Genomic DNA, 67472 nt, shown 5'->3' on the forward strand with positions numbered 1-67472 from the left:
CTTACTTCTGCCTCACTGCCTGTACTTTTATCCAAGTATATTATTAATAATATAGTATAATATAAACAAATATAAACAAGTAGAAACTAGTCTAAGCAAATATAATTTTTAATATGATATAATATAGATATAATGTAACATAACATCATAACATAATGTAGCATAACATATAATATAATGTAATGTAATGTAATATAATACAATATAATACAATATAATATAATAATATAGTAGTGTCAGGGGCTACCCTCAGCCCCATTTTCTATGTCCTGTTTGGCTGCCAGGTGAAGCCTCCCCAGCACAGCCCTATAAGAATTTAACACACATTATTTGTTTATATATAAAATTGAGATTGGTCCCTCCCAGAGCCCCAAACTGCAGCATGACAAACCAAACCCTGCATTTCACAGCTTTTGCCAGAAGAGCAAAAACCCCTTAAAACCCTAAAATTTTCCTTCCCTGGGGTGAGGTTTTTGGGGGAAATGCCCAGATTCACCCCAGCGTGGGGCAGCCTGGCTCGAGGATGCTCTGAGCAGGATCCTGGGCACAAATAAATCAAATTAAACGCAGGATCAATCAGGGTTGGGCCTGCATTAGAGGAGCTCAGGAGCGCCAGGGGGCTTGGGTCCAGCTCAGCTCTCAGGACCTGCTGGGGGCCATAAATAACCTGGGGTGGGGGGGGGCTCTGGGACCATTAACAGGGCCCGGGGATTTTTATAGGACTTTTCCAGGGACAAGGAGGGGGAAGAAAGGAAAAGCGAAGATCTGAGCTCTCCTCTTCATCACCTTCCCAGCAGCACCATCTCCTGGCCAGCACTGCCCTCAGACTGTCCTGCAGCCCCAGAATATCTGAGGAGGGAAAGTAGTTTAAAATCACCGAGGCAAATCATTCCCCAGCACTGCCCCGTGTGACACAAAGAGCCCGATCCTACACACAGACCCCAATCCTACAAACACAGAGCCAAGTCCTACAAACACAGAGCCAAATCCTAAACATACAGAACCAAATCCCACACCCAGAGCCCAATCCTAAATCCAAAACCCAATCCCACACCCAGAGCCCAATCCTAAACATACAGAGCACAATTCCACACACAGAGCACAATCCTAAACCCAAAACCCAATCGTACACACAAAGAGCCCAGTCCCACACCCAGAGCCCAATCCTACACACAGAGCCAAATCCTACAAACACAGACCACAATCCCACACCTACAGAGCCCAGTCCTACAAACACAGAGCACAATCCCACACCCCCAAGAGTCCAATTCCACATGCCCAGAGCCCAATCCCAATCCCAGAGCCCAATCCCACACCCAGAACTCAATCCCAGAGCCCAGTCCCACACAGCCAGATCCCAATCCCACACCCAGAGCCCAATCCCACACACACCCAGAGCCCCTGGGAATTGTGGCCCTGTGTCTCTCCCCATGGGCAGGACATGAGAGCCCCAGACACCAGTGAAACGTCCTGGACAGTGATTCCATAATTAAATATCCTGAACACTCAATTCCACAGTGAAATGTCCCCGACACCAAATTCTATAGTTAAATATCCTGGACAGTGAATTGCACAATGAAATTTCCTGGACACTGAATTACACAGTGAAATGTCCTGGACAGTGAATTCCATAATTAAATGTCCTGGACACTGAATTTCATAATTAAATTTCCTGGACAGCGAATTCCATAATTAAATGTCCTGGACACTGAATTCCACTCGGGCCTTTCTCCTCAGCCCAGTTCAGTGACACATCAAAGCCCAGACAAGCCCTGCAGAGCATTGCCCTCTCACATGGGCTTTGGGGTGATTTATCTCCCTGCAGCTCTGGCCTGTGGAGTCACTCCTGTTCCTCTCACGGGTGCTCCCATGGGTGCCCTGGAGCTGCAGGAAGGTGCTCAGCATCCCCTGGCACCGTGGCCATGGTGTCTGTGCCCTTGTCCACACCTGGCACTCAAGGACCTGTTCCAGGTGGACAAACTGCAGTTCCTGTGGTGAATTCCCAGCCAGCAGCAGCTGGTGTTGTGCTGGTGGCTCAGCTCATGGTGACAGATCTGTCCCCTCCCAGAGGCAGGGCCAGCTCCCAGCTAGCCGCAGCAGCTCTGTTGGAGGTGTGGGTCATGGAATTATGGACTGGTTTGGGTTGGAAGGGACTTAAATCCCACCCAGAGCCACCCCCGCCATGGCAGGGACACCTCCCACTGTCCCAGGCTCCAACCTGGCCTTGGATATTCCAGGGATCCAGGGGCAGCCACAGCTGCTCTGGCAATTCCGTCCCAGCCCTCCCCACCCTCATGGGGAACAATTCCTGCCCCAAATCCCATCCAGCCCTGTTCTCACCCAGTTTAAGGCAGCCCCCCTTGTCCTGTCACTCCACCCCTCAGGGGAAATCCCTCTCCATCCCTCTGGGGGTGAAACCAAGGGCCCAGTCCCTGACTCCACCTGCAGCAGAATTTGAGGTGAGATGAAAACCAGGAGCTGATCCAGCCAAGAGCACCTGTAACATTTTTTCCCCGTTAACTGGGACGGATTCCTGCTCCACACAGGACAATCCCAAACATCTGCAGTGATGTCCCAGATGCTGGTCCTGCTTGAGCAGGGAGGTGGGACCAGGGGATCCACTGTGGTCCTTCCATCCTGACCCATCCTGTGGCAGCTGCCAGGAGGGTGCAGGGGCAGTGCCCAGCTCTGTGTTCCCAAATGTCAGGAAAATGAACCCACAAACACCAGAGGTTTATGTTCAAAAAGGAGACAGAGGAGTCCTTTTACTTTATTGGAATAAAGGGAGAGGCCATGGGGTCTCTCAGATTTTTGGAGGCCTCACCTCCCTTTTTATCCCAATTTCCCTCTCTCTTTCCCCATTGCTGAGGTACTTGAGAGGCACAGACTTCCCAAACACTGATACCTGAGATTCCCCTCTAATGTACAACCCTCCCTTTTAATTTTTAATTCTTATAGAATTCATGGGTTTCCCCCATTGCTTCTTTCATCTTTCAATATCCAATTTCATTTATCAGCAAACCTGCAGTTTGTTTATAAAAGCAAATGTCTTTTCCCATTCATCAATCAGTGGAATCCATCCCATTGTTTCTTTTATGTCTCAGGGCTGGTTTTATCCACCAGCAGACCCATAGCTCGTTTGTAAAGACAAATCCAACATTCCTCTCCCCAAGCACCTCCAGGACCCTCACACCACCCTGGAGACAGCAGGAGTCCTCCCAGTCCCACTGGCAGCCTGGGGCCAGCTCTGGCCCTGCTCCCACCCCAAACATTCCCAGTCAGCCCAGGCTGGGATCGCAGCACTGCCCTGCTCTGGGGCACAGCAATTCTCTGCCATCAGGCAGGACTGGGGCCTGGCATTACTGGAGATGTCTCCTGGAGCCCTGGGGGCTGTCCTGGGCTCCTTCTCAGCCCCCTTGTGCTCCAGGCCAGGAGGTTAATTAGGTAGCAGGGTAATGAGGAGTCATTAAAGGCTCCTGCACCGCACTGTCAGCACAACAAGGGCAGCCCAGGAAGGTTAAGGACAGGATTCTCCTTTTCCCTTTGCCTTCAATTAACCTTTCCATGTGTTTTGCAAGGGGTCTGGGTGCTCTGCTAATTAGCAGAACACAGAAACAAACTTTTCTTTGAAGTCACCAGCCTAAAATAAACAGGAGGAACTTTCCCTTTAAACACTGCCACTGTCCCATCCCAATTTTGGGGGCTGGGGAGGGGGAGTGGGGTTTATTTGGAATTGTTATTCCACTTTTGCTTTCCCCTGCTTGAGTGGGAAGCGCTGGGGGCTCATCTCCAGAGAAATCCCCTCCCACTCCCCTGGTCTCCTTCCTTCCCTCATTCTTGACCTGACAGATGGGTGAGGCTCTCAGCACACCCCAGCTCTCTGAACCAGGTCCTTCCCTCCAGGGCTGTCCCAGGAATGTTCTCAGGGTGGTTTCATTGCTGGACAGACACCTCAGCATGGAGGGGCCTCCCATACCTGGTGGGTGGCATCCCATGGTGGGGGTGATGCCTTGGGTTTTAGCTTTTGCATTATTATATTTATTATATTTATTATGTTTATACTATTATATTATATTTAGCTTTATGTTTTTCAGAATCTTTGCTATTAGTGTGTAACTGAAACTTCTTTTTGGGTGTTAGTGAGTTCTCTTCACAGGGTAGTGGCAAAGCAATTCCTTTGTAGCCAGAGAATGAAGGACAACTGGTACCCAAAAATCAGAAACAACACTGAGGGAAAGGGGAGCTGAGGCTTCAAAGCCTGGGGCTGGGGTTGGATAATTGACCCCAATGTACAGATGAACCAAAACTGATAAAAGTGTAAAACTCGTGATCAGGATCCATCTGGGATTTGATTTGGATGCAGCCCTGGCTGGGCCCTTGCAGTGCCCAAGGTGAGTACTTTCAATGAATACCTGTTGATCCCTTTCAATAAATACTGATTTGATTCCTTTCAATAAATACCAATTTGATTCCTTTCAATAAATACCAATTTTATTCCTTTCAATAAATACCTGTTTGATTCCTTTTGTCCAGTCTCTGTCCCAGCTCAGCCTTTCCAGGAACTGGGTGACCCCTAAGGTCCCTTCCAACCCAACCCATTCTGTTCTGTGCTCAGCAGGGGACAGGGGACATCAGCTCCTCTCCATGTGCTGCTTACCCCTCCTGAATCCCAGAGGAGATCTGTGGGTGACAGATGAAGAAATCTTTGCCCTCATCCATCCACAGCAGCAGAAAATGACATTTAATAACATGGGATATTGGGAACGTTTTTATAAGGAAACCCTCTAAAAAAACTTCTAAAAAAAAAAACCCAACCCCCCCCCCCAAAAAACAAAAAACAACCAACCAAAAAAAAAACCCCCAATCCCCAAACCAAACCCATTTCCATTCTCTCTCCCTCTCCTGCTGCATTAGGGGAGCAGGGAGGGGCTCCCCAGACTCCTGTCCCCAGCTCCCTGTGGCACTGGGCTGGCCCTGCTGGGGTGGCAGTGTCCTGTCACATGTGGGACTTGTGACCAGGGGCTCTGTGGGGACGTGCAGCCCTCACAGAGGGCCCAGTGTCCCCTCACAGAGCCCCATTGAGGCTCCTCGCATGGCCCAGTCAGCCCTGGCACGCGTGACTGCCTCTGTCCCCAGGCCATCCTTGCTTCACAAGGCAACTCCTCTTTTCCATATTTTCAAATATTTTTTAAAAAATATTTTTCCATATTTTTTCCCTTCCCTCCACCAGTGTCACTCCAGCTCCACTCCAGCAGGATGAACCCCCACTCCTGAGCCCCTCTGTGCCCCCCTGTGTCACCTGAGCCACCCAGGGGTGAGCTCCACACTGTGCCCCCAGCATAGAGAATCCTGCAATATCCTGATCATGGATCCAGCCCCTGGCCCTGCACAGACCCCCATAAATCCCACCCTGAGCATCCCTGGTGTCCAAACTCTCCTGGAGCTCTGTGGGGCAGTGCCCAGCACCCTCCGGGGGCAGAATCTTTCCTAAAATCCAACCTAAACCTCCCTGAGCCCACTCCAGCCATTCCCTAATTCCTGTCCTGCTCACAGCAGGTGCTGCCCAATGAGGTCTGGAAGCTACCTCAGCCACCACTGCTGGGCTTCCCCTGCATCCCTTAGCATCTCCCAGGCCTCCTTTGGGTGCTCCCCGGCAGATTTAGGGTTGGAATCTCCCTCCCCACGGGGAGGGCTTGGGAAGCTCAGAGGTTCGTGGCATTAAATCCTGGAGCTGCTGTGGCACAGACATCTCCCTGGGGCACTGGGATTGATGATTCCTGATCGTGGATGGGTTTTTAGCTCCTGGCTACAAAACCAGCTCTGCTCATGTGCACGCTGGGCTCTTCCCATCTCTCCTTCCAGGACTCCCTCGGAGCAGCCAGGGATTGCAGATGGGACAATTCCTGTGGCCCTCAAACCCTTCTGGGGACGCTGATCTCAACAGGCAGTGCCTGAGCCAGAGGCTGTGCTGGAGCTGCCAAAGTTCAGGGCTGTCACCGTCCCCTGGCAGGATTGCAACGCTCCCAAAGCAATTCCCATCCTTCCTTCTACTGGGCAGAGCTCTAAAACTCAGCTGGTTCATCCCTCCTCCACTGCAAAACTCATCCCTAGAGGCCCAGATCCTCTTCAGTATCCCAGGACAGGGATTCCTCCGTTTCCTTGGATGCCATCCATGGTTTTCTCTTCCCTCAGGGTGCAGGCTTGGACCCAGCAGTGCCCAGCTGTGATTTTAAATATTAAATTCTGGATTTTCCTGGTTTTTTCACCCCTGAGCTGTGGAAGCAAATCCCAGGGTGGGGGCAGCCCGGAATTCCTGGCTGTGCCTTTGGCTTCCCCCCTCCTTCCCCAGGGCTAAGCACAGGCCAGCCCAGGGAGGACAGCTCCTGTCCCAGGTGCAGGGAGGGGATCCCCACTGCTCCCTCTGCTTTCTCCCCCTCCCAGGGCATTTCTGCACTGCAAAGGGGGCATTTCCCACTTCCCCATTGCCGGCTGTGTGTGGTGAGCAGTGAGGGGTGGATGTGGGGAATGTGCCCTTCCCACAGCTCTGAATTCCCCACTGTTTATCCAGCCCCTCGTTCCCTTTCCTGGAAGGGTCAGTGGCACTGGGAGCTGTTGGTGGCTCCTGGAGGAGAGGCTGTTCCTCTCTCTGTAATTATCTGCTCTCCTTTAAGGAGCAATAACCCGCCTGTCCAAGCTTTTCTCAGAAGCTTGATAAGCACAAGGAGGGGATGGAAGGTGGGAGACACTGGGAAATAATCCAGGGAATGTCCCTGGATGATTATTAGTTATATTATATTATATTATATTATATTATATTATATTATATTATATTATATTATATTATATTATATTATATTATATTATATTATATTATATTATATTATATTATATTATATTATATTATATTACATTACATTACATTACATTATATTATATCATATCATATCATATTATTACACTATACTACTCTAAACTACACTATAATATACTATACTGCAATATAAAACAATATAGTATAATACAATATAATATAATAAAATATAATGCAATACAATACAATTTAATACAATACAATGCAATACAATATAATACAATACAATTTATTAATATTATTAATATTATTATTACTGAGATTGTGGGCTCTGTGGCTGTGGGAGTAAATACAAATCATTATTATTATTATTATTATTATTATTATTATTATTATTATTATTAGTGAGACTCTGGGCCCTGTGGTGTGGCTCTGCCAAAACCACCGAGGATCTGCCCCAGCTCATCCAGCACTGGAAAGATCTGGAGATGTCCCCAAATCTCAGGGCTGTGGGGTCCTGCAGAAACCAAGGAGGGAGCAGCGGGTGGGATCCAGCTCTGCTCCCAGGGAACAAGGGACAGGATGGGAGGAAACGGCCTCAGGCTGTGCCAGGGGAGGCTTTCATTGGAAACTGGGGAGAGATTCTTCTCAAAAAGAGTTGTCCAGCCCTGGCACAGGGCAGTGCTGGGATTCCCATCCCTGGAAGTGCCCAAAAACCACTTTGGTTTGGATGGATGTGGCACCTGGGGACAAGGTTCAGCGGTGATCATGGTGCTGGTTCATGACCAACAAAATGACTTGATGGCCAAAAAGGTGACTTGATGGCCTAAAAGGTCTTTTCCACTTTAACAACCCCTGGCTCTGTGATTTTCAGCCTCTTCCCAGCACGGCCAGGATCAACATCCTCCCATGGCTGCTTTGGGGACACAGAGATCTCAGTTCCTGTGACTTCATCAGGGTGAGGGCACCCAGGGGACCCAAACCTCTGATGTGTTGCCATCGGGGCCATCTGAAGAGCAGCAAGAGGCCCCTCAGGAGCCCGGACTGACGAGAGGGAGGGCAGGAGCCCCAGAGGGGCACAGCCCGGGCGGTGACAGCGGGACAGGACGTGCGAGCTCTGCGGAGCAGCAGCTGGGCCGTGTCCTGTCCCCAGCCAAACAGGGCTGCAAACACCCTGTCCCCCTCCAAACAGCTCCAAACAGCTCCAAACAACTTGACTCCACTCGGCCCCTGGCTGATAAGAAAGTTATGAGCAAAAAAACTTCCAGTGCAGGGTCAACATGGGCTCGTGGGAACAGCGGGGTCTGGCTCTGCTCCCCAAGCTTCCCCTGCTCAGGGAAGGCAAAGTCCCGAGTGCCTGAGCAGTCCCTGACTGCAGGGACCAAAATAATCCCAATTTCCCAGCTCTTTGTACGGGAGAACATTCCTGGTTTGGTGGGATCCAGCCTGGAGCTGCTGGAGGATTCCTGGTGCTAAATTCGAGGAGATGATCTGGAACTGCTCTGGGGGTCAGGGGATGGAGAAATGGGGCTTTGCATCCCACTGCTTGCATCTTCTCCCAGCTTCCATCTTCTCAGTTTTTCCTGGCTCACCTGAAGGGCAGCTCTGAGAATTCACAGAAAGGAAAGGAGAGGAAGGGAAAGGAAAAAAGGAAAAGGAAAAAGAATGGAATAGGAGGCAGGTGATGAGCTGGCATCACCTCTTGTTCTCTTCACTCCTCATTGCTGCACTGCTGGTTTGCTCCAGGAGTTAAAAGCAGGGAATATCATCCTGGAGGGGAGAAGGGGAAATTCAGAGACCAGAACTTGATGTGAATGGAAATATTTGCAGCAGAAAATCTGGCTGGAAAGAGGCCAGATCTGTTCTCCAGCACTCCAGAGCCCTGTGGCATAGGAGGCAGGGCCAAGGGAATGCTGGCAGCAGGGTTGGAGCAATAGGACCAGAAATGCAGGCACAGTCTTCTATTTATTTATTTTAAGTGATGCCAGTGGAGGTGTGGGGCTGGGAGCAGTTTCTGAGCATTCCCAGTGCCACAGAAGAAAACCTAAACCCTCCCTGAGGATGCCCGAGCAGGAACACACCCAACATTTCAGTCAGATCACACCAAAACAGCAGGATTTGCCAGCTGACAACCCTGGAAAAAACATCTTCCCAAAGGATTTGTCCCAGCAGTGGCTCCTGTACGATGCTTTACCTGCTGGAATTCCTGGGGGATTCTCGGAGTTTTCCTGGCCAGGTCCCACAGAGGCTCTGGAATGTTCCCTCCCCCAGGCATCCCTGCTTTCCTACAGCCCCTCCCTGCATTTGGGGTCACCCAGACCCACACCTGGACACCAGGAACTGAACTGGGTTCAGGGCCCTAAAGAGCAATTAGTGCCCTAATTAGTGCCATAATTAGAGCAATTTGTGGGGGTCTGGGGGGGCACCTCCATCCCTTCCTGGGCACACCCAGGGCTCACAGCTGCATCCCTCTGCCATGGGGTGAGCACACAGAGGGTGGGTGGAAGTCACATTGCTCTCCATCTCCACAGCCCACAGCAGAGCCCAGCTGAGCCTCAGTGGGGCACTCACACACTTTTCCACCTTAGGTTAAACCCTGCGGCAGTCCCACATTTCCCAGCTTAGGTAAAACCCCGGCTGGATTTTCCTTCCCCAGTCCTTGCCTGGCAAAGCTGCCCCAGTGGCTTGGACTCCAAAATCCACCAGGGATGAGCCCTGGGCTGTCCCCAGACCCCAGGGACCCCCGGGTTCCTCAGTAGTTTCTTTCCTGCTGACCCCTGTGGGATTTTGGGTTGTTTTGGGGTTTCATTCTCCTCCCTGAAGCAGCTTAGCACCACCCTGGAGCCCAGGGTGTTTCAGGGCTGCTCTGGCTGGGTTTTCCTGGGCTCTCTGGGGGCTGGAGCCCTTTGTCTGCAGCAGAACACACAGAGCCATTCATGCCCTGTCCCGTGACTGGCCCAGGGCCAGGGAGGGGGGCCCAGAATACCCCAAACTCCTCTGGCCGGGGGACAGAGCCCAGGAAAAGCTGGGGTTAAAGGGTTAAAGGCTGCCTAAATCCATGGGTTCTGCCCTGGGCACAGGGACAGGGCCAGGTCACCTCCTGCACCCTTCCAGCTGGGGATGGACGGGTTTGTTCCTGCCTGAGCCAGGCCTAAAATCCAGCCTCAGAGTGCCAGGGATGCACCAAGGTGCAGGAATGATCCCTGAGCTCCAGACTTAACTCTGGGACACGAATTTCCACGTGGAAACAGTTCTGGGTGTTGCTGGGCAAAAAGGGGCAGAGGCTGAGTGCTGCAGGCAAGGCAGGGATGGGCAGTGTCCATCCAGCCCAACCCAGCAAGCCTGGCTTAATTCCATGTCCTTCCCACCAAACCTGGCTTTTCCTGCTTTCCTTCCCACCAAACCTGGTTAATTCCATGTCCTTCACACTAAACCTGGTTTTACTTCCATATCCTTCCCAATAACCTGGCTTAATTCCATGTCCTTTCCACTAAACCTGGCTTTTCCTGCTGTCCTTCCCACCAAACCTGGTTTTACTTCCACATCCTTCCCACTAAACCTGGCTTAATTCCACATCCTTCCCACCAAACCTGGCTTTACTTCCATGTCCTTCCCACTAAACCTGGCTCTACCTCTGTGTCCTTCCCACTAAACCTGGCTTTTCCTGCACATACACATAATTTCTACCCTGTTTGGCTTTTCCTGCACATACAGATAACTTCTACCCTATTTCCAATCTTATCCACTGAGAAAAGCCAGGCTTTCCCAGTCCTCACCAACAACTTAGAACAAATCTGGAGAGGAGGATCCCGTCCCTCAGAGAGCAGACGGTGCCACCCCTTGTCCAGCTTTATTTATTTCTGATTTTCACTCCTCCACTCTTCCCTCCTCCATCCCATCCCATCCCACCATTGGTCACAGGGGCTGTTCCATAAATCCATAAAACCACCCCAGCAGCAGCCAGGCCAGGGAGGAGCAGCACAAAGCCCAGCCCAAAGCCAGCTCCAGGCTCCCAGAGCTCCCCCAGGACATGCCCAGGAGCCCGGGCAGGGGGAAGGAGCCCTGAGGGACCAGAGCAGCTCCCAAACCCCCTGGGCAGCACCAAGGTAACAACCCCCACCGAAAGCTTTGCTGTTCTGGGCTTTAATTGGTTTTAAAAATTAATCAAAAATTGATTCCTTGTGCCAGGGGGGTTTGGGCAGGGTTTGCAGCCCCCTCTGGGAGGTGTTGGAGGCACTGAGGAAGGGCCAGGATGTGGCAGGGAGAGGAGAAATCCAGCCCAGCTCTGGAAATCCAGCACAGATCTGAATCCCTGCTGGATCCCTGCTGGATTCCTGAAACTGCAGCTCCTGGGGCAGGCTGGGTTCAGGCCATGTACTGCTCTCACCTCTCTCCCTCCTCTACTCCATCCACTGAAATTTTGCTGTGATATTTATCCACATGTAATAATATATATCATATATAGCCCACTGAATAATAATAATAATAATAATAATAATAATAATAATAATAATAATAATAATAAATTATTTAAATTTAGAAAATGTAATTTAATTAATTAAATTAGAATAAAATAAATTCTGTAATTTATGTAAAATATATTTTATTGTTAATATATTGTAATTATTTATATCTATATATATATAATCCATATGCAATCCATGGGAAAGAAGTGTTTGGTATCTGGAGAGATGGATCTGGTGAGGTGGAACTGCTCTGGAAGGGAGAGAGAAGAGGAGGAGGATGGAGGGAGAGGAGGAGGATGGAGGGATTGGTGTGGGTGTTGGTTTGGATGTTGGTTTGGGTGTTGCTTTGGGTGTTGCTTTGGGTGCTACTTTGGGTGCTGCTTTGCCATCTGGACAAGCCTCTCCATGCTCCCGTGCCTCAGTTTCCCTTAGGTGAGCAAGGGCTGCACTCCCAGCACTCCAGGATGGGTTCATTGGGCAGCTGGACAGGACAGAACAGTTTTTCTTTGCCCAAATTTTGGGTTTAGTCAGAGATTTGATTGTGTTTAGGGTGAGATGGGGAGGAAGTGTTTTCCCTGCCCTGGTGTCCTGTGATTCTCCCTCACATGAGCTCCTCTGCCCAGCCCCAGGGGATTTTTTGTTTCTGCATTTTTCTGTGCCAGAGCTCTGAGGTCAGGCAGGGCACATGAAACAGCCCAGGGCTGTGGAGGGGGACTCTGGGCACAACTTCCAGGGGTGCTGTGGCACCCTGTGCCATGCAGAGCTGTTCCTGTGAGCCCCCAGGGACCCCAGCAGTGAGCTGGCTCTGCCCTCTCTGGGACACTCCCAGGGGACACCTGGGGTGCCTGAAATCCCTGGAACAGCTCAGAGCAGGGATTTGGGATCCTTTGGGGTATTTATCCATTCCCTCCCTTCCTTTCTTCCCCCCTCCCAGCTCAGCCCGGCTTTCAGAGCCCAGCAAGGTCTGACCTCAGCCTCTTCCTCTCCAGGATGGACAATTTTCTTCTCTCCATCCTGTGCTAAACAATTCCTGTCCCTGGTCCCTTTTCTCAGATCCCAAGCACCATGAGGGCTCGCGCCCCCATCTCCTCAGCAGGACCAGCCCTGGCCATCCTCCTGAGCTGCCTGCTCTCCAGGACACACAGCCAGAGCCCAGAGCCCTTCCAGGACAGCACAGCTACCCTGGAGCTGCTGAGCCAGGAGCATCCCCCTGGGCTGCTGCAGCCTGGCTCCCTGCAGGGCATCCCAGTGCCCAACGTGTCCCAGGGCAGCCCCTCGGAGCCGCCGCTGCTGCCCGTGTGCGCCCGGCCCGCCGACATCCGCCACGCCTTCAAGTACATCAACACCCTGGTGTCCTGCTCCATCTTCCTGGTGGGCATCGTGGGCAACTCCACGCTGCTGCGCATCATCTACAAGAACAAGTGCATGAGGAACGGCCCCAACGTGCTCATCGCCAGCCTGGCCCTGGGCGACCTGCTCTACATCCTCATCGCCCTGCCCATCAACGTCTACAAGGTGGGCACGGGGGCTGCTCTCACCTCCTGCACCAGCTGGGGCTGCCCCTGGGTGCCTGGAAGTGTCCAAAGCTTGGATGGTGTGGGGTTGGTTGTTTTCTTTGAACAGTTGTTAGTTGCCATAAAATTGTTTATTGTAAGGCACTCTTTAAGGCACTTAAAACGTATTCTTACCTTCTTAAACTTACTTACTTACTTATCTAAAACTTAAACTTTCACCTCTATTTCATTTCTGTGTGACAATGTGTTTTAATTTCTCTAAAAGCTTTAATTCAAACTTGCATTTGGATCTCTCTCTGAGGAGCTCAGGGAAACCTCTGTTTTTCAGACTCCAACAGGATGGGGCTTGGAGCAGGTTGGGGTAGTGAGAGGTGTCCATGGCAGGGGTGGCACTGGATGGGTTTTAAGGTCCCTTCCAACCCAAACCATTCCATGATTCTACAGTTATGGATTCTGTTCTGCCCCACTGCTGGATGGGCTTTAGAGTCTCTCTGAAATCCTTCTGGGGTTCCATGGTTTGTGTGGAGGAGAAGGCTGGATGGGGTGCTTGCTTCTGGGGTGGCCTCAGGACAGCTCTGGGATCAGAGGGCAGAGGGGCTGTGAATTCTCCTTGTTCTCCTCTGGAAGGAGTGGCCTGGGTTTCTCCAGTCTTTGGCACACACTGTCCCCACCTCTGGCTGTGCCAGCTGAGCATGGGCCCTACCAGGAGAGTGCAAAAACCTTTGGGTTTTGTCTGTGTCAGAGCCTAGTGTGGAGTTTAGGACTCAGATCCATCCAGAACCCCCCAGGTTCTGCAGTCAGGACCTGGTGTCTGGACCATCCTTCATGTCTGAGTCCAGCCCAGTTTCCCAACAAACCACGGGAAAGAGCCCAGGGCACATTCCCAGGGTGGGGAGCTCAGGGAGCTTTCCCTGCTCTCTGTGGCTCCCTACACCTTGTGGGGGAGCCCAGAGGAGCTGGAGGCACTTCCCCAAAGCAGCCTGGTGACCTGTGGCTCCTCCCCAGCTCCTGGCCAAGGACTGGCCCTTCGGAGTGCAGGTCTGCAAGCTGGTGCCCTTCATCCAGAAAGCCTCGGTGGGCATCACGGTGCTCAGCCTCTGTGCCCTCAGCATCGACAGGTGAGACACAGCAGCTACACCTGCCCTGCCCAGCCCGGCCCTGGCACCTGGGGCTGAGCCAGGAGCTTCTTCCTAGTGCCAAGATGGGGACAGGATGCTCTCATGTGGAGCTGGAATTCCAGAGCTGGAATCCTGCTGGGAAAGGCCGAGGGGAGGATCATGGTGTGAGTGGGGCGGTGAGGAAGGGTGGCCAAGGAGAGCTCCCATTCCATGGATCCCATCCCCACCCCATCCCATCCCATCCCATCCCATCCCATCCCATCCCATCCCATCCCATCCCACCCCATCCCATCCTATCCCCTCTCTGGCTGCCCCTCTCACTCCCCGTGCCCCTTCCCCTGCAGGTACCGGGCCGTGGCATCCTGGAGCCGCATCCAGGGCATGGGGATCCCGCTCTGGAAGGCCGTGGAGGTGCTGCTGATCTGGGCTGTGGCCGTGGTGCTGGCAGTGCCCGAGGCCATCGCCTTCGACATGGTGGAGCTGAGCTACTGGGAGCAGCACCTGTGGGTGTGCATGCTGGCCTCGGAGCAGAAATCCCAGTTCATGAGGGTACAGACCCGAAAACAACTCCAAAACTACCCCAATCCCAACCCCAAACCCCATCCTGACCCCAACCCCAGTCCCAACCCTGATCCCCCTCAGCAGGATCTGTGCTCACCCTGTGCCCTGTTCCTGCAGTTTTACCGGGACGTGAAAGACTGGTGTCTTTTTGGTTTCTATTTCTGCCTGCTCAATCCCAACCCCAAATCCAACCCCAATCCCAACCCCAGTCCCAACCCCAATCCCAGTCCCAGTCCCAGTCCCAACCCCAATCCCTCTCAGCAGGGTCTCTGTGCACCCCAAGTTTCCCCTCCTGTCCCTTCCCCGTTCCCATGGCTCCCTTTCCCTGCAGTTTTACCGGGATGTGAAGGACTGGTGGCTTTTTGGTTTCTATTTCTGCCTGCCCCTGGTGTGCACGGGCATCTTCTACACCCTCATGTCCTGTGAGATGCTGAGCAAGAGGAATGGGATGAGGATCGCCCTGAACGACCACATGAAACGGGTGAGGGACCCCTGGAGGGGTTTTGGGGTTCCCAAAGGAGGAAGTGCTGCTGGAGGGGGACACTGCCATCCCTCTGCAGGACAGGATGAGCTGGGAAAGATCATTGGTGTAGGATTACCCCAGGGAAAAGAGCTTAAAGCTCCAAAATCTCCCAAATCTGCAGCTTTGGGAATGACCCCAAACCCTTCTGGCCACAGCCCAGCTCTCCTGGCCATTCATCCCAGCCCACACCACACAGCCCCAAAGGCTGGAGGTGCCAAATCCCAGACAAGGTGGGCAGGGAAGAGTTCCCTGTACCCTGCCATGCTTTGGGAACGGTTCCCTGAGGAGCTCCAGGTGGTTGTCACCCTAAAAGAGTGAAGGGTGGAGGGAGGAGGTATCCAGGGAATACCATTCCAAAAGAGCCCCAGGAGAGGGTGAGGAGGGTCCCAGGGACATCCATCCCAAAAGAGCCCCAGGAGAGGGTGGGGAGGGGTCCCAGGGACATCCATCCCAAAAGAGCCCCAGGAGAGGGTGGGGAGGGGTCTGACCCTGTGAGGGGGGAATGGAGGAGGGGTCCCAGGGAGCACCATCCCAAAAGAGACCCCAGAGAGGGTGGATGGAGGAGGGGTCCCAGGGACATCCATCCATCCATCCATCCATCCATCCATCCATCCATCCATCCATCCATCCATCCATCCATCCATCCATCCATCATCCCAGCAGAGCCCCCCAGGTGTGCCCCACCTGGAGCTGCTGCTGCCCTGGCCCTCCCTGCAGCCTGCACCTGATGCAGGTTTCAGGAGCAGCCTGGGCTGGTGGAAGGTGTTCCTGCCCCTCTAAGTCCCCTTCCAAGCCCAACCATTGCACAATTCCACGAGCTGGGGGCTGCTCCTGGTGCTCACTGGCCCTGGGGCTGTGTGGCAGCGCAGGGAGGTGGCCAAGACCGTGTTCTGCCTGGTGGTGATCTTCGCGCTCTGCTGGCTGCCCCTGCACCTCAGCCGCATCCTCAAGAAAACCATCTACGACCAGACGGACCCCAACCGCTGTGAGCTGCTCAGGTAGAGCCCCCAGCAGGGGACACCAGCCCAGGAGCCCACTGGGACCAGTACAGGCCCTGCTGGGCTTGCAAGGGAGCTGCCTTTCGCCTCCTGCTTTCAGTAATTCCTTGTGCGGATGGGCACAGAGGTGGGGGGGTATGGGAAGGGTTAAATTGAATTTGGGAATGGCTCTGGGAGGATGAGGTCTCCTGGGTGCAGGAATATTCCCAGCAGCGCTGAGGGTTCCTCACTTTCCCCCTGCCACCCATCAAAATCCAAAAATCGAAAAAGTCCAAAAGTCTACCCAAGTCAAAATGCAGCCCAGGCCAGGGGCTGTGCTGGGGTTTGGTAAGGTCAGGAGCACCAGGAGAAACCAGAGCTCGTGCTTTTGGCTTCCTCAGGGAATGCTCCTTGCAGGGAAGAGTGGTTCTTAGGGGAGGATGGATTTGTGCTCAGCTCTGTTATCAGTCACTGCTCCTCCACAAAAGCAGGACCCCAGGGCAGGCAGTTTGGAAATTCAGTCTGACACATCTGTTCTTCCCCTTCCACCTCAGCTTCCTTCTGGTGATGGATTATTTCGGGATCAACATGGCCTCCCTCAACTCCTGCATCAACCCCGTGGCTCTGTACTTTGTCAGCAGGAAATTCAAGAACTGCTTCCAGGTGGGAGTGACCCCTCCAGAGCTCCTGGCTGTCACCAGGCCCAGGGGCACGAGCTGATCTTATTCCTCATCCCAAATTATCCCCTCCAAGTACACCAGAGCTCAAGGCCCTGCTGGGGAACGCTTTTGCCAGAGCAGGATTTAGGACAAGCCCAGAATTCCCTGTCACTCTGGTACAGGAACATCCCCACAATCCATTAGACAGGGGCTGGGGCTGCTCCAAACATTGAACCCAAGATTTGGGAGATGATTTTCAATTGTAGTGAAGCCCTGAAAAAGGAAGGGAAGGAGATTGGGATGGGATGGGATAGGATGGGATGGGATGGGATCAATGGGATGGGATCAATGGGATGGGATCAATGGGATGGGAGTTGAGCCCAGCTAAGTATCACCTGTATTTTCTGCCCCTTAATGATGAGAACACATTACAAAAACACAATTACAAAAAATGGCCCTAATTTCAGATTTCAGCATCCTCATTTCCTCCCCTGCCCAGCCCTATCCTGGAAACCCCTCTCCCAGCAGAGCTGCAGCACAGCAAGGCTCAGCATTCCCGGCCTGGCACTGCAGGGACTCCTGCTGGCACAAACCTGGGAGTATTTCCTTCTCTTTTCCCACATCCCACACGTGTGACCTGTCCCCCTTGTGTGTCCCCAGTCCTGCCTGTGCTGCTGGTGCCAGAGGCCAGCCCTGAGCATCACCCCCACAGATGAGAAGGGATCTGCTGGGAAGTGGAAAGCCACGGGGCAGGAGCTGGGGCTGGACAGGAGCAGCTCCCGCCTGAGCAACAAGTACAGCTCATCCTAAAGCCCTGCCACATCCAGGACAAGGCACAAGGACAGCAGGACCCCTCCAATCCTCTCCCAGGCTCCACTGAATCAGCTTTGCCTTCGTGTCCAACCCAACTGGAAGGAGCTGGAGCATTCCCCAGCTCCACCCTGACCCCAGGCCCCTCTGCAGCAGAGGGACTCACATCCTCACAGGATTCTTCATTTCCTCACAGGAAAACCAAAGGCACTTCTGGCCATTGCCTGGGGGTGGAAGGTGGGGTGGGAATGTGGGAAGGGAAGGAAGGTTGGGGTGCTCACTCTGAGACGGATGTGGGGTGAGGAAGAGAGGGACAGGGACAATTCCCAGCTGGAAAAGTCAAGCAAAGCTTGGAGAAATCCCTGGAGATGTCCTCATGGTCATGTGGAGGTGGGAAAGGCACTGGGGAAGGTCCAATCTCAGCTGCAAGAGCCACTAGAACCTTACTGAAATATGGGAAAGGGCTCTTTAGGATTTGTTATTGGCAGTAATTCATCCCCCAGGTGATTTCCCAGCAATTTTCAAGGCCAGGTTGGACAGGGCTTGGAGCACCCTGATATAGTGGGGGGAGTGAAGGTCCCTCCCAACCCACACCAGTCTGGGATTGCAATCCCTGTGATCCCATCCTAACATTCTTGCCAGAACTTTCAGGAGAGCTCTGTGAAAAAGTTGTATTCACCAGGTTTTTATTTGTTGGTTTTCCCACAGCTCTCTTTTCCCTCTCTCTCTTTTCCTTCCTTCCCCCTTCTACTTTGTCATGGAAAAAAATGGAGAGAGGAAAAGGGGAGAAGAGATGAGACCTGCAATTAAAACATTTTCCAGGTGTTGGGGTGGATTTTTTAGCTTAACTTTCACTGAAATGTAAAAGTTTTACAAATAAATCATAAAGACAAATGGTTTCATGGAAAACAGAGACTGAGGAATATCAAGACCAGCCCATTTTCCATAAATTTCCTAATTTGTGGAGCAATCTTTGTCCATGTTCTATGACCCTGTGCTGAGCAGGACACAGGTCAGCTCTGCAGCATCTAAATTAATAAACTTTATTATACAAGAAAATACATTTTTGCAGCAAAGTCATAAAAAAAACAACAAAAAACCCTCATTTGGACACAGAGAATTCAAAACACAGGTTACACTTCCATTCCCAAAGGTTACTGCATCTCTTCCTCCTTCTGTGCCCTGAACTCCTTCATGCTCCTCTGAAACAAGAGCAAACACAAATGTCACCATCATGTCCCTGGGCAGCACAGAGCCACCAGCTGGCTGTGCTGGGACTCTGTCTGCAGCTGGAAAGCTCTGACAGAGCTCCAGGAGCTTCTGGAAGTGACTGAGCTCTACAGTCACTGCAAGGGAAAGGGAGCCAGGCCATGGCATGGATCAGGCATAGCCTGTCCAAAAAAACTCCCAGGTTTTCCTGCCAAAGGTGTCCCCAACACAGCTTCAGCCTGCCCCTCTGGGATCAAGGGACAGAAGTGACCCTGAGCTCCCAGGAATGATACAAAGGACAGAACTGACCTGGAGCTCTCCAGGAATGGCCCAAGGGACAGAACTGACCTGGAACTCCCCAGGAATGACCCAAGGGACAGAACTGACCCTGAGCTGTCCAGGAATGGCGCAAGGGACAGAACTGACCCTGAGCTCCCAGGAATAACCCAAGGGACAGAACTGACCTGGAACTCTCCAGGAATGACCCAAGGGACAGAACTGACCTGGAACTCTCCAGGAATGACCCAAGGGACAGAACTGACCTGGAACTCTCCATGAATGGCCCAAGGGACAGAACTGACCTGGAACTCTCCAGGAATGACCCAAGGGACAGAACTGACCCTGAGCTGTCCAGGAATGTCTCACCTCAAAGGTGCTGAGCACGTGTTGGCAAACACCCATCAGGTCATTCAGCCCTTTCCGGAATGGCTCCACAGCAGGAAGGGCTCCTTTGGGAACAGATGGGAAAAGATGGATTAGGGACACAGGAGGAGCTTCCCACTGCAGCTGGAGCAGAGCTCTGGAGCAGCCTGTGAGGCTCACCACTGCAGAGCCTGGCAGAGGGCAGGGAGAAAGGGCTTTTCTTCATTTAACAGACTCCTGGTGGGAAGCTGCCATGAGCAGGGGGAATTCCATGAGAACAGGGCCATGAGAACAGGGCCCCAGACATGGAGGGACAGCCCCAGCCTCACCTCTGGTCTGGATCCTGAAGTTGATCTTGCTTTCTGAGGGGTGTGTGATGCAGTAGCCACAGAACTCCACATCAGGGCTGCAGGAGGGCAGAGAGGAGAAGGAGCAGTGAAACTCAGAGCAAGCCACAGCAAATCCCAGGGAAGTGAGAGGCTCAGGGCACCCCAGGCCTGCTGGGGCTCTGGATGTTTCCAGAATGACTTAGGGGAGGGATGTGCTGAAGGGAAACTCTCTGTGTGACCTTGTTCCCTCACAGCCATCTCTCCCTGAGCTGAGCTGCAGCTCTGCAGGGCAAGGACACGGCTGGCACCACAGCCAGGGCAGTGCCAGCTCTGCACATCCACACAAGGGATCCTGGCTGCTTGGAATTCCCCCTGCAGCCAAACCTGCTGCTGCTCTGCTGGGTGGAGGAGGCTGAGTGATCCAGGGCACTGCAGGAGTTCCCAAAATGTTGCAGGGCCTCTCCCTCCAGCTGAGTTGAGTGCTGGAGCTTTGGCCTCCAGCTTATTTTGTGTTGTCAGAGTGATTTATCTTAAAGCCCACCCAGTGTCACCTCCTGCCATGGCAGGGACATCTTCCACTGTCCCAGGTTGCTCCAAGCCCCATCCAACCTGGGACAGGGATGGGAAATCCACAGCCTCTCTGGAGAGTCCAGCACCCAGTTACTCCCCCAGCAGCTCAGGAGGGACTGAAAGCCCTGGGCTGAGCTCAGCTTGGGTTCCTGGGCAGGGGAGGCTGTGGGTGGAGGCTCAGGAGAGGCTGGTCAGACCCTTTGAGGGCTGGTGCTCCCAGCACAAGGAAAAAGAGGAGCAGAGGGTGGGAGCAGGGCTGGGAGGGGGTGCACAGAGGGGATTTGGGATGCTTTGCCTCATGGCAGCCACAGCTGAGGTGTGGGTCAGGAAGGAGGAGGCCAGAGCAGGCCACGGGGTCCCTCAGAGGCCACACTCACTTCTTCATGACCATGTAGCGCAGGGAGTTGCCCAGGGTGTGATCCTCATCGTGCAGCACGAATGTGACACAGTCCCCATCGCTCCCATCCGCCTGCACCTGGCACCAGGGGGAGAGAAGAAGAGCTGTGACCTCCTGGGCTCAGGGACAGCCCAAGGGAGAGGGCCAACCCCGTGCTCAGCTCCCCAGAGTGACTGGCAGGTTGTGGATCTCGCTGGGCACCTCTGGTGCTGCCGTGGGACCAGAACGCCTTCAGAGAGGAGGGAAAGCCCCACAATCTAAATCCCAGTTTTAAAGCAGCTTAGTCCTGACCTCCACCTGCCGCTGCTCACCACAGGATGCCAAGGTGTCCCTTGGAACCATCCTGACACCATTTGTCCTGATGCCACCCCACACACCTGAGGGTGCCCTAGCACTAAGACAGCCTCGTGAATGACAGGATCATGGAAGCACGGAATCGTTTAGGTTGGAAAAGCCCCCCAAGCCCAGTCCAATCATTCCCAGCACTGCCAAGGCCACCCCAACCCGTGTCCCCAAGTGCCACATCCACGGGGATTTTAAATCCCTGGGCAGCCTGTCCATGAAGGAATTTTTCCTGATATCCCATCTAAGCCTCCTCTGGTACAACGTGGGGCTGCTTTCCTCGGGAGCAGAGGCCGGGCCCCCGTGTTCCACCTCCTGCAAGGGAGCGAGCGGGGCCCCGACCCCAATCCTAATCCCGATCCCAATCCGAATCCTGACGCCGATCTGTATCCTAATCCCAATCCCGATACCGATCTCGATCCCGATCCCAATCCCGACCCTAATCCCAATCCCGACCCGATCCCCATCCCGATCTTGAGCCTGATCTCGATCCTGATCCCCACCCAGATTCTGATCTCGATCCCAACCCCGATCTCCATCCCGATCTCGATCTCGATCCCGATCCCGATCCCGATCCCGAACCCAATCCCGACCCCGATCCCCAGCCCCCCGTGCCTTACGGTTTCCAGCGCGGGCCCGCTGCCGGTGCCGGTTCCGGCCATGGCGGTTCCGCTGTCCCGGCGGCCCCGCGGCCGGAAACGCGTCGGGGCCGGGCCGGGCCGGGCGGGGCCGCAGCGGGGCCGGCAGGGCCCGGAGCGCCGGTGAGCGCGGGGGGCTCGGTTCGGGGGGCTCGAGGGGCTGGCCCGGGGGTTCGGGGGGTTCCGCTGTGGGGATCCGGCCGGGCACAGCCCCAGCCCAGCCCCGCGGGCCGCAGGCGCTGCCGGCGGGAGGAGGCCGCGCTCGGCCCCGGCAGCGGGGACGGGGAGCAGCGGGGTGAGCGCGGAGCACGGGGTGGTGTCGTGTTAGGGGAGGGCTGCTGGCCTCTAACTGGGCTGTTACTGGTGTGTTACTGGGCTGCTACTGGTGTGTTATATCACTGTGTTACTGGGGTGTTACTGGTGTGTTATATCACTGTGTAACTGGGGTGTTACTGGTGTGTTATTGTCGTGTTACTGGGCTGTTGTATCGCTGTGTTACTGGGGTGTTACTGGAGTGTTACTGGTGTGTTATATCGCTGTGTTACTGGGATGTTACTGGGGTGTTACTGGGGTATTACATCGTTGTGTTACTGGGCTGTTATTGCGGTGTTATTGGGATGTTCTTAGCGTTTTAGAGGTGTGTTACTGGGGGTTTTAGTAGCATGTTATTAGAATGTTATTAGTGTGTTACTGGCCTGTTACTGGGGGTGTTTATTGCCATGTTACTGGGGGATTTATTGCCGTGTTACTGGGATGCTATTAGTGTGTTACTGGGATGTTATTAGTGTGTTAGTGGTGTGTTACTGGGATATTTACTGCCATGTTACTGGGCTATCATTAGTGTCTTACTGGGGTGTTACCCATGTATTACTGCCTTGTTGTTGAGGTGTTACTGGAGTGGATGGTGTCACAAATGTAGGACTGCACAGGTTAATTAGTTAATCAAGGAATCACAGGGGTGCTGGCAGGGGGTGTGGGGAGGCTGGAGGGGGTCGGGATCTGCTCCCGGGGAACAGGGACAGGACAGGATGTGGCTGTGCCAGGGAGGTCTAGGGGGATTTTGGGAATATCCTGACCTGGACAGGACTGTCCAGGCCGTGGAGTCCCCATGCCTGGGGGGATTTAAAAACCCTGTAGATGTGGCACTTGGGGACACGGGTTGGGGTGGCCTTGGCAGTGCTGGGAGTGATTGAACTCAGTGGTCTTGGGGGGCTTTTCCAGCCTGAGCAATTCCCTGATTCCATACTTTGGGCTGCACGTGTTCCCTTTTTAGGGAGCTGCTTTCTCAATCACCGTGGTGTTGTGTGTCCTTACCCCCTCCAAACCCTGCAATGCTGCTTCCAGGAAAGGTGATAGGGCTGGAGGAGTACGTGGATTAATTTCCTTGGTGATTTATTTCCCTAGTGATGCAGTGGGGGAACATGGAGTGTTCAGTGTGCAGAAGGGAAGCTGAATTTGGGATAAGTTGGAGCACAAATGTCACAATTCTCAGGCTGAGCCCCAGGGCTTCAGGGTTGAATATTCTGTAATGCAATAATGATTTTTCCAGCTGCCCAGCAGAGGGTAGAGGGAAGTCTGGGCTGCTTTCTGCTGAGCTCACCCTGCTCAAACGATCTCTTTATTGCAGTACTTTGCAACTGCCTGGGTTGCAACACCTCCCCTTGTTCTGTGCTTAAACAGCAGCGTGGTGCCCTTTGCTTTCTGTAAGAGGATTTCTGGAAGTGCCGGCATTTCCATGGCTCACTGGCACAGAGCTGGGAATCTTCTGGGCCAGAAGAGTTGCTGGAAAACAGAAAATCATCCTTAGAGGAGTTTAAATATCATGCTGAGGCTATGTTTCTGATGTTCCTGGAGAGATTTTTCTGTGTCCTGGTATTAGGAAGGAATTCCTCCCTGTGAGGGTGATGAGGTCCTGGCACAGGTGCCCAGAGCAGCTGTGGCTGCCCCTGGATCCCTCGAAGTGTCCGAGGCCAGGGTGGACAGCTGGGGCAGTGGAACCTGTCCCTACCATGGCAAGGGTAGCACTGGATGGGTTTTGACATCCCTCTTGCCCAAACCCTGCTGTGTTTGTAGGATCCTTGAGTTAAATCCCCAGAGGGAGCTCACACAGCGACTCATGCATCTTGCAGTGTCTTTCTGGAAGGTTTGGTCTGGGCTGTGTGATTTTGTAAGTTTAGGTAGGAAAAAAGCTCTGCAGAGGGACTGATTTAAAGGGATTTCATTCCTCTAAGTGCTGAGGAAGGATGCTGTGGAGCAGTTTAACAGATTTGTGTTACTACCAGGAGTAACTCACGGCTGGTACGGGGCTGCTCAGGGAGGAAAGTGCTCCTTGTTAATCTGTTACTTCATTTAACCCCTTCTGCTCAAAGCTGGGCCTGAGCATGGGCTCCTGTGTCCTGAGTACTGCAGGGCCAGGGATTTTGGGGAGTCAGGACTGTGAACTCGGGGAGTTTTGGGCTGGATTTGGGGAGATGAGGGCTGTGAATGCAGAGGTGAGAGCCATGAGCTCAGGAAATTGAGCACTGTGGGAACTGAGCACACTGCTGCTGCCCAAGTGTCACCTCAGGGCTGTGATTCCACTTTAGTGGTGGTTCTGATTCCAGCTTTAGTGGTGGCTGTGATTCCAGGCTCAGTGGTGGCTGTGGTTCCAGGCTCAGTGGTGGCTGTGGTTCCAGGCTCAGTGGTGGCTGTGGTTCCAGGTTCAGTGGTGGCTGTGATTCCAGGTTTAATGGTGGCTGTGGTTCCAGGTTTAGTGGTGGCTGTGATTCCAAGCTCTCCTGGGGAATTTGGGATAGGTTTGGGATATTGACAGATCTGTTTAGGCATAGAACAGAGCAGGTAATAAGTAGGGCCTAAATGCAAAGTGAAAAATGAGATTTTTGGGTTTTGCAGGCTCTTAAGCCCTTCCTAAGCAGAAAAGAGGCTTATGGATGTGCAGGATTAGCAGGGCATCTGTCCCAGCTGGGCTCTGCCATGTGCTGGATCTGGCTCTGGCTCCAGATTAATGTGCTGATACTTGAGCTGATTAAGAGTGTCCCTTTCTGTGGCAGAAGGGATGGTTTTCCAGCCCTGGAGCCTTAGGGAATCCCACAGTGGTTTGGGGTGGAAGAGAGCTCAAAGCTCATCCAGTTCCAATTCCTGACACCTTCTGCTTCCCCAGGTGGTTCCAAGCCTGGCCTTGGACACTTGCAGGGGTGCCTCAGCTGCTGTGAGGTCAGCTTTGCCACCCTCACAGGGCACAGGGCTGATAAAATCCCTTTTTCTGGAGGGTTTTGTGTTGTTGTGAGCAGAGCATAAAAGGGGAAGTGAGAGAACTTTGTGGTTGTCGTGTCCTGGTCCCTGTGCCAGCTCCTCATGTCCCCCTGTTGTGTCCCCAAGCAGGAGAGCAGCCATGGCCATCCTGTTTGCTGTGGTGGCCAGGGGCACCACCATCCTGGCCAAGCATGCCTGGTGTGGAGGGAACTTCCTGGAGGTGACCGAGCAGATCCTGGCCAAAATCCCATCTGAGAACAACAAGCTGACCTATTCCCATGGCAAGTGAGTAACCCCTCTCCTGGGCTCTGGGGGCATGCACAGGACAGGGAGGAACTGGGATTGTTTGGGGTTTTTTCTGGGATTCTGTGATTTATTTTCCATCCAAATCCTCGTTTGATGGAATGTGCCACCAGCTCAGGAGCTCCTTCTGTCCCCCAGAACTTTGCAGCACAGCCAGGATTTGAGTTCAGCTCCAGCAGCAGCACAAGGCAGCTGACACAAAATCAAGTTTTCCATTTTTATACCATTCCAAAGAGGATTCCCAGCTGTGGAATCTTTGGAGTTTGGTTTCTGGGAGCTTCCTCTGAGTTTTCTGTGGCTTTAGGTAAAACTGTCACGCTTCTTGGGCTGGGTGCTGGGGACTTTGTGACAAGCTGTGCTCACATGGAGCCATCCTGTGCTACCTCAAATCCAGTCTGCAGGACAGTGAGCAGTTTTTCCCAGGATTTTTCCAGCCCTCTGAGCCCTTGGTCGGTGTTGTTTACCTGGGACATATTTTCCTGTGCCAGCTCTGTAGAATAACTGAGATTTTCTCTTGCCAGCCCCCAAAGGCAGCAGTGGCTTGTGGAAAATGAAATTCTGGAAATGTGGCATCTCCTAATGACGTTTTGTTTCTTCCTTTCAATCCCCTGCAGTTACCTGTTCCATTACATCTGCCAGGACAGGATCATCTACCTGTGCATCACAGATGATGTGAGTACTGGGGACACAGCTACAGCCCAGGGAAAGCTGGGCATTTTGCGTTCCATGTGGTATTTATTAATGAGGGCTGCTCTGAGCTGCCTTTTCTCCCCCTCAGTCACAGCTGGGAGCTCAGCCTGGAGCTCAGTCTGGAGTTTGGGATGGTTTGGGTTGGGAGTAACATTCCAGCCCCTGCCACGGGAGGGACAAGTGGGCTGTGAGTTTTGGGATGAAGTTGTTGGCTTTGCCCAGTTTCTGTCTCAGTGAGAGCAGTGGGTTGGTGCTGCAGACACCATTACATTTCCTGGTGCTCCCAAATCCTGGAATTGCTGAAGGAATTGCTCCCCTCAGTGTAGGAGTGTCCCTGGCAGAGCTGGGAGCTGCAGCCCCTGTCTTGGTTTGAAAGGTGTCTGCTGAGAAAGGTAGAGGCCTCTCTTTGAAATGGAAAATGTAAACCCCCTCCCTCCAAATTATTATAATTTCGAAATTAAGGGGCTCTCAAACAAAGATATGGGAATAGGAATAAGTTATTTACTAGGGAAATTAAAATAGAAATACAGTACTACAAAGACCAAAACCAAACCCAAAGTCAGAATGCACCCTGACACCCCATCAGTCAGGCAGGGTGTTGGGAGCAGTCCCATTCAATGGTGGCTGCATCCTCCTGCAGTGACAGATGTGGCTCAGTTGGAGCAGCGCTCCTGTAGAAAGTGCAGTTTTCCTCCCAAGGTCCAGTGATGATGTGGAAGGGTCTGGTTTTCCTCTGGAATCCAGTGGAAAAGGCTGCTCTGATGTTCCAAATCTCAGATTTTATCCAGGTAGGAAATGCTTGGCTCCTCCCCTGGCTGGAGCATCTCCCAGTGGGATGATGGAATTTTATCAGTCATGCACTGGGACTCAATGGCCATTAACAGGAGATACCTCCTGGAGGGAGGGTGGGTTGTGGAAAGATAAAGAACACTGCCCCAGCTGGTTTAGCATCTGGCCCATTAACAGGATATATCCCCACTGAGATAAGGATCCCTGCCCCAGCTGGTTTAACTGCTTGTGATAGAATACACACTGCTGGGCACATCCTGTATTACAGCCTAAGCAGCCCCCAGGCTGGCAGGTTGTTGTTCCTGTTGTTCCCTGGTGGGTTGTTGTTCCGTGCAGGTTGCTGTTGTTGTTCCTGTGTTCCATGCTCTGCTCTCTGCCCACAGGACTTTGAGCGCTCCAGAGCCTTCACGTTCCTGAACGAGATCAAGAAGCGGTTCCAGACCACATACGGCTCCCGGGCCCAGACTGCCCTGCCCTATGCCATGAACAGCGAGTTCTCCTCTGTGCTGGCTGCTCAGCTGGTGAGCCCCAGCCCTTCCCTGTGCCCAGCTCCCCACACCAACCCGTTTTATTTTAAATTTTTATTTCTTTCTTTTCTTCGTTAGGATTGAGTGTGTAAATTTCTTGTTGGGACTCAGATGTTTATTAATTCTTATCTATGTTACAGTGAGTGCTACAGCACTTCCAGCTGACTTTCTAATCTCTCTTTCTACAAGGCCTTTTAAGGTCCAATTAAGAAATGCCACCTAAATTATTTTTATTTTTAACCCAGTAACTAATCATTCATGGCCTGCAATGCAGACTTTTCTGTCTAATCACAAAATACCACCCAGACCTATGAAGAAGAAAGAAACCTCCACCCTAAAACCTCTGTCTTGCTTCCTATATATTGGTATATCCTAAGACTTAAAATTCAGAATTTTTCACACTTCTGTTTAAACTACACATCCATAATCCCAGTTCTGTCACTCAATTTTGGGAGCCTCAAGTCAAAACCAGTGTTTTCCTGGGAATCAGTGCCTGTTAACACAGAAAATCCCAAATTCTCATTTCCAAGGTTCCAACAGGTTTCCTCCTGGGGATTGTGGAGATGTCCCTTGGATTAAAGACAAGGTGTCCCAAGAGTGGTGACTTCAGGGCCACCTATTACTGTCACTTTAATGAAGGGATGGCTCATGCTAAAAATGATTTATTGCTCAGATCCACATCACCCTCAAGGTTGTGAGATTTGGAGAAGCAAGAATTCAGCCATAGCTTAAAGTAGTCACAAATTGCCTCTTTTCCCTGGGTCCTGGTTTTTGAGGCTCCTGTTTTTCCTGACTCCTGGTTTTTGAGGTTCCTGTTTTCCCTGTTCTGTTGCAGAAATACCACTCAGAGAGCAAGGGCCCAGACCAGGTGGCAGAGACCCAGGCCCAGATCGATGAACTCAAAGGGATCATGGTCCGGAACATAGGTACTGCCTCCCTGGGGAAACACTCCCTGCTGCTGCTTTCCTTTTGGGTTTAGGGTCTGACAGCTCTGACTATCCATAGTAGAGGGTGAGATTGGAATTGACCCCCAATTCAGTCCCAAAATGCAGCCTGTGTGATGTGAGGCTGTTCCCCAAGTCCCTGCTTATCCCAGGAAAACTGGAAGCTGCAACCAGGAGCTCCTGCCTTGAGCTCAAGGAGCAGCTTTTTGCCCTGGGATTTCACTTTCAGAGTTGGATTTTTGTCTTTGTTTCTCCAGACCTTGTGGCACAAAGAGGAGAGAAGCTGGAGCTGCTGATTGATAAAACAGAGAATCTCGTGGATTCGGTGAGCCTGGGGAAATCCTGGGAATGGGGAAGTTTTGTTGCTGCAGCAGGGAGGTGGGGACAGCACCTGGGGACACTTAAAGGGACACAGGAGCATGGAGACCTGCTGGGAATGCTTCCCCCTCCTTCCAGCTGTATCCCAGCTGCATCCCAGTTTGGGGAAGAGCCCTGTGCCACAGCTAGCCAAGGGTGAACACATCCCTGTCCTCTTCCCTTGTCCCCAAGGGGAGAAAAAACCCCTCTGGTTATTACTGTGATAGGAGAGAAAAATCACAATTTCCACTGCCCTGGCAGCCTGGGCTGAAGGCAGCTGGAAGCAGATGAACTGGAAAATGTGCATCTGTGGAGTTGTTCTGATACCAGCAGGGAAAGTGTGGCTGATTTAAAATTTAAAAAGCTGAGTTGTTGCAGCTAAATAATCTTTAAAGACTCTGGAGCTTCTCAGAGTGTTTCCAAGGAAGGAAAGACTTAAAAAAAACCCCAAATTAATGTAACTATAAAGCAGAGTTAACTAGCAAAGTGCTGTGCAGTCTGGAAGCTTTTTGTCTTTCCTTTGGGAGTCCCTGGCTCAGCATCCTGGCTTGGTGCCCAGATCTTGTGGCATCCAGGGAGAGTGCCAGGAGCTCCTGGGTGGAAAAGCTGGCACTATCCCATGGGATGGCTGCTCCCAGGGGCAGAGCTGGGTGGGAATGGCTGCACTGAGCCAGCCTGGGCTGTTTGAATGTGTGGAAGTGCAGGGTACAGAGGGGACATTTGGGATGGGACAACCACATCCCAAATATTTCCATAACAGGAAATAACACCCAGAGGAGCTGTGGATTCCTGGCAGTGTCCAAGGCCAGGATGGACATTGGGATTGGAGCAGCCTGGGACAGTGGGAGGTGTCCCTGCCATGGCTCAGGTGGCACTGGATGAGCTTTAGGTCCCTTCCCACCCATCCATCCTGGGATTTTCCTTGTTTTCTCTTGCAGTCAGTGACTTTCAAAACCACCAGCAGGAACCTTGCCCGAGCCATGTGTATGAAGAACCTCAAGCTCACCATCGTCATCATCATCGTGTCCATTGTGAGTGGGGAGCCTGGAGCTGCTGTGCCAGGCTGGAAACACCAAACCTGTCACTGTCCTGGCATCTGGGTGTGCCCAGCCCTGCCTGGCAGGGCAGAACCAGGGCACTGAGTGTTCTTTTGTGAGGAGGGTGAAGGGCCTGGACAGTCAGGGGGGGCTCAGCCTGGAGAGGAGGAGGCTCAGGGGGCACCTCCTGGCTCTACAAGGAGGAGGTTGTAGTGAGGAGGGGATTGGCCTCTTCTCCCAGGCAGTCAGGGGGGTTCAAGTTGGATATTAGGAAAAATTCCTTCCCTGACAGAGAGATGAAGCCCAGGGCAGTGCTGGGGTCACCATGGAGGTGTTCAGAAAATGAGAGGATGTGGCCCTTGGTGACAGGAGGAATTTGATCAAAGGTTAGACGTGTGGAGGTTTTTTCCAACCTTTGTTGCCCTCTGAGAGGAGATGGGAGCAGCAGGAGCTGCCCCAGCAGCAGCTGAGGTGCCCTGCTGGAGCTGGGGGGGCTTTTTAGCCCTCAGTCCTGGTGGGATCTCATTCTGTGACCCTGAAGTGGCTTTTTTTGGTGGGACAGTTCCCCTTCAGCTGTAAGGACTACAGATAGAGCAGGATCAGGGTGGGGAGCACTTTGTCACTCCATGGGGACAGCTCTGAGCTGCAGGGAGGGACAGGAGGGTGTCAGACAGTCTGTGCCCATGTGGGCTTTGCTGGGAGTGCTGTGGCAGTCAGTGAGTGCTGGCAGTCCCTCATTGCCTGTGGCATTCCCTGTTCCCTGCCCAGGTGATCCTGTACATCATCCTGTCAGCTGTGTGTGGGGGGCTGGCCTGGCCCAGCTGTGTGCAGAAGTAGCTGCAGCTGGAGCTCCCCAGGAGATGAAGAAGTGAAGAAGGAACCTCCAGAGTGACTCCTGCCTGTCACCACTGCCACCTTCACCCTCCCATGCCTCCAGGACTTCAGACTTTTTGCCTTATCACCCAGACAGACCCAGCTGGTTGCTGCTCCCGTGACCTCAAGAATGGGCTGGGTTAATTACTTGAAAGGATTTTCGTGTTCCTTTTGCTGTCCCAGTACCAGCCTTGCAGAGGGCTCTGTGCATGCTAGCCCCGTGTGGCTTCCCCTGGGTGGGGACAGCAGTGGCTGCAGCTGTCCCACAGAGGAGGTTTGGGGTGGGCAGGGCCAAACTAATGAGGACAGGTGGGTTTGGGTTCCCAGAGAGCCTCTCCTGCACATCTGGCCACATCTGGTGGCTCCCAGTGCTGCAGCAGGGTGAGGTCACGGTGTCACCCTGGTGACAAACGGGGCTGGGCTTTGTGCACTCACAGGTGGAGCTGCTGGGGCCATGGCCCTGTTGCTGCAGTGCTGCTGCAGGCAGGAGGCTGTGGGGTCACCTCAGGTGTGCAGGGGCTGCCTCCTCATCCTCACTTCTTCCTCACCCCCCCGGGCTGCTGGCAGAGGGGACTGTCACACACGGTTCAGGATCTGCTTTCTCACAGGTGATTCCTCCTGCTCTCCTTGAGGGTGGACTGCAATGAATATAATTTATAAATTCTGGCACTGGCTACAGTGAATTGGGGGCCAATGTGGCTTGCTGAGGTGCCAGGGAGCTGCTGCTTGTGCCTCTCCTGGAAGGTGTGCACTGGAGCTGGAGGGCAGACAAGGGTTGGAGTTGGTGGCTGGTGACTTCTCCAAGGTCTGAGGGAGAACCAGAGGATGAGCCTTCTCCTCTGGGAGGATTTCAAACCAAACCCAAGGCTGGTAACCAAATGCGGGCTCAAGGCTGCTGTTTCTGTGCCAGCTGCACATCTCCATCCCAAGGCAGGCCTGGCTGAGGAGCTGGAGCTGCTGGGGGTACTTCTGGAGCTGCTGGGCTCCTTTCCCAGGGAAAAGATGGAAATGCTCTTCAGGGGGGAAGGAATCTGCTTTAGGCCCAGGGAAGTGAGGGATGGAAGGGGAGGCTTCTCTTGGTGCCTGATCTGGAGCAGGAGTTGGTGCCAGTGGCACTGGTGGGGTGGGGACGTGGCTCTGTTGCTCCCTCAGTGTGGCACCAACCATGGAGCTTCTGCCAGCTCAAGAACTGGAATCTCCCAGAACCAGCAGCTCCTTGGGGTTTGTCTTCTGCTGGGCAAGCACCAAGAGTGATTGATAGCCACAAAGTGCCAGTGACCACTGGCACCTGCTTCATTTTCTGTTGTGAATGTAAAGCTTGGAGCCCCCTCCCTGCAGCTCTGCAGCCCCAGGTGCAGCCATGCATGTTTTAGTGCTGTTACCATGTTCATTTGGATGATTTCTTGTCTTATGTACAAATAATTTTTAAAGAAAATCCTTCCTTTTCTTCTTGAGGATGCACTGAGGCATTAGTGTAAAAAACATGACCTTGATTTCAATAAAATTCCTGTACAGAAAGCAGTTTTGTGGAAAACCTACCTTGGGAATGCTCCAGACTTTACTGGAGCCCTGTTTAATCTTTTCTGTCAGAAGCCTCACAAAAAACTCACTGTTGGAATAAAGCAGATCTATTTCAGCACCATAACATTTTATTAAACTACACTATCAAAGTCACATTGATGGCAGGGAGAACAGTGCATATTTCCTGGACTAAGACTGTGTTTGTAGCATCCAGCACTTGCTGAGGAAAGGACACTGGAACAGAATCCTTAAGGGACAGTAGAAAACTTCTACAAAAGTCAGGATGGTTGGGAACCAGCTGAGAGCTCCAACACTTCAAGACAAAGCTGTCAGGGAAGGTGATTTGTAAAAATTGACTCTGAAGTGGTGTTGAACTTGCTCAGCTGAGGTAAGAAGGTGCTGGTGCCCAGTTTTGAACTGGCATCCTGTCCCTGCCTGTTCCCACCCCACACAAATATTGTGTGCTAACATCTGGATACAACAGCTCAGAGTGTTCTACAGTTATAAAAACCTGCTGCAGCTCTAGACCAAACAATAAAAAGTAGCAGAAATACATTCTATACAGAAGTAAAAAAAAACCAACAAAAAAACCAAACCCAGTTGAATTCCAGACAAATATTAGAGTACATCAGGTTGGGTTTAAAAAGTCTCCAATCTAACACCTATGTCACTATTTCTACTCTCCATGAGCTCTGCAACAGCACCAGCTCAGAGTTGTGGCACAGAGAGGACACCCCCAGCTCTGCACGCCCCTGGGAGGGGATGGGACACCTTCCCCAGGGCTGCAGCTGGGCTGTGATCAAATAAGGCTTTTCCAGTCTTCCTGGGAAGACTCGGGGTTCAGTGAGGGGTGGAGCTGTGTCCCAGCCCTGGCTCCTGGCAGAGCAGAGGGAGGTGGGTGCTGTGGAGAGCACAGAGTGAGGGATGTGATATGTACAGAGTCTGCAGGGACAGGGCTCAGGGCCTTGCTCAGGGAGGTCATGCCCAGCCAGCTGGGATCTGCTCCAGAGGGATTCTGGGCTCTCAGTAGCACCCATCCTTCCAGGAGTCATCTTCGGGGGCCTGGGGGGTCTGTGCTGCCTGGAGGAACCTGGGGGGACAAAAAAACACATCAGGGACAGCTCCAGGTAAAGTCCAGGCACCTGGGGGGACAAAACAAGAGCTCAGGGACAGCTGCATGCTGTGCCCTGTAGTGCACACAGGTTTGGGGTTTGTGTTACCAACATCTCCCTGCCATGGGTGAAATGCTGCTGTCACAGACCGAGCACCAGCAGCACCAACTGGAGGCACTTTAAGGAAATTCAGCAGCTGTTACTGGATGCTTAAACACTGATATTTGCCAAGTTAACACTGCTGTGACTTCAGCCCATGACTGAGAACAAGAGAAATATTTTTCCATGCAAACATAACTGAACACATGAAAAACAATCAGGTATGTAGAGTACTGACATAAACTAGAAGATTTAAAATTCCCTTTTTCATGGTTTTAAAGTAGATACATTTCAATGTAAGGCTCCAGTGGGACATTAAAGATCAACAAGCGCTGGTTGCTTATTAGTCTGCTATCAGTTATACCAGAATAACAAATCTGAATCTATTTCATTTCCCTCAATTATGAAACTCTGAATTGTGGCACCACAGTTGATAAAAAAAACAGCAAGAAGAACAAAAGCTGTAAGTATTGGGCCAGCTTTCCCCCTTCTGCAGAAGGCCTGGAGGTTTGAAGCCCCACTCACCTCCTGGACGGGGGCGTTGCCTTTCCCTTGGGCACGGCCACTCCTGCCAGCGCCGGCCGTGCCTTCAGCGCAGAGCCCTTGGCCACAGTGCCCACGCTGCCGCTTCTGGAAGTGCAGCTGCTGCTGGCAGAGCCCGTGTGGAGCTGGCCCTTGCGGCCTGCAGGAGCTGTGTAGCTGCAGGGTTTGCCCACCTGCCTGCCTGGCAGCAGGGAGTTGGCTCCCGGAGCCTTGGCGGGCTGGCGCGCCGTGAGCGGGGACTGTGCGGCCCCTGAGGAGTACCTGAGCTTGCTGGGAGTCAGACCTGCAGTGGGGTGGCACAAGAACACAGGTCTGAGCTTCTCAGTGAGATATCAGCTGAAAAACAGTCCTAGTGTTGAAAACAAATTTCTATTGAGGCTCCAAGAACATGGTTTTAGACATAATAAAACTATAGTAAGAATATTGTTTATGTTTTTTAGATAGAACAAGACAGACCACATGTGTAGTTTATACCTAACCTGGTGTGCTGTCTTAGGCTGTAATACAGGATGTGCCCAGCAGTGTGTATTCTATCACCAGCAGTTAAACCAGCTGGGGCAGGGATTCTTATCTCAGTGGGGATATATCCTGTTAATGGGCCAGATGCTAAACCAGCTGGGGCAGTGTTCTTTATCTTTCCACAACCCACCCTCCCTCCAGGAGGTATCTCCTGTTAATGGCCATTGAGTCCCAGTGCATGACTGATAAAATTCCATCATCCCACTGGGAGATGCTCCAGCCAGGGGAGGAGCCAAGCATTTCCTACCTGGATAAAATCTGAGATTTGGAACATCAGAGCAGCCTTTTCCACTGGATTCCAGAGGAAAACCAGACCCTTCCACATCATCACTGGACCTTGGGAGGAAAACTGCACTTTCTACAGGAGCACTGCTCCAACTGAGCCACATCTGTCACTGCAGGAGGATGCAGCCACCATTGAATGGGACTGCTCCCAACACCCTGACTGACTGATGGGGTGTCAGGGTGAATTCTCACTCTGGCAGGGTTCTGGGGTTGTTCTTTGTATTTCTGTATTTCTATTTTAATTTCCCTAGTAAATAACTGTTATTCCTATTCCCATATCTTTGTTTGAGAGCCCCTTAATTTCAAAATTATAATAATTTGGAGGGAGAGAGTTTACATTTTGTATTTCAAAGAGAGGCTCCTGCCTTTCTTAACAAACACCTGTCTTTCAAACCAAGACACATTCTCAGAAACTAGAATTCTAATAGGTTAAGAAGAAATTATTCGAGTTTGTGTCTTTAGCTTGTTGGGTAATTTATGCAGAAGGATCTATGCACTGGGGAGAGATTTGAGCGCTCCTGCTCCTGCTTTCTCACCTTCCTTCTCTCCTCACCACCACTGTCATTGCCCAGAAGAAGAGAGGAGCTGCAGCAGCCACACTGGCCATCCTGGGGCCTCAACAAGAACAGCTCCTACTTCTAATTGGGACTTTACTTTTATTTAGGACTCTATACCAAAAACTTTTAGCACAGACTTTAATGCTTGTAACTCTGTGTCTTTCGAGACTGCTGTGCCTTTGCAATAAACAACTTTACAGCAACTAGTAACTGCTCAGCTCTTTAAAGAAAACAAACAACCCAACCCAGGGGACAGACAGCACCTCTGAAGGTGCTCTGTGTGAAGAGTGAAGGGGATAGGGGTGTGGAGGGGTGGCACTGACCTGCTGACCGCTGCTGAGTCCTGGGGATGCGGCTGCCAGGCACCTGCAGGTCGGACTCCAGGCTGCAGCTGCTGCGCACGGCCTCGAGTGCGCGCAGGCTGCTGCGGGCCAGGTTGGGCATGCTGTGCCTCAGCTCCTCTGCAAGCACACAGAACCTCAGCCCCAGCCCCTGCTGCTGCTTTGGGGCTCTCTGCAAATACCCTTCAAAGCAGAGCAGTCTGTGCCTAGTTCTTAGCTTGCAGTAAGCAGTGGTGATTTTGAAATCACGGCATACAAAGACACCTTCAAGATCATCCCATCAGGATCATCCCAGCACCACCATCACCAGCCCTGAGCCACATCCAGGGATGTGACTCCACCACCTCCCTGGGCAACCCACTGCAAGGCCTGACCACCTCTGTAGGGAAACAATTGTTTGTACCACCTAACCTGGACCTCCCCTGATGCAACTTGAGGCATCCCTGCCAGCAGGGACAGGTCTCAGGAAAGAATGTTCTGCATGAGGGGAGACCTCAACAGGGCAGTGCTGGGACCCCACTGAGCCTCATCAGGGTGGCAGAAACCTCTCTGAACTGCCACCCCGGGGAGGGGAGGGGGTGCCAGCTAGGGACAGACTAGTAGCTCCAGCTGAGCCTCCTGGGCTCCTCCTCTGCCCTGAGGGTGCTGGAATGGGAGGGGCTGAGTGGTGGCACAGGAACACTCCTGGGCCCCAGCTGTCTCTTCCTCTTTCCCTGAATTACAAGAGATCTGTGCAGTGCAGGAACTCCCTCTGTGCTGCTTCTACCTCTGGCTCTGTTCAGGCCACGTGTGGACTGCAGGAGACCCCTGCCCCCAGGCTGTGACCACTGTGGGCACAGAACCACTGCAGCTGTGACCCCCCCAGGGACCCCTCCCCACGCTCACCTTCACTGTTGGCGTACTTGAGGCGCTCCTGCGCGGGGCCCTGGCCCGGCCGGCGCGGGGCTCGCAGGCGCGCTGCCGCCCTGGCCAGCTCGGTGCCCGCGGCCGGTGACTGGCAGCGCGGGGAGCTCAGCGGGGATGGTGAGTAGCGGTGGGCGCTGCGCAGGGACAGCGAGCAGTCGCACTCGTCCTCGTCCTCCAGGCTGTAGCTGTCGAACTCCTGGTCGCTGTAGGTGCCGCGGCGCAGCGAGTGCAGCGAGGCGCTGGAGCTGCGCCGGGACACGGAGGCGGAGCTGGAGGCGCAGTCCTGCCGCAGACCTGCAGGTTTCCCCACAAGAGCAAAGAAACAGTTCTTGTGTGCTTCACTTCCTATGAATTCCTCCTTTACAGCTCTCTTAAACTGTGTTTATGGGCCATGTTAAACTCTCGGGGTATTTATTTTTAAGAATGAACCGTTCAAAAGCAAAAGTTCTCCTTATCGTTCTTTTTTTTCTGTTCTTACTTCATCCCTAAGAATCTTCATCCCTAAGAACACAGATCTTCTTTTTTCTTTCAGGGCAAAGGATCTTCTGAACCCTTTAACTCCCAGGTCTTTTTCCATGGTTTACAGGAATTTTTTAGTCTAGTACAGTCCATTCTTACAGCTTACAAAAGGATTTTTAGCCTAAATTCACGGCATCTTTTCATTCTCTGAGATGCAGGACTCCAGACTGGCTCTTTAAAATGCTGTTTATTATACAGAGGATACAGCAATTCATTTATTGTTTAAAATGCTGGTTTTGTATCCAGAGGACACAGCAATTCATGGGTTGTGGGTGACAGAGCTGTCAGCCTCAGCTGTGGGTTTGTCTGAAACCACTCTAATTCTGGTTACAATGCATTATTTACTTTTCTTTTAATACATAACAACCAATCAATACCTTCACTATTACCTAGTGCCTATCATAACTACTAACATTACCATATTCATGTCACTGCTCTCCAATCACAAAAAGTTAGTGTGCTACAGTTTAAGCTACAAGTAGTTTTTCAGTTTTCTTGCAGTGTAAAATTCTGAGACCTTTTTTCCACTTGAAAAATCGGCAATCTTGTTTGCCTGTGGAATCTTTTTGCTTGGTAAAAACATCTTTTGTTTGAGGTGGGTTTATCCTTTGTTCTGAGCTATAAAAACCCCTTCTAACTCACATACTTTACCCTTTGCTTTCTAGTAAAACTGGCTCAGCAATTCTTTTCTTCTATATCAAAACTTGCTTTCATTTCTATTCCTTCTTCAGACTCTACATTCAAAGAGTTTTCTGTTATACATTCATATCTGTGAGACCTTCCTGTCAAACTTCCATCCATCCTAACACCTGGGGACACGAGGGGACACGTGCAGCACCAATCCCAACAGCACATCCCAAATTCCACAGCAGTGCTCTGGTAGTGATTGGTTTCGCACTGGAAGGACAGGCAGGTTAACACCTGTCCTCCCTAGAATCCATCAGGTGGAACAGCATCACTGCATTGCCACTGCTTAATTACAGCACAATTAAAATCCAGGGGGCCTGCAGTCCACCTGAGATTGTGGACATTGCCATCAAGCTCCAGCAGGTTAAGAAGGTATAAGAGTCTAATTTAGGTATGGGAGTCTGATTTAGGTACAGGAGTCTCATTTACAGGTAGAGGAGTCTGATTTAGGTATGAGAGTTTCATTTAGGTATAGAAGTCAAATTTACAGGTATGGGAGTCTAATTTAGATATAGGAGTCTCATTTAGGTATGGGAGTCTAATTTACAGCTATCTGAGTCTAATTTACAGGTATAGGAGTGTCAATTTACAGCTATGGGAGTCTCATTTACAGGTTCAATCTTTTAGTTTGGTTCATTCTGCACCCAGAAGCATTTCAAAGGTGGAAATAAAGATTTCAAGTGTGCCTCCCATGAAAACACACCTGGGGGCACCTGGGTTATTTACAGCTCCTCAGCAGCCTATGCTGCTATTGAAGTTTTCCTGCCTGACAATACATAAGAACTTTAAAAAACCCCAACAAAACCCAAGAGACACACAAAGAGCACTCACTCTCCTCCTGCAGGCGGGCCATGACCTGGACATCAGTGAGGTCCTGCAGTTTGTAGCCCATGGAGATGGAGTCATCCGAGGTGCTCAGCTCGCTGTCCACCGAGGACTGGGAGCTCAGGGCTGAGTGCATGCTCAGGTACCCTGGGGAGAGGGACACAGACCCAGTGAGACCCTCCCAAAGCCACCAGCAGCAGCAGGGTCTACCCCAGGAATCCAGCAGTGCAGCTGGGAGAAATAGGAATTTAGAAATTTTTAGATTTTCATTTTTAACCTGCAGTCTTCAGGTGCTTTTCAAACAAGGAATGTGAGGCTGACTTGATCAGTGCCCATGTAAAAAATTCATTTTATACCTGAACTTCACACCTGTTTTTCCATGTCAGCAGTTACTTCTCTTCCAAGCTGGCCGAAGAAATAATGTTGGGAACCTGCTGCTTTTTCTTGCCTGGCTGGGTTTGATCACAGCTGGAAAGGGCTACTCAGTTTTGCTGGGAAATGGTTTATTTTAAAATCACTGCTGAGTATTTGGGAGGTGTCCTGCCTTCAAATCTTCTCAGAACATGGCAAGAAAACTGCGATGCTTAAATAATACAATGACACAAGTGTGGCTGTACCTTAAAGGTGCATGCTGCACAAATATACACTCCAAGTAAAGATATTCCACAATAAAATCCCATTTCTTTCCTCCTGGGGTCAGGAAAAGACTGTAAGAGTTGAAATAAGTCCATCCTGAGCAGGGCCTGCACCTGTAGGATGTGGTGGAATGAACAAGCACAGGTTTCCTGCTGTAATTAACAGCACCTTCAATACTGATTAAAAATCCAGCTGGACCTTGAGACCAGCTTTTTAAAAGGCAAAACTCCCAATCCAGCTTTGTTTAGTTTGGCTGCTGCATTTCAAACTGCTAAAAATAGCCAAGGAGGGGACAAAGCTCCTTCTTCCACCAGTAAAGCTGAACTGATGATGGTTTTCGAACAGAAACCACACCTGGGTTTTGTCAAAAGGGAAGTCACTGTTCAACATTTTCCATTTGAAGAGTAAGAAAGCTGTTTCTTCTTGGAAATAAAAGAAGATTTGAGTCAGGTTGACAGGAAACTTTAAACTCCTGTTAGCACGAGGCACAGGGAAGAGATGAAGTGAAATCATCAGGACAGAGCCTGTCCTGGCTTCCCACCCAGCAGAGTGAACTTCCAAAAGCCAGAGCCACTTTGGTTTTACTCATCAGGAGCTCTGGCTGAGTGAAAAGCTGCTCAGGCACCTGGACTGCCCCCCAGCTTCATATAAAAACAAGAAATTCCCTTAGAGATGTTTCCCTGCATAGCTCAGCTGGCAAAAATCCTCAGTCCTACGTGCATCCCTTTGTTTGCAAAACAGAGATAAGTGTTGATTTCTATTTATAGCAGACCATCAGACCTCAAAACCAAACCTGCACCTGTGAACACAGCCCCAGGCAATCCTTTTTCTTTTTTTAGAGGGGGAAAAAAGTTCATTGAACATCAAGTTTGGAGGCAGCCTGTTAAACATGCTTTGTGTTTTGAAACATGCAAAGAGGGGTTTAGCAATTTCCACACAGAACAAACAAACAAGGAAGAGTCCTTTGAAAACAGAGCCAAGAGACAAAGCCTTAGTGTTGGAACAGCAGGAACTGCAGCAGGATAACAAATGAGCTCCTGAAGGGTGTCCTGGCTCCTCAGGCACAGGGAGGCTGCAGGACAAAGCACTTTGGAGCAGCTTCATCACCAAGAGTGACAAGAGCTATGCCTGAGCTGCCTCTAAGGCAGGGAACATTCCCTCACACACAACTGAGGCTGAAGGAAAACTTCTGGTATTTTGTTTTAGCTGCCTGCTCTTGAGTTGAAGGCTTTACCCTGTTCCCTGCATTAATCAATATTCCCAAGAGAAACCTTGCCCAGAAAACAGAATCCAAGTAACTTTATAAAGATCATATCTACACTCTACAACATTATTCAAGAGCAATAGATTTTTGCCCTAACAGCTGTTTTCCATTTTAAGCCACTTAAAATCAGTACAATTTATAAATATATATATAGAGAAAGTAGAGAAACCCAAACCAAGAAATAACTAGAGGACATTTAGAATGCAAGGAGGTTTTCTCCCACACTAATGAAACCTGGGTGAGGAAGGGAGCAGAATGAAAAGGAGAAAACAGCACGAGTGGCCATGAGAACTTTTCCCTGTGCCAATCCCTAACCCTCCTTGCATTTTAAGGAGCCCAGAGCTGCAGTGCCATGCCATACCTGAACTGCCACAGGTTAGTAGTGCTTTGTTAGTCGATTTGAGGTGCCCAGGAGAGTTTAGTGCATTGCTACAGGAGCCTGCCTCGGAATTCAGGTTATGTGCGCTGGGAGATGCCAGGGGGCTGCAATACAGGTTTTTCCATCTACTGGCTAGAAGGAAAAATACAAAAAAGCCACAAAGATTAGCAAATTATTTAGGAAACAGAGAGCAAGAATAAGATACAGGGTTGTTAAACAGGATTAAATTCTGCAGTAGAGGTTCTTGGTGGTACCAGTGTCCAGTCCCCCACTCATGTCCTTTAGCTGGGTTTGTCCCTCCTGAAGAATTCAAAAAGTGACTCCTGACAAGCTGGGCTTTAAGGAAGCCAAACATTTCACAAAGTTCCAGTGCTGGGCCTCCCAGATACTTCCATCCCAATTTCCATCAATATCTGCCACTTCTACACCCCTCCATTTTAGAGAACTCACCCAACTTTGTTATATTTGTGTTATTCTGAATTTTTGTGATGGAACCAGGACAGTATTAAACCACAGAAACTGTGCCAATCCAATATAAAAACCAACTCTTTGAATTAAATTCCTTCAGCTCACACACACTCACATGTTCATAAACCAACCAAAATAAGGCAGGTGGCAAAAGCAAGTGCCCCTATCCTTACTGGAGGTGGAAATGAGCAGCTACAACACAGAGGAAATTACTCACACCATGAGCTGGAGATACTCAAGGAGCAGCTGAACTGCCCACAGAACTCAGTTCTGCCTGCTGGGAGAATATCAGCTAAGAAAATAATGAAGATTCACCAGATTAAGTTTTCTTTTTTTATTTCTCCCACAAATATTAGCAGGTCAGACTAAGCACAAGTAAAGCCTGATACATTTCAGAGAGAAAAGAGTGAATCAAAGAGAATTAATTCAAATTTCTAAGCACTGATTGTTTATGAAAGCAAATGAAGTTTGTTCTCAGAGTCTACTCAGTTATCTCCAACCAGGAATGCCAAGGTTAAATTCAAGAGAAGCCTGAGATCTCAAGCAGTGCCAAACACTGTCAGAATGAAAACTAAAAAAAAAGCATAAAACAACAAAAAAACAAAAATCCAACAGATCAAGCTCCAAAGCAGTGACCTCAGACTCCAAAGCACAGGGCTCAAACTGCTGGTCAAACTGAAATCAGAATTCTGGCACTCCCATGGAGACAAAGCCAGGCACCACAAACTGACACCAACGTGGGGACCCAGCCGGGCTGGGATTCCAGCAGAATTCCAAACATGGATTCTCTCTAAGTGTCACTTTTCCAAACACAGCTTTTGTGTCTGGAGCTTCCTGAGTCCATCTCTGCAATAAACCTGCAAGTCCTGAGCAGGAGCTGGAGAAGAGGGGGATCTAGAGCAGGCAAAAAATAGTGACAGGTTCCTTTCCAAGCCCTCAGTGCCCAGCCCATGCCACACAAACCTGGGGGCACTGAAGTGACACGGGCAGGACATGCACCAGGTGATGCAGGAGCAGAATAAACTCATTTTTGTGCTGTGAGCTGCATCTGAAAAAACTCATTTTTGCCCTGTGAACTGCATCTGCTCTGAGAGCTCTCCCACCAAAGGCCAGGTGGAAAAGCAAAACCCCAGAGCACTGCTGTGATCACTGCACTCAACACTCCAGGTCTGCACTTGAGGTAGATGAAATCAGGATTTACACAGCTCACAGCCACCAGGAAGTGCTGTTAGGGGATGATAAACTGAAGGAAAAACCTGAGACACCATTTCTTCAAGTTTAATATTTCATTGTTGTAAGCTTTGAGCAGCAAACAACTTTTTCACCCAGCTGGGAAGATGCAGCAGGAACATCCAGAGGAGGAATAATCACCACTAGGAACACTCAGCACCAGTTCTTCTCCAGGAAGAAGCTGCTAGAAGAGTTTTCCATGGTTCTCTCCCCACTCCCCAGCAACACATTTTCCCCCTCTACACATTTCCTACATTTAAAAATGTTTAAATATTAACAAAACTTAAAAATTCAAGAGCCTGCCAACACCAAGCTCCATTTTCTTGCTGAGAATGAGATCTGCAAGGGAGCCCAGAGCAGCAGAGGTTGCAGCTGCCCTACCTTGGTCCAGCCTGTTGATGAGGGTTCTGCAGGCAGCCTCAATCTCAGGGCTGGGGTTGTCCAGCACCTGCCTGCACCATTTCAGAGGAGAGGCAGTTTTCTCATCCATGGATTTCCTTGGAGACACATAGAGCCTTTGCAAGGGTTCAAAGGAGACAGAAGAAATGCTGGTTAATTCAAAGCATGTAACCACCAGAGTGCAGCCATCAGGAACCAAGTTACCCAAATTCAAAAATTCTGGGTTAAATCGGATTGTGGCTCAGAAAGAAAATGTACTGCCACAACAGGAAAAGTCAATGGCTCCACAGGGAAAGCCACAGGCTGTGCAAGGGCTGGAAATGGAGGTGCTGGGGACTCACCTGTGTGTCCCTCCAAACCCCAGTGAGGGCGTGAGCCTGCAGCTGCAGGGTGATCTCCTCCCAGGAGCTGCAGGTTTTGTTTAAAACCCTCTGGGTGTTCCAGGTGTTCAGCTGTGTCTGAGACACCCAGAGGTGCATTCCCACATTCCAGGAATAAAGATTCAGGGACAAAGGCTTCACTGGCAGAGTGGCTGTGCCTCCTCTTCCCTGGAATGTCAGATCACTTCTCCTCCAGCCCGAGTGCCTGTGCCATATCCCTGCCACCTCCCCTGCTCTGCATGGACACCCAGGATTAGCCTTATGGATAGACACATTTAATCACCTTAAACTCCTGGATTATGTACAAGGGATTGGGTGTAAAGCAGCATCTCCAGCAGATTTCCAAAGCAGAACATTCCTCTGAGGAAAGGTCAAAGCTAGGAGAGCCTTTGCTCTAAGAACAACTCAAGTATTTTATTTACACATCCCCCATTTGTATTTTCAAAAACAAAAAGCAGCTCCCTATTTCTTGATGTTTTTGCTGTTCAGCAACACATTGAAAACTTGCAAGGGGAAAGAAAGATCAGTCATTTGTACATCCAAAAGTGAAACTGTTTTTAATTCTTGGACATCACCTGGAGAACACCCTGGTGCAGAAGGCAGAGACCTTGATCTAGATCTGCAACCTGATGGTCTTTAAGGTCCCTCCCAGCCCAAATCCTTCTGGGATTCTGGGATCTGTGGCCATCAGGTTTGGCTCTTAGGTTCCCTCTCTCCTGAGGTGTTGGAGTGTGTAAAACAGAAGCCAGAAAAGAATGCAGAGATTGAATTAAAGCCTTTAGAGAAATTAAAATATATTAAGCCACACAGACATGAAATAGAAATGTAAGATGCAGTTTCAAGTAAGCAGAAACATTATTAAGTCACATAGATATGAAGTAGAAGTCTTAGTTTTAAGTAAATAAGAATATGCTTTAAGTGCCTTGAGAGTAAAAAGCACTAGAATCTAGTTCAGGTCTGGTTGAAAGTTCAGAACAATTAAAACAAAGAAAGAACACTGCTTACATTTTCTAGACAGAACAGACAGAACCATTTGTGTGAACAGACAGAGCTCTATGTGTAAATTATGTGTAAGAATTAACATTTTCCTACTACAGAGCTAGGATTCTAAGAGGTGAAGAAGGAATGTTTTATGTTTGTGTTTTTAGCTCATTGGATGATTTACAAATAAAAACCCCTGTACTGGAAAAAAACCACCTGGAAGAAGAAGGGAGCTGCTGCAGCTCCTGCTTCTACTTGGGACTCTACTTAAGAAAACTTTAGCATGGACTTTGAATATTCCAAAGCCTGATGTGCTTCTGCAATAAACACCTTTACAGCTACCAACAACTGCTCCTGTGTCTCTGAAGACCCAAACCCATGGATAACTCACACTGGGGCTCTACTGAGCTGCTGGCACAGCATCAGCTGCTCCCCTTGCACCCAGAAATCCCCAGCAGGAGCTGTTCCCTGCACACAACCACACAAGTGCTGCTTCCCCATCTCAGGAACTGCTCCCAGGTGACAAAAACCTCTCCAGGTCACCAGCAGAGCGCCTAGAGCCACAGCTGACCATTTCTGGTGCTCCCAAAATTGATGTGCCCAGAGGATTTCACCTCCACCAGGCCAAAATCCAGCGTTTAATCAGAAAGTGGCCATGGGGTGGGGTGAAGATTTCAAGGGATTAAGATTTCAACTGTGCCTCAGTTGCCTCCTCCTCTCTCTCCCAACTCCTGTCACTCTGAGCCCTTCTGCTCCAGTTCCTCATTCTCTCACAGCCAGCTCACATCCAACTCCTGAAACACCGATTTCCACACCAAACCTGATGGAAATCAGCAGCAATGTTCCTGGAAGCCCAGGTTTCAAACACACAGACACTGTGGGGCTCTGAGCTGTCAGGTGTCCTGGCTGTAACACCAACACCTGGCCAAGACACAACACAAACAGCTGGCACATTTTAAATATCAAACAGGTATTTTAAAATATTGTACAGGCAGTGCCCTGGATGCAGGCAGGGATAACATAGGATGAAGAAAACAACACTCCCCAGACCTGGCAGGTTTAGGGATGGAGCATCACTGCATGCAGCAGCTCTCAAAATATTGTTTTTTACCTGGAGAAGGACATTATTCCCTATTTTTTGCCTCCTGACTTTCCAGCCCTGCCTCCGACCAGAGTTACCTTCTCAGGGAACAGACTCAACCTTTTCAGTCACAACTCACAGAGAAGCTTTAACCCACCAAGCTTTACACAAAATAAAAAAAAAAAAAAATCCAAAGGCTGATTTGTTATTGACAAAACAAATGCTGAAGAATGAATGGAAATATTCCTGACACACCAAAGGCACCTCTCAGGGCAGACCCCCCAGCGAATCCTGCTGAGTTTCTGCATGGATAAATGAGCATTGCAAGCACTCAAATCCAATCAAAGGCAGAAAGCAAAGTGCTTCCTCTCCCTGGATTTACTGCACAGCTCAGACCACAAAAGGAGCAGTAAAACCATCACACAGAAAAGAGGCCAAGAGTTTCCTCAGGGCAGGTCAGGCTGCTCTGCACTTGTTCCAGGTTTAGCGAGAGAATCCTGCCCTGCACTTATTCCAGGTTTGGAGAGAGAATCCTGCTCTGCACTTATTCCAGGTTCAGAGAGAGAGAATCCTGCCCTGCACTTATTCCAGGTTTGGAGAGAGAATCCTGCTCTGCACTTATTCCAGGTTCAGAGAGAGAGAATCCTGCCCTGCACTTATTCCAGGTTTAGAGAGAGAATCCTGCCCTGCACTTATTCCAGGTTTAGGGAGAGAATCCTGCCCTGCACTTATTCCAGGTTTAGGGAGAGAATCCTGCCCTGCACTTATTCCAGGTTTAGAGAGAGAATCGTGCCCTGCACATATTTCAGGTTTAGAGAGAGGGAAAGAATCATGCCCTGCACATATTCCAGGTTTAGAGAGAGAGAGAATCCTGCCCAGCTCCTCACCCTGTTTCCATCTCAGCTGAGGGTGGCCACCCTTGTTTGCTCAGCAGAGCCATTCCCACGTGGAACAGAGCTGTGGGGGAATTCGAATTTTGTCAGTAAGAATCCCCAGAGTATCTGGAATTTGTGGCTTTTGCTAGGACCTGGAGACAAATTCATTCCAAGCTCTGAACTCTGATTTTTTTTTTTCTGCTGACAAGTCCATTGGCAAGAGAAGCTCTCATAATTTTCCCAAACCCAATTAAGTGAACACAGCTCAATTCTTCAGAGTGCTGATGACAGGCAACTTACTGAAGGGAAAAAAAAAAAAAAAAGGAATTCTGGTTTGATTTCCCAGCACCAGAGTTCCCTTTTTCCTTCTGCAGGAGCTTTAGGAAGGGCTCAGGACCCTGACTGCTCCAAAGGGGCTGGCACAGCACTGAATAAAAGCAGCTCAAACATGTGAAGGTGAGTATTTCTCTGGACATATTATATCACCTTTTCCTAGGTCAGGAAATCCAGTGGCACCCACCAGAGGCTGACTCAACCCAGCCTCACATCCAGGGAGCTAAAACAGCCTCACCTTGGAACACGGGAGTGTGAAAAGCTAAAAACCCTTGGCTTTATTTCAAAACACTCTGAATTTTTCTTTCAGGCACTTTCAGCCTCTGAAGCTGTTTGGTTTGCCAGGTTTAACTGAACGCCAGAAGCACTGGAAAAGCAGGAGCCACCCCAGAGTCAGGCAGAGCTTAACAAAGCCCAGCTCAGGACCAAGCTTTACCCTGCAGTTTGGATGTTCTCTCTAAATGTCCCTGAATGTTTTTGTTTTGTCAAACTGTAAATGAAAATTGCTTATTTAGACACTTACAAGGCTTTATACAAAATGCACAGAGTAAACATTTGGGCAAATATTCCCAGTTTGATGTACTGGGGGTTTGTTGTATGAATTATTCAATATGAATGAGATTTTCTCCGGCTTCTGAGAGGAAACCCTTGGATAATAAAGTATTTTCAATTTCTGTTTCCTACTGTTTATGTTCACCCTGTAAAACAGAGTGCTTTGTCACAAACATCTCTGCTAAGGACCCAGTGCCACGAGGATTTTTCTTCCATTAAGTTGCAGCCATTCACAAATAAATTTGTGATCCTCTCTGCACTTTATTCTGACATAAACCAGAGCACTAAAACCAAGGAATATTCCAGAGATGCCATTTCTCTCATGGAACCAATGTCACAGAAGGACTGACAGGAGTTAATGGCCACTGCTGCTGGATTTTGAAATTCCTGCTTTAAAAAAACCCCAAACCCCACGAATGCAGGAAAAACAAGAAATGCACCAAGAAAAAGCTTCCTCCCAACTGAGTAACAGATCAGAGCAGCTCCAATGGTGCAATTTTAGCTGCTGCTCATGCAGAGTCTTTGCAGCAGAAATCTCTGAATGCTGCAGCACAATTCAGGCTGCAGAAGGCTCCAGAAGCAGAGCATTAGGAAATGAAACTGAGCATAAAGCAAAGGCCACTGCTGAAGACACAGCCTGGGTTATGATCCATCTTCCAAAGCACTTGGTACAACTGGCTGCAGCAGCTCCAAAAATGGCAAACATTGCACTGATTTTCAGACTTTTGAGTGATATACAACAGAAAAAGGAGAAGGAGACCTCAAGGAGCTGAGTGTTTAGAAAATGTCAGGTTTATGAGATACATCTCCCTCAAGTGCTAAAAAGCAGCTGAATTCCTCTCCAAAGTATGGATTTCAAACAGGTAATACACTCATTTTCCTTTCCCTCACAGATCAGACTTCAGAGAGTTGATTTTCAGTTTTAGTACTCTGCTTATACTGTGCTTATCTCAAATCTAAACACTTCTGCTGAACAGAAATCCTAACACACACAAGACTGGAGTAGAAAGCCACAGTGAAACATGATCCAGGCTCTGAAATGACAGAAACATAAAGGAAATCATGGGAGAACACTCCACACAAAAACATTCTGCTCTTAGCCCAAGGAGAGGTCTGAGTTTTATTCCTAAGAAATGGCAAAAAGAGGAAAAAATGGCACTGCACTTTCTTGTGTCTGTTCAGGGACTAATCCTGCTGAACAGAACACCAAAAATCAGTCCCTGAGTCAGAACATTAATGAATCCCCTGACCCAGCCAGCAGCCCCCAGAGTGATCCCCAGGCCTGGGGCCCAGCTCAGAGTGTGCTGTGTGTTCAGGGCAGAAGGACCAGGACCAGTCGCCTCTCTGAGCGACTTCCCTACCCACCCCTCATTTTCCAGAAATGTCACAACAGGAGCCACAGCCTGGAGCACTTCCCAAGGCCTCAGGCATTCCCAGGCTCTGCCATCAGCAGCAATTCCCCCTCCCAGGCTGAGCTCTGCACGTGATGGCAGCACCAGAGAGGTTCTGCCCTCAGCTCTGCCATGGATGGCGGTGCTGGGAACACCCCCAGAGCTGCACAGGGCTTCTGAAACCCAGAGATTGTCACTGCAGGGCAGATGTCACCCAGAGGTGCTGGGGACACCCCCTGAGGCAGCTCCTGTACCCAGAGATTGTCACTGCAGGGCAGATGTCACCCAGAGGTGCTGGGGACACCCCCTGAGGCAGCTCCTGTACCCAGAGATTGTCACTGCAGGGCAGATGTCACCCAGAGGGTCTGGGGACACCCCCTGAGGCATCTCCTGTACCCAGCAGGACAGATGTCACCCAGCCCATGGCCATCTGCAGCCAGCACAAGCAGGTAATGCCCACCTCAAACCTCAGCAGAGCTCTGGAGAATTCACTTGCGTATTGATTAATGCAACAAAGATAAAAACACCTCCTAAAATGACCTCTTAAAATTGCAAATTGTTGTCTCTAAGTCATGCAGATGTTGTTAGCAGCAGCCTGTGACAAGGAGAGATCACAGGGAAGTACAAGGCAGCCTGTGAAGGGAATAAATGGATGACACAGACACAGCCCGTGAGTAAAGCTCTCCCCAAAGTCAGAGGCTGCACTGGTAGAATTCCTGGATTTTGTGCAGCATCATATACTCACTTATCATATACTCCAGACTTTCTCTTCCTGACACTTCAAGCAGCAATGACTTCCTCCAGTACACTGAATTAAAACTCTTAAACAGGAATACAGAAGAAGGTGACTAGACACAGAGCTAAGGGTGAAAAATCCCATTGCCAGGAAACTGCTACACTGTCATTTCTGAGAGCAAATCCCACTCCTGCTCCCTGCAACCCACCATTCAAGGGCAGCCCACTTCTGTGCTGAGCACTGCTCAGGCAGGAGCCAACACCACTGAGGTGAAGGCAGCATGACCCACTTTCAGAGAGAGAGAGACTTTGGGGAGTGAGAGCAGCACTCAGGGATTCACCTCAGTGCCAGAGATTCCTTCTCCTCAGCCCATGGAAAACCCCAGAATGACAAACACTGGGGAACACAAGCAATGCAATCAGCAGCAGAGCTGGTCTGTTCCCTGGCTAAGAGGGAATTCGGATAAAAGCTTTCCCAGAACGGCTCAGGAGCTGCCCTGAGTCCAAGGTAAGCATCCCTGAGCTCCAGTTCCATGGCCTGGTCCCCAGGATATTTACAATTTTGAGCAGCTATTTGAGATAGGGAGCTGAGGGAGCAGCCAGAGGCCAGGGCAGAGTTACAGCAGCTGGGAGTGGGCACTGCCTCGGGTTTCACACACATAGCTCCAAAACACAACCTCAGAGCTCTGAGCAGCTGCACAGAAACTGCTGCAAAGTTCGGCTGAACAGAGAGAATCATCCCAGAATTCAGCAGGGATTGAGGCTCCACCTGCACCTGCAGAGATCAGCAAGAAACCCTCTGAGCACCCACCCTTCTTCCAGGGAACAGGGATGTACAGCATTTCAAAAAGGATTGCAAGTACACAACACACTCAGCTGTTCTCTTTGCATTTGCTCACTCCAGGCAGCACTAAATTCCCCCCACCAGCAAATCCACCTGGTTAGAGCTGATCCTAAATTCACAGAGTATTAAGGGGTGTTTGTTGGTGCTTTTTTGGTTTGGTTTAAGAAAACCCTCCCTCCCCTCCCAGCAGTTTTCTGGTTCTTGCTGTGGGAAAGCACAAACACCTGCAGGGGCTGTGTGTGGGATGTGTTTATGGAGGCAGTTTGGGACATCTGGCAATAAGCACAGGCACTACTGATTGTACACAGGATTCATTCCCCACTTTCAGAACAAGCTCCAGAACAAGGAGCCACCACTAAAAGCAGCTTCCTGCATCAGCAGGTCTGTTTGACAAGAGGGGAAGGGAACAGATGGAAGTGATGCAGCACAATCCAAGATAATTTATGGAGAGAGCACTTGCACAAGTGCTGGATCACCACCTCACCCAGCTCCTCAGGGGCCTCTTTGTCACAGGTTACCCTGTGCCAACCAAACCTGGCAATAAAACAGAGGAAACAAACCCACAAGGATCCTACAGGGTGCAGAGTGAAGGGCACCTGGGAAAGGAGGGCCTTACAGCCACCAGCTGAAGGAAAGGTCAAAGAACAGAATCCCAGGCACAGAATCTCTCCTGATTTCACTGGGGAGCATACCCTGCCTGGGTAAATCCCAGCCTCTGAGACTCAACAGAATTTGAGGACTCTCCCCTGTCACAGGCTCTAAAAATGTAAATATAAACCTGGCTCCTTCCATCAGCACAGAAATAATCAAGCCAGTCTTCCTTATGCAACTTGTTAAATAGATTCCCTTATTTAATTATAAGAAATCTGCTCCAAATGCTGTTTATGTCTATTGAAGAGTTCCAGTGATCAAGCTAGAGTCAGTATTTGGGTTTTAAAAGTACACTTACAAAGAAAAAGATCCTGCTTTAAATATAACCTCAAATTCAGGCTGAAGCTGATGCCATGACCTCATTGAGCTCCATTAACAAAAACTTTACCTTCCCATCTAGCAGCTAATGAATGTTTGGAGCTGAAGGTTTAGTTTGTGTTCAGCAGCCCTGTCCTTGCTGCCAGATTCATCTGGCTATACAAATTTGAAACCCAATTTGCAGAGCCCTGAGGCTTTTCCTCCCAAGTCCTACAAATTAACAACTCTGGGTAAAATCTCAAGTCCCAGTTACTGCAGGAGCTGGAATCAGCCTCAAACTTTACATTTCCCTTGCCCTTCCCAAGGTTGTTAATCTGCTGATTTATAAAACAAGTTCTAAACGAGGCTGGTGGTAGAGGGGAGAGTCCCAGAGAGTCGGGGTAGTTAAGGATTACATCATTGAGCTGGTTCAGTTCATGTCTCTGAACAAAAGAAGTACTTAACTGGAAAGAAACAGCCTTCAGGAGCTGGGAATGAGTTTGTCTCCTCAGGTCCTAGCAAAAGCCACAAATTCCAGATGGTCTGGGGATTCTTATTGACAAAATTCTTATTTAAATGTGGTATCTGACAGCTGTGGGCAAGGTTTAAAAGCTCCATTATTCATTCATCTGCATGTGCTAAATATAACTCAACTTACAGGGAAAGGAAGCTGCAGCAGTGGCTGGAAAGAAGAGGGAAAAAGGAGAACCTACAGGTAAACTTATTTAAAAAAAATAATGGTCTGGCACAGTGGACATAAAAACAAGAACAGTCACTAATGAGAAGTGCATTCTGGCTGTACAGAAATCAGCTCCTGGCTTTAAATGAATTGCTGACCTGAGGTATCCCTGTGCCCTGGCCTGGGATTACCTACCAGCAGTCCTCCTCTTCGGGGCAATTCTCCAGTTCCAACACTTTGACTTCATCCAGACCTGCGTGGCTAGGAAGGCCCTGGAGATCTGCCCCCTTTTCCCTGGGGCTCTGTTCATGGATGCCAGCTGGGCTGTGGATCCCTGCCATGAGCAGGGTGCCCAGCAGCTCGGAGCTGGCACTGGGATGCACAGCTGAGGGACAGCAGCCATTGCTGTGGTTCTGCTCCCTGCTGGGAGATACCTCCTCGGGGCCACTCTTGCAGCTGTACTGCACTGGTGCATCCAGGGCTCTCTTGAAGCTGTTCTCTCCTTCCTCCTGCCTCATTTTGCTCAGCTGGCTGTGCAGATCTGCCATCAGCTGCAGCTCCTGCTGCTCAGCCATGGCCTTGATGCTGTTGTTGATCTCCTTGAGGCCGGGCTCGTGGTTATCCACACCAGAACGGATGTCCCCTGGCACGTTTGTCCCCAGCAGGCTCCTGCTCCTGCTGTGCTGGCTGTCGAGCTCCAGCCTCCTGACCAGCTCCCTCAGCTTCAGCACCTCGGGGCCCACGTCCTGCGGGGGCTCCGTGCCCATGGCCGAGTGCTCCGGGGCGTCTCTGCCCAGGGCTGGCTCCAGGGCAGGGTCCTGCTGGATCAGCGGGGAATTCCCGGGCACCACCATCCTCCAGGCCACTCCAGCACACTGCAAGGCATGCCAAACACCACAAGAGTTTCAGGAAAATGGAATTAGACACTGGTAATTCTAATTAACAGCTAGTTAGGCTGGGGTGGGAGGTGTCTGAGTTTCACCCAAATCCAAAAAGAACGACTGCAAAACCCACAGATTCCTCTTTTTGAGCTGCAAGGATGTGCACCTGCTCTGCCATCACTGAGTTTAGTAAAAGGAAGCTGATTTAATCCCCCACAATAGTTTGGCTTCCATGTGTTTACCAACAAAATTCTTGAGAAAAGCGCTGATGGAGCAAAGTCAGGAAACATCATTAACGAGGTGCTGACGTCAGGCAACAACAGCGTCAAGAAAATGGTGAAAACATCCTTTGTTCACTACCAGGTTTATCCTGGAAAAGCAGAAAAAGCTTGGAAAAAAATCTGTATCACCTTATGCCAAAGTAACAACAGGAACTGCAGTTAATGTGGTTTGTGAAAATAAGCTTAAATAGTGTTTATACTGGTGTATGTTCCTGTTACAACTGAAAAGAGAGGGGTGCAAACAGCAAAAAAATGTATTAAAAATATCCCAACTTAAGATTACATATTCCACTAAGTCAAAAAATCCATGAAGTGCATTTCACACTGTTATTACAACATAAGGAAACACTGCTTTTCCCCTCCATCTGATTTATGTGAGTTTTCAGTTTCATTGGGCACATTCATTTCCAAACTGACTTTTCACTGAAAACCTTCAGTACTGAAAATCCCCTAATTAACAGTCCATGGGGCAGTAAAAGGGGTTAAAAGCCAGAAATCCTCTGTTTTACAGAAGGAGGGCAAATAGACTGAGAGAAGAGGGAGTGAGTCAACACAGCCAATTCAAAGTTTAAAAACTGATGCACTTGTTACAACAGCAAACCCTGACTTTTTGTGGCTGAGGATGTTCTTTCCCCTCCCTTTGCTGCCTGAAAATGTCACTTGTTTTTAAGTGCCAGTGAGCAAAGGAAACCACAAAAACTCAGTGCCACACAAAGTGAGGTTACAAACAGACACCCCCACAGGCACCTCAGCATCTGTATTATTTAGGCACTTGTAACAGCAATAGCTGTTTAATTTCTTTAAAAACACATTTTGTTTTCTTGAGGTTTTTTTACCTGATTTTTAAATTATTATTATTTTGGTCCTCTATCTGCAAGATGTAAATTTTCAACTTCCACTTGAGTTAATAAAAAATACAAACAGCCCTAAGGAAGAGCTGTGAGTGAGCAGAGCACACTTTGCACCCAAACCTGTGCGTGTACGCAGCACTGCTGAAGGCCTTTTGCCATGGGGAAAACAAATTTAAAATAAAATAAATTTGTGGAGTTACCAAGCAATCCCATCCCCACCCATGTGCCAGCTCCAAAAAGCTCCTGGCATGGATTCCCACTTCCACAAATCCACCCGGTGCTCTCGGTGTGATTTCCAGAGCTCTGAGGATGCACCATGGGGAGTTTTAGGAGTCCCACTGCCCAAGCAAAGCAGCTCAAGGAGGGGATTTAGGACACGGGACATGCAAAAATTGGTTCCATCCCAAAGGTGAGGAGCTAGAAAATCCTCACGTGAGGAAAAAACACATCTTGAGGGGGAAGAGCAGCTGAAAACCACAACCACTAAGTGTAAAAACCATCCAAAAAAACTCTCAGCAAAGACATGTGGGTGGGGGGATACAAACCTGGGAAAGTTAATCTGGAGGGCAGGGGGGCGGGAAAAAATAAAGCACGTTTAGAAGGAGGCAAAAAGGCGGCAGCCGTGAGCGGGTGGGAGACAATAATTCGGAGTTTGCCGAGCAGACATCTGGGTGTCTCATGGAGGGTAAGATGCCCTCACCCACCCAGGGCCAGGGGGGCTTCCAGAGCCGGTGGTGTGAGGCTCTGAGAGCTGGAGGGGCTGGGGAGGGTGGGCAAAGGGATGGGGAGGCCTTAGGGGCAATGATGGCCACGGGGTTTATAGGGGTGCAGGCTCTGAGAACCTGGGGGGAGGCTGTGAGATGGCTGTGTGGAAGGGTTCTGGGGACAGTGATGGCCATGGGGCTGTGTGAGGGGGTTCTGGGGGGTAGTGATGGCCATGGCGGTTGTGTGAGAGAGATCTGTGATGGCCATGGGGCTGTGTGAGGGGTTCTGGGGGCAGTGATGGCCATGGGGCTGTGTGAGGGAGATCTGTGAGGCAGTGATAGCCATGGGGCTGTGTGAGGGGTTCTGGGGGGCAGTGATGGCCATGGGGCTGTGTGAGGGAGATCTGTGAGGCAGTGATAGCCATGGGGCTGTGTGAGTGGGTTCTGGGGGCAGTGGTGGCCATGGGGCTGTGTGAGTGGGTTCTGGGGGCAGTCATGGCCATGGGGCTGTGTGAGGGGTTCTAGGGGGCAGTGATGGCCATGGGGAGGTGTGGAGGGGTTCTAGGGGGCAGTGATGGCCATGGGGAGGTGTGGAGGGGTTCTAGGGGGCAGTGATGGCCATGGGGAGGTGTGGAGGGGTTCTGGGGGCAGTGATGGCCATGGGGTGGTGTGAGGGGGTTCTGGGGGCAGTGATGGCCATGGGGCTGAGAGCTGCAGGGGAAGATGTGACGGCCACAAGCGATGTGAGAGGGCTCTGAGAGGCCGGGGGGCTGTGGGGGGCTGTGATGGCCGGGGCTTGTGAGGGCTCTGAGCGGCTCCGAGAGCCGGGGGGCGAGGGAAAGGCCGGGCTGAGGGTCTGCGGAGCGCTCTGATGGCCGTGACGGGGCTGCGCGCTGTGCGGCACCGGCGGACGCGACCCCCGCGGGGGGCACGGGCGCGGCCGGTCCGCAGCGAGCGCGGCAGAGCCCAGCGCGGCGGGCAACCCCCCTTCCCTCGGACAGTACCTGGATGGATGGACGGATGGATGGACAGATGGACAGCCAGGCGGATGGCGGGCGGTCCGTGCCGGTGCCGCCTTTCTCCGGCGGCTCAGGCCGGCCCGCGAACGGCGGGAGGCGCCGCCCCCGCCCCTGTGTGGGGAACGGGCGAGCGGGGCGCTGCGCCTGCGCGGGGCCGCCTCAGGCGGCGGCGGCGGCGGGGGGCGGACGGGGGAGGGAGCGCGGTCAGCGCCGTGTGAGGGGAGAGGAGTGAGGGGAAAGGGGTGAGTGAGGGGGGAAAAGGAGTGATTGAGGGGAAAGGGTGAGTGAGGGCAAGGGCATGAGTGAGGGGGAAAAGATGAGGGAAAAAGGGTGAGTGAGGGGGGAATAAATGAGTTGAGGGCAAGGGGGTGAATGAGGGGAAAAGGGTGAATGAGGGAAGAGGAGTGAGTGAGGGAAAAGGGGTGATTGAGGGAAAAGGATGAGGGGAAAAGGAGTGAATGAGGGCAAGGGAATGAGTGAGTGAGGGGGAAGAAGTGAGGGGAAATGGGTGGGTGAGGGGGAAAGGAGCGAGGTAGGATGGCGGTGAGAAGGGAAAAAAGGGGATGAGTGAGGGGGAAAGCAGGGAGTGATGGTGGGAAGGAGGTGCGTGAGGAGGAGAAGGGGTGAATGAGGGAAATGGGGATCAGTGAGGGGAAAAGGGGTGGTGGCAGGAAAAGGTTTAAAAAGGGGAAAAGGGAGTGAGAGGAAAAGGGGCGAGTGATGGTGAAAGGGGAGTTAAGAGAGGAATGGAATAGGTGAGGGGGAAAAGGGAATCGGGGAAATGGAGCAGGGAGGAACGGGTGAGTGAGGGGAAAGATGTGAGGAGGAAAAGGGATGAAGGAGGGAAAAAAGTTTAAAAGGGGGAAAAAGTGAATGGGGAAAAGGGAGTGAGAAGGAAAGGGGTAAGTGAGGGTATTAGAGTGAGGTGGAGGAAAGAGGAGTGAAAAAGGTGAGGAAGTGAGGGAAAAGAAGGGAGAGAAGAAGAGGGGCAAATGAAGGGAAGAGGGCTGAGTAGGGAAGGGATGAGTGAGGGGGAAAGAGTCTCTCCCTGTGCGTGTGATCCAGAAAAATGCACAAAATACAGCTTAGCTGGGATCTCCTAAAGCTTCGGTGAGTGCAACGTCTCCTCCGGCCAGTTTTATCAGGCAGCAATAAAACAAACACCATTCTTTGTCATCCTCCTCCCAAACTGGACCCTCACACGGCCTGTGGCAGCACTGATAAGAAGTGTTGGATGTTTGGCAGTCACCAAGGCCACGTGCTGCCAGCAGAATCTCGTTTTTGTACCAGTTGGTATAAAAATGTTATTTATTTATTTGATTTAATGTGAAATAACCTGGTCAAGATTTGTCCCCACAAGCAGCAGAATCCCAAGAGAAATAAGATCTTTTTGTGAAAGAAAATGCATGACCTCATCCATCATGTAGGAAAAAAATCTGTGTGCAGGTGACCCTTTCTCCTCAAACACCAGGAAGATTCACCTCTTTGAATAATTCATTTGGTTTTTATTTATGGGGTAGGTCAGCAATTCTTCAAAGCTCAGGCCAATACAAATCATAAAGCATAACATTTTTATAACAGCTGCAGGTTCCTTTTCAAGGGGGAAAAGCCCCTCCTGTCAGGGAGTTGTGCAGAGCCAGGAAGTCCCTCCTGAGCCTCCTTTTCTACAAGCTGAGCCCTTTTCCAGCTCCTTCAGCTGCTCTCAAACACAAGCAAAAACATCTCGTGGGGGATCAGGGTTCCTTTTTTCACAGGGTTTTAGGAGAAGCTTGGTTTTCAGCAATTCTTGGCTGTGAGGATGGGGAAGCCCTGGTTGCCCAGAGCAGCTGTGGCTGCCCCTGGATCCCTGGAATGTCCAAGGCCAGGCTGGACGGAGCTTGGAGCAACCTGGGATGGGGGAAGATGTCCCTGCCCTTGAATAACTCCTTCCAACCCCAAATCATTCTGTAATTCTATAATTCCTAATGCTTCCCATGAGGAAACAGGAAGTCTGGACACTTTTAGGACACCTGACTTTGAATATTCAGCATTCCAAACCTCTCAGCTCTGCGTTAAGGGCTCAAATGACACAATTCTGATTTTACTGAGTGCAGCGTCTGCTGGATTTTTGGAGCATTTGGGCTGTGAACAGTTTACAGCAAGAAGAGGTGTGGGCAAAGCCCTGGGGAGGGGGAAACTGGGATTTCAGCTGAGCAGAGCCCTTTGTCAGGAGAGGGAATTGAGATGCCCCTGCTCTGGCATGAGCCCTCAGAGCCTGAGTTTAACACCAGGGGAAGGACTTGTGTTATCTCCCCAAACAGGCTGCAGCCACAAGTGCTGCTGCAGCATCCTCAGGAAGGGGAATTAGAGCTGACACACAATTAGAACAGAGTTTGGAAGTGCTCCTGGAATCCTGAGGAAAGCAAATGGAGACCAGGCAGAAGCTATTTCTAGGCTGAATTTGGGGGTGAAAAAAAAAAAAAGCAGAAATAGGCTTTTGCTAAGGACTAAATTCAAACCCTCCCAAGAATCCAAATTTAGTGTTTAAGGCTCCCAGTGCCTGCGTGCCAGCTCACACGAGGGAAAGAAATCCAAAAACCATGAGAGAGCCTCGTGGCAATGAGCTGGGATAAACCTGGGAGCTGTGTCTGGCTCCAGCTCCAGGAGCACTGGGAACCCTTGTGCAGGTAAAGCCAGGCTTTGGGCTCAGCACCTCCGGGAAATGCTGCCTTATCTCCTTCCCATCACACGGTGCAGCTGACAGCATCGACCAGCAGGTGCTGAACTCATCCACGGGGCAGCGAGAGGGAAAAGAGCTCGAGGGAAGCGGGGCAGGAATTCTGCAGTGTCAGCCGCTCAGGAGCTGCGCTGTTCCGGGCTCCGCAGGGCCCTGCAAGCACACAGAGAGTGGCTGGGCACGGCCTGACCCCACCGGGAATGCGATGGGATGGGCACGGCCTCGCCAGTGACATCCCACGGCCAGGTACCGGCAGCAGCGAGGCAGGAGCCCCGCTCCCTGCTCCTCCTCCTGCTCCTGCTCCTCCTCCTCTTCCTCCGCCCCAACAGCTCTGCTCACTGCCATGGCACCTCCTGCTGCTTCCAGATAATCAGACAAAACCAAACCGTGTCCAGCCCACTCCTGCTGTTCTGTCTCTACTCTTCCCAAAGGTTTTCACCTCAAAAGGATCTATAGGTAAAGCTGTGTCCCTGTCAGGGGAATGTCACAGTCCCTGCATGGGGTCAGCCCAGGACACAGCCAGGAACCTTTAATGCCTTCCCTGAGGACTCTCCACCTCTGAGGGACATTTCTGTCATCACTCAAGCCATCCCGTCACCCCTGGGAAGCCACCACAGTCTGCTTGTCACCGAGGCTCCCTCCAACACCCCCAGGACAGCACGGGTGAGTTTCCAGCTAATGCTGCTACAAGGTCACTGTTGGACACTGAGAACCCTGGAAATGTTAAAGGGTTAGACACCCTTCAGCAGTGAGCTCTGAGCCCTCCCCCAGCCATCCCCACAGGAACGGTTTCAGAAAGGGGCCCTGGAACCCACCTAGAAGAGCTTCTCGTAGCACTTGTCACAGTGGACAATGTCCCGGTGGATGAATATTTTATCCAGGAGATCTCCCATTGCTTTGTGGCAAATTCCACACTGCCAAAGGGAAAACAGGGGAGTTAGACACTGACCAAAACCCCACACAGGAACAGCAGGAGGGAGGGAGCAGAGGTTCTGCAGCATTTTGTTAAGGGCTGAGGATGCAACCTTTGGGGCTGCACTTTCCTACAACAGCCAAATGTCCCTGCAGGCCTCTTCCTCCCACACTCCCCATCCCTCCTCCCACCTTCCCCACATACTTTCCTTGGAAACCCTGCAGGGTTTGAGGATTCAGCCACCTCCACTAGAGCACAAAGGCAGCAAGTCTGCCCCAAGGACAGTGGGGCAAGGACATGAAGGTGCTGCCAGTAATAAACAATTTTCCTGGTTCTAACATTTGTTCAAGGACCTGAAAACCTTCTGAGGACATCTGTGACTGCCTGACTGTTTCTGTCCCAGTGTGAGGTAAGGATTTGGCACAGCCCATGGAGATCCCTCTGGCAGCCTGGATATGGAATTTCAGGAGGATCCCTGCTCCCAGCCCTGCCACCCCCAGCAGCACAGCTTACCCTGAAGCAGTACTCGTGGCAGTGGATGTTCAGGTGCTCTATGATGATCTTGGGGCAGTCTCGGATCTCCCGGCTGCAGTAACTGCACAGGGGCTCGCTGGACCTGGGAAGAACAGGCAGGGGAGTCCTCTGAGGTGCTCTGGTTCTGGTGCCAGCACTGGGACTGCGTTTGTCCCTGTCCATGAGCAACCTGTTCCCACACTGTGACTGTGTGAGTGACAGAGCAGGGGGCTCTGCTGTCCCAGGGGTGCAGAGACCACAGCAGTGGGGGAGGACACATCTCAAACCCTGCAATTGTGGAATCATGGAATGGTTTGGGTTGGGAGGGACCTTAAAGCCCATCCAGTGCCACCCCTGTCATAGCAGGGACACCTCCCACTGTCCAGGCTGCTCCAAGCCCCAGTGTCCAACCTGGGATCCAAGGGCAGCCACAGCTGCTCTGGGCACCCTGTGCCAGGGCCTGCCCATCGTCCCAGAGGAGAATTTCTTCCCAATATCCCATGTGACCCTTCCCTCAATCAGTAAGAAGCCATTGCCTTTGTTCTGTCACTCCTTGGAAATAATCTCTTCCCATTTTTCTTGTGGGCTCCCTTCAGGCACTGGAAGGATATAATTCAGTTACCACAAAGCTTCTCAGCTCCAGGCTGGGCAATCCCAATTCTCTGAGCCTTTTCTCACAGGAGAGGTGCTCCATCCCTCTGAGCACCTTGGTGCCTGCTCTGGACTCTGACTTGGAGTCCCTGTCACTGCATTTCCATTTGCTGTGCTGCTGTTCCACCAAACACACCCCAGGGTCCTCACAAAGCAAACTCTTAAAATCCTTTCTGATTGAGAATTTGATGAACCCCCAAGGCAGCCCTGGCCTGTCCTACCTGAGCAGGGGAGCACTGGACAGGAAACTGTGCTGGCTGTAGCTGCTTCTCTCCAGGTCACTCAGATCCACAAGGCTGCCACGGCAGGAGAGAGGGAAATGTCAGCACTTGGCAGTGATATGTGGGAAGAGAATCTCGGGTTGAATCAATCTAATGATTTGGAATATCCTGGCTACCTGTTCCTTGGGGAGAGAGTCTTCACAGTGTCTTCCCAGGGCACAGAGAGGAACCTTTCAGTACCCCCAGGGAGGACTCTGCAGGCAAAACTCCCCTGGTCTCACCCTCATTTTTACATCTACCCCTTACAAATACCAGCTGAAACTCCAAATCCTTCAGGAAAAGGCAGGGAGCACATCCCTGGCCCCATCCCTCATGCAGCTGAGTGTTGCCTCTCTGAGGTTCCTGGATATTTGGCTTATCTTTGGCTGCTGCCAGCAGCTGTGCTGAGCTCTGGGACAGCCTGGAGATTTCCAGAGTGCAATCAGCTCCCCCAGGGATGCCAGCACGGGGCCAAATTCTGCTCTTGTCACACTGGGGCCAGTCTGGAGCAGCTTCACTCGAGCAGAACACAAAGGACTGAAGATTTAAGCTTGAAAACTGCAATTTCACTTCTTTAAACTCCTACAATGAAGTTTTTCGAGTGAGAATCCTCACCCTCCACATTTTCCTCACATATTCCAATCATTTCCAGGTGCAGGGTGAAGCCTCCCAGTGCCAAACCTGCAGCGTGGTGTTCTCATCCACCTCAGCAGTGACACCCGGCAGGGACACCCGGCAGTGACACACGGCAGGGACACACGGCGTCCCCAGCACCCCGTACCTGCCGTGGCGTGGCGAGGCTGTGAAGCCGCCGGTGTTCACGTACTCCTTGACAAAGAGGATCCCTCTCCTGGGAAAACGGGAAGCATTTCCATGAGAAAAGAGCCCGAGCCGGGCAGAGCCCGTGCGTGCCCCTGGGCAGGGACGCGTGCGGGAGAGGCTGCGAGAGGGATGTCGTTGTTCTGGAATAAATCCTGCATATCGAGCATTGTTGCTAAATAACAACTCCTCTAATTACCCCACCACAACAAATCGAGTTAATTGGCAAGAATGGGATGGATAATGTAACCCTTTCATGCGGTTATGGGTTAGAGGGATAAGTCTTTCGAAGCCCCTGTGAGGATTAGGCACACAATGGGCACGGAGAGAGCTCCCAGTTAGCACCGAGCCCTGTGGCACAGCGCTGCTCCAGGGGCTGCTCTGCCCCTTCTGGATTATATCTAGTGTTTTCAGCCAGTCTGTAAACTGCTGCTTTTTGCCTGGGGGTGTTTTTACCTCCCTTGCATATTCCTGCCTTTTTCCAGTCCCAGCTCCAGAATTCCTTGCCCCACCCTGGTGCAGGCCAAGGGGAGCCCTGTTCCCCCCCACCTCAGCCTGCAGCCCTCGCAGGACTTCATCAGCCTTTTCCATGGTGCATTTCCACTGCTGCCTAAAAGCTGGCATTAATCCTCCCTTCTTACACTAAGCCCTGTCATGGCTAAGGAAAGAAACCTCTTTTTTTTTTTTTTTCCTTTAACTGAGCATGGACTCTTCTATATTGTGGAATCATTAATGTTGAAAAAGACCTTTAAGATCATCAAATCCAACCGTCAGTTAGCGCCATCACCATGGGCACCACCAAACCATACTCCCAATTTTCTGAACACTTCCACCACCAACCTCAACCTCCCCTGGCCCAGCCTGAGGCCGTTCCCTCTCCTCCTGTCCTTGTTCCCTGGAGCAGATCCCAAATCCCCCCTGGCTGTCACCTCCTGTCAGGGAATCATGGAGAGCCAGAAGTTCCCCCTGACCCACTTTTCTCCAGGCTGAGCCCCTTCCTAGCTCCCTCAGGGATTCTCCCGTCCCTTCCCAGCTCTGTTCCCTTCCCTGGACATGCTGCAGTCCCTCGGGGTCTGCCTTGTTCTGAGAGGCCCAGAAATGACCCCTGGATTCCGTGTGGGACCTCACCAGTGCCCAGCCCAGGGGAACAATCACTGGCCTGCCCCTGGTGGCACAGTGGGTGACACCAGCCAGGTGCCAGAGCTGCAGTGAGCCCCTCTGAGTCGTTTACCCGGCAGTGCTGGAGTCAGGCTGGTACCCAGAGCTGTGGTGGGAGCTGCAGAGCCTCTCACTGGAGCTGGAGAGAAGCCTGTGGAGACAGGGAAAATCTGTGAGCCATGGCAGCATCCAAAGTGACAGCCAGGAGAATCTGCCACTGCTGGGAGGGCAGATGGACAGCACAGCCCTTTGCCAGACCTTTTCATGCACCAAACCAATCCCTTTCTCCTTCTGCATCTGCCACAGGACAGGACTGCTCCCCTGGAGGAGGGATTTGGGGAAGTCTCACTTGTAGGGCTGTGAGACAGAAGATCCAACAACATCTTCCAGTGAGGGTGGGCTGAGTGAGTGGGAGCAGTCACAGGGAGAAAGGGCACAGGAGGAACTGCAGGAGATGGAAACATTCCCAAAGCCAGTGGAACTGTCCCCAACTCAGTAACTTGAAGGAAGAATGCAACAAAACTGGGAAACAGCTCTGTCCATCCACTCAGCAATGAGAGCTGGGCTGAGGCTGACCTTTCCTGGAGCCGTCCAAGGATCCTGTGCCTCCCCTTCACCCCCACAGCTACTCCTTGTTATAGATCCAGCCCTCAGCCTTGCACTGAGGGCTGCATGGATGGGCTGGCACTGCCAGGAGGGACTGCTGGGGCCCAGGACAATGATGTTCCATACTGGAGACCTCCTGCCCCTTCCAACAGCCTTGTTCTGGGAGCACTTCTGTCACTGAACCACTGACACTCTGGGGACAGTGACGCTCTCTCTGCTGTGATCTCTGTTCTCCTGTAGCAAAGGCCAATTCCAGGCCAGGAACCAGCTCCCCATTCTCCTGTCCCTCTCTTCTGGCCTCCCATCCAGTGAAAAATCTCCAGGGATTTTTCTGGCTGTAGTCCAGAGCCTCGGCTAGGCAGCTTTAGTTAGGAATGGTTTAAGAGCAGGTCTGAGCCACTGGATCATGCACCCATTCCCTGGAAACCCATCCTCACTCTCTCAGCTCTTGGCTTTGCCTGCTGGCTCCTGTTCCATAAATTTCTGGGGATTTTCCCTCCCCCTTTACCTGGTGCTGTTACAGTTTAAGCTGTCCATGTAGAATGGCACCCTGTGGCTTCTCTGGGCCATGGTGGCATCTCTGGGGAGAGCAAGTGGAACAGTCTCAAGCTCTGAGTTTGGGCGCCTGAGGGATCTAGGCTGGAATCTCCCTGCTGGGAACTGACCCCTCCCACTCCACACCCCACAGCTGCTCACATCCAGGAAATCACCAAATGCATCAGGATATACTGAATAAGAAGTGGGGATCCCAGCCCTGGACTCACCGTCCTGCAGTGAGGCTGAAGTCCCCGTGCCCCCTGGCACTGTCATACCAGCTGCTCCCAGAATAAACACTGCCTTGGGCATCAGGGCTGGGCCTGAAGAGGAGACAGAGCCCTGAATCAGGAAGGGCAGCAGCAATCTCTGCAGTGCCACACTGGGCTCACAGTCACTGCCAGGGCTCTGGCACCACTGAGCCCTGCAACAGAGGTGGGATCCCTGGTCCAGGAAGGGTCCAGAAAATGTGTGGATGTGGCACTTGAGGCTTGGTGGTGACAATGTGACAACTGGATTGACAGCTGAAGATTTTAGAGGCCTTTTCCAGCCCTGAGGTTTCCATGATTCCATCCTGCACTCCCCCATGCTCTGCCCATTTCCCCTGTGCTGGTTCTGTGCTCCATAGGCTCCACACCCAACACCTGAGCAAAGCCAAAGCATTCCCCAGTTTTCCCAGATCCCTGGAAGTGTCCAAGGCCAGGCTGGATGGGGTTTGGAGTAGCCTGGGGTAGTGAGGGTGTCCCATGCCAGCAGCTTTCCCTGTGTCTGCATCCTAAACCAACCTAAACCATCACCCCAAAACCCCCATCCCCAAACCCCAAATCCTCACCCCCAAACCCCCATCCCCAGACCCCCACCTCCTGGTGCTGAACACCTGGCTGTCCACGTAGGCTGGGATCCTGTGACTGGGCACGGAGCCCCCGAAGGACTGGCGCTCCTGGAACAGGGGCCCGGGGGGCCGCGACTCCAGGGCACTGGGAACACTCTCCTGGGAGCTGAGGTCAGACCTGCTGAAGAGGTAAAGATGGACATGGAGCCAAGGGGTGGCTTTGCTCTGAGCAGCTCACACCAGTGCTCAGGGTGTGCTGAGGGTGGCTCCTGCAGGAGCACAGGGAACAGGGAGAGCTGGGACACGGTGGTGTTTATAGAACCACAAGCTCATGGGATTCCACAGTCCCACAATGGTTTGGGTGGGGAGGGACTTGTAAATTCATCCCAATTCCACCCCTGACATGGGCTGGGGCACCTTCCACCATCCCAGGCTGCTCCAAGCCTCATCCAACCTGGCCTTGGGCACTGCCAGGGATCCAGGGGCTGCTCTGGGCACCCTCCCAGGGAACAATCCCTTCCATTATTCCTGTGGCCAGTCTTATTGGATGGGCAAATTTCCTGGCTCCTCACTTCAGGCAGGAGTGTTGGAAGGAGCAGAGCATGAGGGTGAGAGAGGCACTGGTAGCACAACCCCAGGGATGTCCCCAGCCCACCTGGCTGGCCCCAGGCTGGGCTTGCTGTGCTTCCAGCCCCCCAAGCTCTCCCAGTGCCTGTCTGTGCTGGGAGTGCTTTGTTCCTCATGGGCCACAGCGATCCTGGGGGAGGAAAGAGCTGTCAGGAGCTGCAGCAGCTCTGTGTGAGCCTGTCCTGTGTGGGGGGATGCAGGACCACTGGGACTGTCACAGGGTCAGTCCCAGGATGCTTTAGGTTGGGAGGGACCTTAAACCTCATCCAGAGCCTGGGCAGGGACACCTACACTGCCCAGGCTGCTCCAGCCTGGCCTGGGACACTGCCAGGGATCCAGGGGCAGCCACAACTGCTCTGGGAATTGCATCCCAGCCAGGAATTCTTTCCAAAAATCCCATCCATCCCTGCCCTGTGGCAGTGGCAGCCGTTCCCTGTGTCCTGTCCCTCCGTCCCTTGTCTCTCCCACTGTCCTGGAGCCCCTTCAGGCCCTGCCAGGGGCTCTGAGCTTTCCCTGGATCCTTCTTCTCTCCAGGTGAGCATCCCCAGCTCTCCCAGCCTGGCTCCAGCACTGGATTTATTCTAGCAGCTCCATGGATTCCTCTGGACTCGCTCCAGCAGCTCCAGGTCCTTCTGATGCTGAGCTGCAACAATTCCTGTGGGAGATCCCTGCAGTGCTCTGCTGCTCCCAGGGTGAAAGGGGGCACTGGCAGAGCCTGTATTGGCTCCTGAACTCCCTGATCCAGGAAATGAGCATTTGGATGCCTTGGGACAGGCCAGAAGAAGAAGTGGAGGTGTGGGAGGGGTGTCCTGGCTCCCCACCTGTCCCGGCGTGGCTCACACTCCTCTGCATGTGCAGTCTCTGGAGCTGGGATGCTGCTTCCCTCAGCAACAGACCTGGACCTGCAAGACAAGAGACTTTACAGGCTGGAAAAACCCTGACCACAGAATTCCTGTGGGGTGGAGATACAGCCCATGGAGGATCTACTGCCTCAAGGGAAGAAAAAAAAGAAAAAGTGCAACATCCCTGCATGGAAATGTGCCAGACAGAATACAGAATTGTTCATGTCAGAAAAGCCTCTAAGGTCATCAAATGCAACCACCCAGCACTAACCCAAGTCCTCAAATAACCCGAAGTGATGTGAAAAAAACAGATGGGAAATTCAGACCTCCTAAGAAACAGGGCTGAAAGAAAAGACCCCAACCACAGCACCTCCAGAGCCCCCTGCAGCAAATTCCCCACGCCTCCCAGCAGGAAAAGCAGGGCCATGACTGCTCTTGCCTTGTTGCAGTGCTGTCCCCGCTCTGCACACAGGATGACATCCCCACGTCCCTGTCCCTGCTGCCAGCAGTGTCCTGGGAGTGCAGCTCAGACCTGGGAACAGGAACACTCAGGTCACTCTCTGATTCCAAGGTGTTCTCACTGACACACCTGGGAGGAAGCCCAGATTTACAAAGAGTGTCAACTCTTCCAATTCAGGTGGAAAATTTGGACAAAAAAGGGAAATCAGTCCATGAACCCTTTCCATGTGCAGACCCAGCCCTGACTGGGGAAGTTCAAAACCAGACCCAGCATTACTATGGAGCCTAATGCCAAATTTTATTGCTCATTGTGTCTCCCTAGACACCCTCTCCTCCCAAATTTATAGTCTAGGAAGCAGCTCCTGGCAGTCCAGCTGGACAGGTTTGATGGCTCCAGCTAAGGAGGACCTTTCCTCCCAGGTTTTCCTGTAAAACCATGGTAAAACGTTCATCCAGGAGAAGCAGCAATAGAATCAGGCACAAAAAGGCCCCAAGTTGCACTAGAGGAGTTTAGGTTGGATATTGGGAAAAATTTCACATGGAAAGGATTGTGAATCCCTGGAAATGTTGAGGAAATGTGTGGATGTGGAACTTGAGGACACAGGTTAGTGCTGAATGTGGTGATGGTGCTGGTGATGCCTGGATTTAATCCCAGAGGTCTTTTCCAACCTGAACAATTCCATGATCCTACAAAAGGAGAACCTGGGAGGATGTTTATCAGGAGGGGGCGATGCCCAGGAATGATCCCTCATCCCACAGGAGAAGGGAGGGGGGGTATCCCATTCCCATTCCCCATTCCTATTCCCATTCCCATTCCTATTCCCATTCCCCATTCCCTATATCCCATTCCCATTCCTCACCCTGCCCTGCTGGGCTCACTGGGATCCCTCAGCCTGGGGGTCTCTGGGGGGGACTCATGGCCAGGAGCTCCTGGGTCCCTCTCAGTGAGGTTGCCTGGGTCCAGAAACCTAAACCAGAGACCCAGATCACCAACTCCAAATATCCCAGATCAACCCCAAACATTCCAGATCAACCCCAAACATTCCAGATCTCCTAACCCAAACATTCCAGATCTCCTACCCCAAACATTCCAGATCAACCCCAAACATCACAGAGCGCCAACCCCAAACATCCCAGATCTCCAACCCCAAATATCCCAGAGCTCCAACCTCAAACATCCCAGATCTCCAGCCCCAAACATCCCAGATCTCCAGCCCCAAACATCCCAGAGCTCCAACCTCAAACATCCCAGATCTCCAACCTCAAACATTCCAGAGCTCCAACTCCAAACATCCCAGATTTTCAACCCAAAACATCCCAGATCTCCAGCCCCAAACATCCCAGCACCCCCAGTCCTCACCTTGTCTCCTCCCAGTAGG

The 67472-nt window shown here is 51.4% G+C and overlaps 5 protein-coding genes across 8 annotated transcripts in view; 2 read left to right on the top strand and 3 right to left on the bottom strand.

Moving 5' to 3' along the window:
- The first annotated feature begins 12155 nt into the window (after positions 1 to 12155).
- On the top strand, positions 12156 to 18380 carry LOC117002737 (endothelin receptor type B-like). Its single transcript, XM_033072102.2, has 7 exons — positions 12156 to 12792; positions 13797 to 13909; positions 14254 to 14458; positions 14802 to 14951; positions 15858 to 15991; positions 16525 to 16633; positions 17290 to 18380. Exons 1-7 carry the CDS (start codon positions 12343 to 12345, stop codon positions 17437 to 17439), a joined length of 1311 nt encoding a protein of 436 aa, XP_032927993.1. The 5' UTR covers positions 12156 to 12342; the 3' UTR covers positions 17440 to 18380.
- Positions 18381 to 18468: 88 nt separating this feature from the next.
- On the bottom strand, positions 18469 to 21628 carry LOC117002736 (DNA-directed RNA polymerases I and III subunit RPAC2-like). Its single transcript, XM_033072101.2, has 5 exons — positions 21549 to 21628; positions 20567 to 20664; positions 19620 to 19696; positions 19294 to 19376; positions 18469 to 18641 (listed from the first exon to the last, which is right to left on the bottom strand). The coding sequence occupies exons 1-5, from the start codon at positions 21588 to 21590 to the stop codon at positions 18594 to 18596; spliced, it is 348 nt and encodes a 115-aa protein (XP_032927992.1). The 5' UTR covers positions 21591 to 21628; the 3' UTR covers positions 18469 to 18593.
- Positions 21629 to 21645: 17 nt separating this feature from the next.
- VAMP7 (vesicle associated membrane protein 7) lies at positions 21646 to 31859 on the top strand. Of its 3 annotated transcripts, none has more exons than XM_033072105.2 (8): positions 21646 to 21689; positions 24948 to 25103; positions 25736 to 25793; positions 26984 to 27121; positions 27963 to 28053; positions 28329 to 28396; positions 29367 to 29459; positions 30234 to 31859. In XM_033072105.2, exons 2-8 carry the CDS (start codon positions 24958 to 24960, stop codon positions 30300 to 30302), a joined length of 663 nt encoding a protein of 220 aa, XP_032927996.1. In that variant the 5' UTR covers positions 21646 to 21689; positions 24948 to 24957; the 3' UTR covers positions 30303 to 31859. The 3 variants fall into 3 exon arrangements, with proteins under 3 accessions (XP_032927996.1, XP_032927998.1, XP_032927999.1); XM_033072107.2 differs by having other exon boundaries at positions 21648 to 21689; positions 24945 to 25103; XM_033072108.2 differs by lacking the exon at positions 21646 to 21689 and adding an exon at positions 21839 to 21861.
- A 106-nt stretch (positions 31860 to 31965) lies between these two features.
- On the bottom strand, positions 31966 to 55260 carry LOC117002739 (SLAIN motif-containing protein-like). Of its 2 annotated transcripts, XM_033072103.1 has the most exons (9): positions 55149 to 55260; positions 51623 to 52302; positions 42611 to 42744; positions 40514 to 40663; positions 38259 to 38399; positions 36201 to 36515; positions 35298 to 35435; positions 33596 to 33896; positions 31966 to 32949 (listed from the first exon to the last, which is right to left on the bottom strand). In XM_033072103.1, the coding sequence occupies exons 2-9, from the start codon at positions 52279 to 52281 to the stop codon at positions 32883 to 32885; spliced, it is 1905 nt and encodes a 634-aa protein (XP_032927994.1). In that variant the 5' UTR covers positions 52282 to 52302; positions 55149 to 55260; the 3' UTR covers positions 31966 to 32882. The 2 variants fall into 2 exon arrangements, with proteins under 2 accessions (XP_032927994.1, XP_032927995.1); XM_033072104.1 differs by lacking the exon at positions 40514 to 40663.
- Positions 55261 to 57059: 1799 nt separating this feature from the next.
- Positions 57060 to 67472, bottom strand: part of ZNF185 (zinc finger protein 185 with LIM domain) — a 26300-nt gene continuing 15887 nt past the window's right edge. Inside the window, exons 18-31 of the mRNA XM_033072569.1 lie at positions 67454 to 67472; positions 66954 to 67061; positions 66074 to 66223; positions 65614 to 65694; positions 64821 to 64922; positions 64194 to 64346; positions 63564 to 63656; positions 63308 to 63379; positions 62267 to 62344; positions 60998 to 61066; positions 60178 to 60252; positions 59306 to 59408; positions 58695 to 58793; positions 57060 to 58032 (exon numbers count right to left, since the gene is read on the bottom strand). The exon at positions 67454 to 67472 is cut by the window's right edge and continues 65 nt beyond it. Coding sequence (XP_032928460.1) covers positions 58695 to 58793; positions 59306 to 59408; positions 60178 to 60252; positions 60998 to 61066; positions 62267 to 62344; positions 63308 to 63379; positions 63564 to 63656; positions 64194 to 64346; positions 64821 to 64922; positions 65614 to 65694; positions 66074 to 66223; positions 66954 to 67061; positions 67454 to 67472 — 1202 coding nt within the window. The 3' untranslated portion in view covers positions 57060 to 58032. The remainder of the gene's footprint in view (positions 58033 to 58694; positions 58794 to 59305; positions 59409 to 60177; positions 60253 to 60997; positions 61067 to 62266; positions 62345 to 63307; positions 63380 to 63563; positions 63657 to 64193; positions 64347 to 64820; positions 64923 to 65613; positions 65695 to 66073; positions 66224 to 66953; positions 67062 to 67453) is intronic.

Source organism: Catharus ustulatus, chromosome 14, assembly GCF_009819885.2.
Source record: "Catharus ustulatus isolate bCatUst1 chromosome 14, bCatUst1.pri.v2, whole genome shotgun sequence".
In the NCBI taxonomy this organism is placed as follows: Eukaryota; Metazoa; Chordata; class Aves; order Passeriformes; family Turdidae; genus Catharus; species Catharus ustulatus.

What these genes read in the sequence shown, in the direction of transcription:
- LOC117002737 (XM_033072102.2), top strand. Translation starts at nt 12,343, where the DNA reads ATGAGGGCTCGCGCCCCCATCTCCTCAGCAGGACCAGCCCTGGCCATC. An exon ending in AGAAATCCCAGTTCATGAGG is followed by an intron (nt 14,459 to 14,801) that starts GTACAGACCCGA and finishes CTTTCCCTGCAG; the next exon opens with TTTTACCGGGATGTGAAGGA. An exon ending in AATTCAAGAACTGCTTCCAG is followed by an intron (nt 16,634 to 17,289) that starts GTGGGAGTGACC and finishes GTGTGTCCCCAG; the next exon opens with TCCTGCCTGTGCTGCTGGTG.
- LOC117002736 (XM_033072101.2), bottom strand. Translation starts at nt 21,590, where the DNA reads ATGGCCGGAACCGGCACCGGCAGCGGGCCCGCGCTGGAAACC. An exon ending in CGCTACATGGTCATGAAGAA is followed by an intron (nt 19,697 to 20,566) that starts GTGAGTGTGGCC and finishes GCCCTCCTGCAG; the next exon opens with CCCTGATGTGGAGTTCTGTG. An exon ending in CTTCAGGATCCAGACCAGAG is followed by an intron (nt 19,377 to 19,619) that starts GTGAGGCTGGGG and finishes CTGTTCCCAAAG; the next exon opens with GAGCCCTTCCTGCTGTGGAG.
- VAMP7 (XM_033072105.2), top strand. Translation starts at nt 24,958, where the DNA reads ATGGCCATCCTGTTTGCTGTGGTGGCCAGGGGCACCACCATCCTGGCC. An exon ending in CTGTGCTGGCTGCTCAGCTG is followed by an intron (nt 27,122 to 27,962) that starts GTGAGCCCCAGC and finishes GTTCTGTTGCAG; the next exon opens with AAATACCACTCAGAGAGCAA. An exon ending in TCATCATCATCGTGTCCATT is followed by an intron (nt 29,460 to 30,233) that starts GTGAGTGGGGAG and finishes TTCCCTGCCCAG; the next exon opens with GTGATCCTGTACATCATCCT.
- LOC117002739 (XM_033072103.1), bottom strand. Translation starts at nt 52,281, where the DNA reads ATGGTGGTGCCCGGGAATTCCCCGCTGATCCAGCAGGACCCTGCCCTG. An exon ending in ACTAACCTGTGGCAGTTCAG is followed by an intron (nt 38,400 to 40,513) that starts GTATGGCATGGC and finishes CCCTCTCCCCAG; the next exon opens with GGTACCTGAGCATGCACTCA. An exon ending in GGCCCGCCTGCAGGAGGAGA is followed by an intron (nt 36,516 to 38,258) that starts GTGAGTGCTCTT and finishes GGAAACCTGCAG; the next exon opens with GTCTGCGGCAGGACTGCGCC.